The 72,089-nt window shown below is 48.7% G+C and overlaps 2 protein-coding genes and 1 long non-coding RNA gene across 3 annotated transcripts; 2 read left to right on the top strand and 1 right to left on the bottom strand.

Annotated features, from left to right (window-relative positions):
• Window positions 1-16,162: 16,162 nt before the first annotated feature.
• Window positions 16,163-19,903, bottom strand: LOC137417683 (uncharacterized). Its single transcript, XM_078772578.1, has 6 exons — window positions 19,796-19,903; window positions 18,681-18,824; window positions 18,152-18,252; window positions 17,361-17,856; window positions 16,644-17,063; window positions 16,163-16,310 (listed from the first exon to the last, which is right to left on the bottom strand). The coding sequence occupies exons 1-5, from the start codon at window positions 19,901-19,903 to the stop codon at window positions 16,689-16,691; spliced, it is 1,224 nt and encodes a 407-aa protein (XP_078628704.1). The 3' UTR covers window positions 16,163-16,310; window positions 16,644-16,688.
• Window positions 19,904-20,809: 906 nt separating this feature from the next.
• LOC144890877 (uncharacterized) lies at window positions 20,810-26,643 on the top strand. Its single transcript, XR_013622551.1, has 3 exons — window positions 20,810-20,917; window positions 26,181-26,406; window positions 26,587-26,643. It is a non-coding gene; the product is annotated as an uncharacterized LOC144890877 (long non-coding RNA).
• Window positions 26,644-27,364: 721 nt separating this feature from the next.
• On the top strand, window positions 27,365-35,850 carry LOC137426692 (uncharacterized). The gene is made up of 6 exons (XM_078772577.1): window positions 27,365-27,460; window positions 27,600-27,668; window positions 27,808-27,876; window positions 28,016-28,090; window positions 28,297-32,566; window positions 32,801-35,850. Exons 1-6 carry the CDS (start codon window positions 27,365-27,367, stop codon window positions 35,848-35,850), a joined length of 7,629 nt encoding a protein of 2,542 aa, XP_078628703.1.
• The last annotated feature ends 36,239 nt before the right edge of the window (window positions 35,851-72,089 follow it).

Raw genomic sequence — 72,089 nt, 5'->3', positions numbered from 1 at the left:
TATTTGCGCATGCGCAAATGGTAGCGCTGGAGCGCAAGGTCACGTGTGCACGCTTACGTAACTTACGTACGCGCTTTGATGGGCGGGGCGAACGGTGTTCACGAATGGTAAAATGCGGAAGCGCTGGAAGCGTATGCGAAGCTGTCGCACGATCTCCTGTCATGGTCCACAAGATTATCACAGAGAGTTGCAGCTTCCAGCGTTTCGAGATATGATCCAGACCTAACTTTTGAGACCGGTCCCAGCGTTCTAGGCGCGGTGGTTGTCTCAGACGGACCCGACGAAGGACGTGTTGGATTTTACCGCGAGCCGATTCGAGCACCGACGTGCCGGCGAACAAAACCGGTCATATCTTTTGAACGCGTGGCTCGATTTTTACAAAATAAACTTTTTCTTGAAGGGCTGAACCGTGCGCTCAAAACAATACCGAGTTTGACCCTGAGAGAGCCGTTTTGCGCCGGCAAAGGCGCCTTGCGTGACGTGAGGACCATGTCGTGCTGCATAGATTACCATATCATTACCGCCGGCGCGATCCGTGACGTCACGGCTCACTTAATTGCAATTATCTCTGCTATTCCTTGGCCGAATCGAACCGGGAAACAAGTATGTTGTATAATATTCGGATGCGCACGTTTCAAGCCCGGTTTGAGCTTCCGCAGTTACGTGGTTCTCGAGATAGCCGTTTGGGCGCCCAAACCCTTAGTGTTTTCCTCTGTGAGTTCTATGAGCGGTTTCGGGCCTGGACTATGTTGGTGAAGATGCGAGGGGGCGGGATTTTGCTTCTGGGTGACTTCGTCACGATTCGTGATTATTTCTCCGCCCTTTACAACCAGAAGACACGACACGAGTAACATACGGAATGTTGTGGTGTGTGTGGGCCCAGGAAAGGGCCTGAAATCACTCCTGGGGGGAGTCCTAATGGGGGCGACAGGCCCCGGGGGTGGGTGGCACAAAACACACTCGACGCGTGCCCACGTGTGCCCGTGCGTGTGGAAAATATCGGGTGGGTGCCCACCGCACCGACGCGCGTGACAAATAATCGAACGCATGGCAAGGTCCTTTTGAGGGACGCTAAAGACGATTGTGCTTGGCTTGTGCTTGTGCTGTGTGTGTGCTGAAAATGGAAACGTTAAAAACGTAGTTAGATTTAGTGAACCCGAAATGCTGTTTTGTTCTTTAAAAAAAATAAATTATCCACTCCACACGAAAGGCTAAAGTGCTTTTAAAAAGACCTATGGTATACGGTGTGGTATCGTGCGATACACCGTGGATGGAACGTCGTTACGTGTGCGTATACGTGCTTCCATTCCACAAAACGAACTTGCGACGGGTACGTATTTATGGATGCGGCGTACGATGCGATAAACAATAAAATGCCCCTGCCGGTGTTACGTGGTGTGGCACGGTGTGTGTTGGTCCCTTCCTCGTTATACGTTATTTATGGCATCACGTACGTGCTGGTTTTTGTGCGGGATCACAAAAACCGATGTGCTTCCCTCGCGTACGTATGGATGCGTCGCTGAAAAACATTTCTTTTTTTTAAACTTGGAATCTCAAAAACGTTCGTTTCGACCGTCGATGATGGTAGGGACTCGACCTCGTGGTCACCGAGGGTGTCGTTAGCTTATCGTATTAGGGGACGAAAACACGTGGGGGCTCGAGGCCGCGCGTTCGCCGACGCCCGGACCGACGGTCCGTGCTCTTCTGCGCCGAGCCGGGGCGAGCGCGGGTCTCGTGGGGTGCGGCGCCGGAGAGGTCCGCCGGTGCGTGCTCGTGGTGCGAGGCGTGGTGCGGCGCGTGGTCGCCCCGCCGAAAACACGCGCGCCTTTGCTTTTCCCTGTGCCTGCCTTTACGCCCTCCGGTGAAACCTCCGGGCCGTAAAGGCAGGAGCGTGGCTTCGGACGGAGACCCGAAAGTGGAAAAGTCGGTTTTTTTTTCGAAGGGTTCGCCACGATATGATGTTTCGCTCACGAGGTTCAGACGTACGTGGCGGCGGCCTTCTTGGGTTTTGACGTGGCGACCCGATTTACGACGGCGTTCTTCCTTATGCCGAGATACACCCACGCACCGAATTAGAAGTCGGTACCTTGCTTATTTTTCCAGATATTCCGCTCACGAGGTTCAGACGTATATATGGTGGCGGCCATCTTGGAGTTGACGTGGCGACCCGAGTTTCAACTGCGTTCTTCCTTATGCCTAGATACACCCACGCACCGGATTAGAAGTTGGTTCTTTGCTTATTTTTCGAGATATTCCGCTCACGAGGTTCAGACGTAGATAATGTGGCGGCCATCTTGGATTTTGACGTGGCGACCCAATTTACGATAACCTTCTTCCTTATGCCTCGGTACACCCACGCACCGAATTAGAAGTTGGTGCTTTGCCTATTTTTCAAGATATTCCGCTCACAATGTTCAGACGTATATATGGTGGCGGCCATCTTGGATTTGACGTGGCGACCCAATTTTCGACAGCGTTCTTCCTTATGCCTAGGTACACCCACGCACCTAATTAGAAGTTGGTGCTTTGCCTATTTTTCAAGATATTCCACTCACAATGTTCAGACATATATATGGTGGCGGCCATCTTGGATTTATACGTGCAGACCCAATTTTCGACAGCTTTCTTCCTTGTGCCTAGATACACGCACACACCAAGTTAGAAGTTTCTACTTCGCTTATTTCTCAAGATATGCAGGTTGCAAGGTCAGACATATATATGGTGGCGGCCATCTTGGATTTTGACGTGGCGACCCAATTTTCGATAGCTTTCTTCCGTGTGCCTAGATACACCCACACACCAAGTTAGAAGTTTCTACTCGGTTTATTTCTCAAGATATGCAGGTTGCAAGGTCAGACATATATATTGTGGCGGCCATCTTGGATTTTGACGTGGCGACCCAATTTTCAATAGCTGGCGCATGCGCAGATGGGCTGCACTGCGATGCCACTGAAAAGCGGCTGAGAAAACCGCGCATGCGCAGATCGCGGACATGATTCATTTCGAATTTCCATCTTTATTTAATTTCCGAAAAGACGTCTGCATTCGACAATCGCGTGATGACGTCACGACGTAAATGAATTTCTTCATATAACTTCAGATCCGCTGGATGGATTTTGACGAAATAAACGGCATCGTGTAGGGCATTTAAATGCGCAAATTTCGAGACCACTTGTGACCATGACAGCCATTTCCTTCTCGCACAGCACCAAACATTCTAATACGTCAATCCCGTCAACCCTGCGCATGCGCAGGTGGTGCGACAGTCGTTTGCCGAAGCACTTGGACATTTAACGCTGAAAAAATCGCGCATGCGCAAATGGTAGCGCTGGAGCGCAAGGTCACGTGTGCACGCGTACGTAATATGTGGATGGATATTTGCGCATGCGCAAATGGTCGCGCTGGAGCGCAAGGTCACGTGTGCACGCTTACGTAACTTACGTACGCGCTTTGATGGGCGGGGCGAACGGTGTTCACGAAATGCTAAAATGCGGAAGTCCTGGAAGCGTATGCGATAGTGTCGCACGATCTCTTGTCATGGTCCACAAGATTATCACAGAGAGGTGCAGCTTCCAGCGTTTCGAGATATGATCCAGACCTAACTTTTGAGACCGGTCCCAGCGTTCTAGGCCCCGTGGTTGGTTCAGACGGACCCGACAATGGACGTGTTGGATTTTACCGCGAGCCGATTCGAACGCCGACGTGCCGGCGAACAAAACCGGTCATATCTTTTGAACGCGTGGCTCGATTTTTACAAAATAAACTTTTTCTTGAAGGGCTGAACCGTGCGCTCAAAACGATAGTAATGGCGACCGGGAAATGTTTTGTTTTGCGCCGCAAAGGCGCCTTGTGTGACGTGAGGACCATGTCGTGCTGCATAAATTATCATATCATTACCGCCGGCGCGATCCGTGACGTCACGGCTCACTTAATTGCAATTATCTCCGCTATTCCTTGGCCGAATCGAACCGGGAAACAAGTATGTTGTATAATATTCGGATGCGCACGTTTCAAGCCCGGTTTGAGCTTCCGCAGTTACGTGGTTCTCGAGATAGCCGTTTCCCCACGATTTCTCTATAGTGTTTTCCTCTGTAAGTTCTATGAGCGGTTTCGGGCCTGGACTATGTTGGTGAAGATGCGAGGGGGCGGGCTTTTGCTTCTGGGTGACTTCGTCACGATAACGTGATTATTTCTCCGCCCTTTACAACCAGAAGACACGACACCCAACGTACTATGAAATGTGTGTGTGTGGGCCCAGGAAAGGGCCTGAAATCACTCCTGGGGGGAGTCCTAATGGGGGCGACAGGCCCCGGGGGTGGGTGGCACAAAACACACTCGACGCGTGCCCACGTGTGCCCGTGCGTGTGGAAAACAGGGTGGGTGCCCACCGCACCGACGCGCGTGACAAATAATCGAACGTAGGGCTTGGTCCTTGTGAGGGACGCTAAAGACGATTGTGCTTGGCTTGTGCTTGTGCTGTGGGTGTGCTGAAAATGGAAACGTTAAAAAACGTAGTTAGATTTAGTGAACCCGAAATGCTGTTTTGTTATTTAAAAAATAATAATTATCCACTCCACACGAAAGGCTAATGTGCTTTTTAAAAGACCTATGGTATATGGTGTGGTATCGTGCGATAGACCGTGGATGGAACGTCGTTACGTGTGCGTATACGTGCTTCCATTCCACAAAACGAACTTGCGATGGGTACGTATTTATGGATGCGGCGTACGATGCGATAAACAATAAAATGCCCCTGCCGGTGTTACGTGGTGTGGCACGGTGTGTGTTGGTCCCTTCCTCGTTATACGTTATTTATGGCATGACGTACGTGCTGGTTTTCGTGCGGGATCACAAAAATCGATGTGCTTCCGTCGCGTACGTATGGATGCGTCGCTGAAAAACATTTCTTTTTTTTAAACTTGGAATCTCAAAAACATTCGTTTCGACCGTCGATGATGGTAGGGACTCGACCTCGTGGTCACCGAGGGTGTCGTCAGCTTATCGTATTAGGGGACGAAAACACGGGGGGGCTCGAGGCCGCGCGTTCGCCGACGCCCGGACCGACGGTCCGTGCTCTTCTGCGCCGAGCCGGGGCGAGCGCGGGTCTCGTGGGGCGCGGCGCCGGAGAGGTCCGCCGGTGCGTGCTCGTGGTGCGAGGCGTGGTGCGGCGCGTGGTCGCCCCGCCGAAAACACGCGCGCCTTTGCTTTTCCCTGTGCCTGCCTTTACGCCCTCCGGTGAAACCTCCGGGCCGTAAAGGCAGGAGCGTGGCTTCGGACGGAGACCCGAAAGTGGAAAAGTCGGTTTTTTTTTCGAAGGGTTCGCTACGATATGATGTTTCGCTCACGAGGTTCAGACGTACGTGGCGGCGGCCGTCTTGGGTTTTGACGTGGCGACCCGATTTACGACGGCGTTCTTCCTTATGCCGAGATACACCCACGCACCGAATTAGAAGTCGGTACTTTGCTTATTTTTCCAGATATTCCGCTCACGAGGTTCAGACGTATATATGGTGGCGGCCATCTTGGAGTTGACGTGGCGACCCGATTTTCAACTGCGTTCTTCCTTATGCCTAGATACACCCACGCACCGGATTAGAAGTCGGTTCTTTGCTTATCTTTCGAGATATTCCGCTCACGAGGTTCAGACGTAGATAATGTGGCGGCCATCTTGGATTTTGACGTGGCGACCCAATTTACGATAACCTTCTTCCTTATGCCTCGGTACACCCACGCACCGAATTAGAAGTTGGTGCTTTGCCTATTTTTCAAGATATTCCGCTCACAATGTTCAGACGTATATATGGTGGCGGCCATCTTGGATTTGACGTGGCGACCCAATTTTCGACAGCGTTCTTCCTTATGCCTAGGTACACCCACGCACCTAATTAGAAGTTGGTGCTTTGCCTATTTTTCAAGATATTCCACTCACAATGTTCAGACATATATATGGTGGCGGCCATCTTGGATTTTGACGTGGCGACCCAATTTTCAAGAGCATTCTTCCTTGTGCCTAGATACACGCACACACCAAATTAGAAGTTTCTACTTCGCTTATTTCTCAAGATATGCAGGTTGCAAGGTCAGACATATATATGGTGGCAGCCATCTTGGATTTTGACGTGGCGACCCAATTTTCAATAGCGTTCTTCCTTGTGCCTAGATACACGCACACACCAAATTAGAAGTTTCTACTTCGCTTATTTCTCAAGATATGCAGGTTGCAAGGTCAGACATATATATGGTGGCGGCCATCTTGGATTTTGACGTGGCGACCCAATTTTCGAAGGCTTTCTTCCTTGTGCCTAGATACACGCACACACCAAGTTAGAAGTTTCTACTTCGCTTATTTTTCAAGGTATGCAGGTTGCAAGGTTCAGACATACATGTTGGCGGCCATCTTGGATTTTGCCGTGGCGACCCAATTTTCAATAGCTGGCGCATGCGCAGATGGGCTGCACTGCGATGCCACTGAAAAGCGGCTGAGAAAACCGCGCATGCGCAGATCGCGGACATGATTCATTTCGAATTTCCATCTTTATTTAATTTCCGAAAAGACGTCTGCATTCGACAATCGCGCGATGACGTCACGACGTAAATGAATTTCTTCATATAACTTCAGATCCGCTGGATGGATTTTGACGAAATAAACGGCATCGTGTAGGGCATTTAAATGCGCAAATTTCGAGACCACTTGTGACCATGACAGCCATTTCCTTCTCGCACAGCACCAAACATTCTTGTGCGTCAATCCCGTCAACCCTGCGCATGCGCAGGTGGTGCGACAGTCGTTTGCCGAAGCACTTGAACATTTAACGCTGAAAAATCGCGCATGCGCAAATGGTAGCGCTGGAGCGCAAGGTCACGTGTGCACGCGTACGTAATATGTGGATGGATATTTGCGCATGCGCAAATGGTCGCGCTGGAGCGCAAGGTCACGTGTGCACGCTTACGTAACTTACGTACGCGCTTTGATGGGCGGGGCGAACGGTGTTCACGAATGGTAAAATGCGGAAGCGCTGGAAGCGTATGCGAAGCTGTCGCACGATCTCCTGTCATGGTCCACAAGATTATCACAGAGAGGTGCAGCTTCCAGCGTTTCGAGATATGATCCAGACCTAACTTTTGAGACCGGTCCCAGCGTTCTAGGCCCCGTGGTTGGTTCAGACGGACCCGACAATGGACGTGTTGGATTTTACCGCGAGCCGATTCGAACGCCGACGTGCCGGCGAACAAAACCGGTCATATCTTTTGAACGCGTGGCTCGATTTTTACAAAATAAACTTTTTCTTGAAGGGCTGAACCGTGCGCTCAAAACGATACCGAGTTTGACCCTGAGAGAGCCGTTTTGCGCCGGCAAAGGCGCCTTGTGTGACGTGAGGACCATGTCGTGCTGCATAGATTATCATAAATTATCATATCATTATCGGCGGCGCGATCCGTGACGTCACGGCTCACTTAATTGCAATTATCTCCGCTATTCCTTGGCCGAATCGAACCGGGAAACAAGTATGTTGTATAATATTCGGATGCGCACGTTTCAAGCCCGGTTTGAGCTTCCGCAGTTACGTGGTTCTCGAGATAGCCGTTTGGGCGCCCAAACCCTTAGTGTTTTCCTCTGTGAGTTCTATGAGCGGTTTCGGGCCTGGACTATGTTGGTGAAGATGCGAGGGGGCGGGATTTTGCTTCTGGGTGACTTCGTCACGATTCGTGATTATTTCTCCGCCCTTTACAACCAGAAGACACGACATTGACAACGTAGTATGGAATGTGGTGTGTGTGGGCCCAGGAAAGGGCCTGAAATCACTCCTGGGGGGAGTCCTAATGGGGGCGACAGGCCCCGGGGGTGTGTGTCACAAAAGACACTCGACGCGTGCCCACGTGTGCCCGTGTGTGGAAAACCGGGTGGGTGCCCACCGACGCGCGTGACAAAAAATCGAACGCATGGCAAGGTCCTTTTGAGGGATGCTAAAGACGATTGTGCTTGGCTTGTGCTTGTGCTGTGTGTGTGCTGAAAATGGAAACGTTAAAAAAGTAGTTATATTTAGTGAACCCCAAATGCTGTTTTGTTCTTTAAAAAAAAAAAAAATCCACTCCACACGAAAGGCTATAGTGCTTTTAAAAAGACCTATGGTATACGGTGTGGTATCGTGCGATACACCGTGGATGGAACGTCGTTACGTGTGCGTATACGTGCTTCGATTCCACAAAACGAACTTGCGATGGGTACGTATTTATGGATGCGGCGTACGATGCGATAAACAATAAAATGCCCCTGCCGGTGTTATGTGGTGTGGCACGGTGTGTGTTGGTCCCTTCCTCGTTATACGTTATTTGTGGCATGACGTACGTGCTGGTTTTTGTGCGGGATCACAAAAATCGATGTGCTTCCGTCGCGTATGTATGGACGCGTCGCTGAAAAACATTTCTTTTTTTAAAACTTGGAGTCTCAAAAACATTCGTTTCGACCGTCGATGATGGTAGGGACTCGACCTCGTGGTCACCGACGGTGTCGTCAGCTTATCGTATTAGGGGACGAAAACACGTGGGGGCTCGAGGCCGCGCGTTCGCCGACGCCCGGACCGACGGTCCGTGCTCTTCTGCGCCGAGCCGGGGCGAGCGTGGGTCTCGTGGGGTGCGGCGCCGGAGAGGTCCGCCGGTGCGTGCTCGTGGTGCGAGGCGTGGTGCGGCGCGTGGTCGCCCCGCCGAAAACACGCGCGCCTTCGCTTTTCCCTGTGCCTGCCTTTACGCCCTCCGGTGAAACCTCCGGGCCGTAAAGGCAGGAGCGTGGCTTCGGACGGAGACCCGAAAGTGGAAAAGTCGGTTTTTTTTTCGAAGGGTTCGCCACGATATGATCTTTCGCTCACGAGGTTCAAACGTACGTGGCGGCGGCCGTCTTGGGTTTTGACGTGGCGACCCGATTTACGACGGCGATACACCCACGCACCGAATTAGAAGTCGGTACCTTGCTTATCTTTCGAGATATTCCGCTCACGAGGTTCAGACGTATATATGGTGGCGGCCATCTTGGAGTTGACGTGGCGACCCGATTTTCAACTGTGTTCTTCCTTATGCCTAGATACACCCACGCACCGGATTAGAAGTTGGTTCTTTGCTTATTTTTCGAGATATTCCGCTCACGAGGTTCAGACGTAGATATGGTGGCGGCCATCTTGGATTTTGACGTGGCGACCCAATTTACGATAACCTTCTTCCTTATGCCTCGGTACACCCACGCACCGAATTAGAAGTTGGTGCTTTGCCTATTTTTCAAGATATTCCGCTCACAATGTTCAGACGTATATATGGTGGCGGCCATCTTGGATTTGACGTGGCGACCCAATTTTCGACAGCGTTCTTCCTTATGCCTAGGTACACCCACGCACCTAATTAGAAGTTGGTGCTTTGCCTATTTTTCAAGATATTCCACTCACAATGTTCAGACATATATATGGTGGCGGCCATCTTGGATTTTGACGTGGCGACCCAATTTTCAATAGCATTCTTCCTTGTGCCTAGATACACGCACACACCAAATTAGAAGTTTCTACTTCGCTTATTTCTCAAGATATGCAGGTTGCAAGGTCAGACATATATATGGTGGCGGCCATCTTGGATTTTGACGTGGCGACCCAATTTTCGACAGCTTTCTTCCGTGTCCCTAGATACACCCACACACCACGTTAGAAGTTTCTACTTCGCTTATATCTCAAGATATGGAGGTTGCAAGGTCAGACATATATATGGTGGCGGCCATCTTGGATTTTGACGTGGCGACCCAATTTTCGAAGGCTTTCTTCCTTGTGCCTAGATACACGCACACACCAAGTTAGAAGTTTCTACTTCGCTTATTTTTCAAGATATGCAGGTTGCAAGGTTCAGACATACATGTTGGCGGCCATCTTGGATTTTGCCGTGGCGACCCAATTTTCAATAGCTGGCGCATGCGCAGATGGGCTGCACTGCGATGCCACTGAAAAGCGGCTGAGAAAACCGCGCATGCGCAGATCGCGGACATGATTCATTTCGAATTTCCATCTTTATTTAATTTCCGAAAAGACGTCTGCATTCGACAATCGCGCGATGACGTCACGACGTAAATGAATTTCTTCATATAACTTCAGATCCGCTGGATGGATTTTGACGAAATAAAGGGCATCGTGTAGGGCATTTAAATGCGCAAATTTCGAGACCACTTGTGACCATGACAGCCATTTCCTTCTCGCACAGCACCAAACGTTCTAATGCGTCAATCCCGTCAACCCTGCGCATGCGCAGGTGGTGCGACAGTCGTTTGCCGAAGCACTTGACCATTTAACGCTGAAAATATCGCGCATGCGCAAATGGTAGCGCTGGAGCGCAAGGTCACGTGTGCACGCGTACGTAATATGTGGATGGATATTTGCGCATGCGCAAATGGTCGCGCTGGAGCGCAAGGTCACGTGTGCACGCTTACGTAACTTACGTACGCGCTTTGATGGGCGGGGCGAACGGTGTTCACGAATGGTAAAATGCGGAAGCGCTGGAAGCGTATGCGAAGCTGTCGCACGATCTCCTGTCATGGTCCACAAGATTATCACAGAGAGGTGCAGCTTCCAGCGTTTCGAGATATGATCCAGACCTAACTTTTGAGACCGGTCCCAGCGTTCTAGGCGCGGTGGTTGTCTCAGACGGACCCGACGAAGGACGTGTTGGATTTTACCGCGAGCCGATTCGAGCGCCGACGTGCCGGCGAACAAAACCGGTCATATCTTTTGAACGCGTGGCTCGATTTTTACAAAATAAACTTTTTCTTGAAGGGCTGAACCGTGCGCTCAAAAGGATAGTAATGGCGACCGGGAAATGTTTTGTTTTGCGCCGCAAAGGCGTCTTGTGTGACGTGAGGACCATGTCGTGCTGCATAAGTTATCATATCATTACCGCCGGCGCGATCCGTGACGTCACGGCTCACTTAATTGCAATTATCTCCGCTATTCCTTGGCCGAATCGAACCGGGAAACAAGTATGTTGTATAATATTCGGATGCGCACGTTTCAAGCCCGGTTTGAGCTTCCGCAGTTACGTGGTTCTCGAGATAGCCGTTTCCGTGCACAAACTCTATAGTGTTTTCCTCTGTAAGTTCTATGAGCGGTTTCGGGCCTGGACTATGTTGGTGAAGATGCGAGGGGGCGGGCTTTTGCTTCTGGGTGACTTCGTCACGATAACGTGATTGTTTCTCCGCCCTTTACAACCAGAAAAAAACACGACCAACAGGAATATTGTGCTGTGTTTCGGCCCAGGAAAGGGCCTGAAATCACTCCTGGGGGGAGTCCTAATGGGGGCGACAGGCCCCGGGGGTGGGTGGCACAAAACACACTCGACGCGTGCCCACGTGTGCCCGTGGGTGTGGAAAACAGGGTGGGTGCCCGCCGCACCGACGCGCGTGACAAAAAATCGAACGCATGGCAAGGTCCTTTTGAGGGACGCTAAAGACGATTGTGCTTGGCTTGTGCTTGTGCTGTGTGTGTGCTGAAAATGGAAACGTTAAAAAACGTAGTTAGATTTAGTGAACCCGAAATGCTGTTGTGTTATTTAAAAAAAATAAATTATCCACTCCACACGAAAGGCTAATGTGCTTTTAAAAAGACCTATGGTATACGGTGTGGTATCGTGTGATAGACCGTGGATGCAACGTCGTTACGTGTGCGTATACGTGCTTCCATTCCACAAAACGAACTTGCGACGGGTACGTATTTATGGATGCGGCGTACGATGCGATAAACAATAAAATGCCCCTGCCGGTGTTACGTGGTGTGGCACGGTGTGTGTTGGTCCCTTCCTCGTTACACGTTATTTATGGCATGACGTACTTGCTGGTTTTTGTGCGGGATCACAAAAATCGATGTGCTTCCGTCGCGTATGTATGGACGCGTCGCTGAAAAACATTTCTTTTTTTTAAACTTGGAATCTCAAAAACATTCCTTTCGACCGTCGATGATGGTAGGGACTCGACCTCGTGGTCACCGAGGGTGTCGTCAGCTTATCGTATTAGGGGACGAAAACACGTGGGGGCTCGAGGCCGCGCGTTCGCCGACGCCCGGACCGACGGTCCGTGCTCTTCTGCGCCGAGCCGGGGCGAGCGCGGGTCTCGTGGGGCGCGGCGCCGGAGAGGTCCGCCGGTGCGTGCTCGTGGTGCGAGGCGTGGTGCGGCGCGTGGTCGCCCCGCCGAAAACACGCGCGCCTTTGCTTTTCCCTGTGCCTGCCTTTACGCCCTCCGGTGAAACCTCCGGGCCGTAAAGGCAGGAGCGTGGCTTCGGACGGAGACCCGAAAGTGGAAAAGTCGGTTTTTTTTCGAAGGGTTCGCAACGATATGATGTTTCGCTCACGAGGTTCAGACGTACGTGGCGGCGGCCGTCTTGGGTTTTGACGTGGCGACCCGATTTACGACGGCGTTCTTCCTTATGCCGAGATACACCCACGCACCGAATTAGAAGTCGGTACCTTGCTTATCTTTCGAGATATTCCGCTCACGAGGTTCAGACGTATATATGGTGGCGGCCATCTTGGAGTTGACGTGGCGACCCGATTTTCAACTGCGTTCTTCCTTATGCCTAGATACACCCACGCACCGAATTAGAAGTTGGTGCTTTGCCTATTTTTCAAGATATTCCGCTCACAATGTTCAGACGTATATATGGTGGCGGCCATCTTGGATTTGACGTGGCGACCCAATTTTCGACAGCGTTCTTCCTTATGCCTAGGTACACCCACGCACCTAATTAGAAGTTGGTGCTTTGCCTATTTTTCAAGATATTCCACTCACAATGTTCAGACATATATATGGTGGCGGCCATCTTGGATTTTGACGTGGCGACCCAATTTTCAAAAGCGTTCTTCCTTGTGCCTAGATACACGCACACACCAAATTAGAAGTTTCTACTTCGCTTATTTCTCAAGATATGCAGGTTGCAAGGTCAGACATATATATGGTGGCGGCCATCTTGGATTTTGACGTGGCGACCCAATTTTCGACAGCTTTCTTCCGTGTGCCTAGGTACACCCACACACCAAGTTAGCAGTTTCTACTTCGCTTATTTCTCAAGATATGCAGGTTGCAAGGTCAGACATATATATGGTGGCGGCCATCTTGGATTTTGACGTGGCGACCCAATTTTCAATAGCGTTCTTCCTTGTGCCTAGATACACGCACACACCAAATTAGAAGTTTCTACTTCGCTTATTTCTCAAGATATGCAGGTTGCAAGGTCAGACATATATATGGTGGCGGCCATCTTGGATTTTGCCGTGGCGACCCAATTTTCAATAGCTGGCGCATGCGCAGATGGGCTGCACTGCGATGCCACTGAAAAGCGGCTGAGAAAACCGCGCATGCGCAGATCGCGGACATGATTCATTTCGAATTTCCATCTTTATTTAATTTCCGAAAAGACGTCTGCATTCGACAATCGCGCGATGACGTCACGACGTAAATGAATTTCTTCATCTAACTTCAGATCCGCTGGATGGATTTTGACGAAATAAACGGCATCGTGTAGGGCATTTAAATGCGCAAATTTCGAGACCACTTGTGACCATGACAGCCATTTCCTTCTCGCACAGCACCAAACATTCTTATGCGTCCATCCCGTCAACCCTGCGCATGCGCAGGTGGTGCGACAGTCGTTTGCCGAAGCACTTGAACATTTAACGCTGAAAAAATCGCGCATGCGCAAATGGTAGCGCTGGAGCGCAAGGTCACTGTGCACGCGTACGTAATATGTGGATGGATATTTGCGCATGCGCAAATGGTCGCGCTGGAGCGCAAGGTCACGTGTGCACGCTTACGTAACTTACGTACGCGCTTTGATGGGCGGGGCGAACGGTGTTCACGAATGGTAAAATGCGGAAGCGCTGGAAGCGTATGCGAAGCTGTCGCACGATCTCCTGTCATGGTCCACAAGATTATCACAGAGAGGTGCAGCTTCCAGCGTTTCGAGATATGATCCAGACCTAACTTTTGAGACCGGTCCCAGCGTTCTAGGCCCCGTGGTTGTCTCAGACGGACCCGACGAAGGACGTGTTGGATTTTACCGCGAGCCGATTCGAGCACCGACGTGCCGGCGAACAAAACCGGTCATATCTTTTGAACGCGTGGCTCGATTTTTACAAAATAAACTTTTTCTTGAAGGGCTGAACCGTGCGCTCAAAACGATACCGAGTTTGACCCTGAGAGAGCCGTTTTGCGCCGGCAAAGGCGCCTTGCGTGACGTGAGGACCATGTCGTGCTGCATAGATTACCATATCATTACCGCCGGCGCGATCCGTGACGTCACGGCTCACTTAATTGCAATTATCTCTGCTATTCCTTGGCCGAATCGAACCGGGAAACAAGTATGTTGTATAATATTCGGATGCGCACGTTTCAAGCCCGGTTTGAGCTTCCGCAGTTACGTGGTTCTCGAGATAGCCGTTTGGGCGCCCAAACCCTTAGTGTTTTCCTCTGTGAGTTCTATGAGCGGTTTCGGGCCTGGACTATGTTGGTGAAGATGCGAGGGGGCGGGATTTTGCTTCTGGGTGACTTCGTCACGATTCGTGATTATTTCTCCGCCCTTTACAACCAGAAGACACGACACGAGTAACATACGGAATGTTGTGGTGTGTGTGGGCCCAGGAAAGGGCCTGAAATCACTCCTGGGGGGAGTCCTAATGGGGGCGACAGGCCCCGGGGGTGGGTGGCACAAAAGACACTCGACGCGTGCCCACGTGTGCCCGTGGGTGTGGAAAATATCGGGTGGGTGCCCGCCGCACCGACGCGCGTCACAAAAAATCGAACGCATGGCAAGGTCCTTTTGAGGGACGCTAAAGACGATTGTGCTTGGCTTGTGCTTGTGCTGTGTGTGTGCTGAAAATGGAAACGTTAAAAAACGTAGTTAGATTTAGTGAACCCGAAATGCTGTTGTGTTATTTAAAAAAAAAAAATTATCCACTCCACACGAAAGGCTAATGTGCTTTTTAAAAGACCTATGGTATATGGTGTGGTATCGTGCGATAGACCGTGGATGGAACGTCGTTACGTGTGCGTATACGTGCTTCCATTCCACAAAACGAACTTGCGATGGGTACGTATTTATGGATGCGGCGTATGATGCGATAAACAATAAAATGCCCCTGCCAGGGTTACGTGGTGTGGCGCGGTGTGTGTTGGTCCCTTCCTCGTTATACGTTATTTATGGCATGACGTACGTGCTGGTTTTTGTGCGGGATCACAAAAATCGATGTGCTTCCGTCGCGTACGTATGGATGCGTCGCTGAAAAACATTTCTTTTTTTTAAACTTGGAATCTCAAAAACATTCATTTCGACCATCAATGATAGTCGTCGTTTAAAAAGTAGTTATATTTAGTTACCCGAAATGCTGTTTTGTTCTTTTTAAAAAAAGTATCCCCACTGAACTAAAGGATAAAGAGGGGTGTATTCTGATAATGCCTAAGGTTTGTCTGGTGTAGTTGGCACACTAGGCAAAAATTGCAAATAACATGATGCATGGAGTGGGGTGGCATAGTTTTGTATGACGTATGACGTTGTTGTGTTTGACAAATCCTGGAATACAAAAACCATGAAATCCTGAAAACTAAACTGCACTTACTTGTAGTGACGATCGTGTAATTCAAGTTAAATGAACAAAAACAGAATTTACCAAGCTCCTCTTTCTTTCTTGAAAAAGGGGTTGTGTTGTGTTGTGTGCGACACGACACGTCAGGTCAAGTCACATTACATTGTGTGTTTATTCACATTCACAGCAAAAAATGGGTTGCTCTGTTGTCAAGCATGCATGGGTCATGGATGTGCACGTACCTCGTTGTCATGGTCGTCCTTGGGGGGGGGGGGGGGGAAATCAAGGCGATTGGGATGGCTCCAAAATGACGTTGTCACCTCGTCCAACAACAACAGGTGGCACAACATGCATCGCTAATTATTATGATTGTGCAAATTAATATTATTGTGATGGCACAAAATAATATTATTGTGCTTAAAGCAATGTTTAAAATATACATATCTATGTCAACGGCCATAGACAAGCAAACTCCAAATGGACCAAAACGTGTTTATTAAACAAAAAAAACAACACCATGTACGTATGCATGGAAAGGTATATGTAACAAAATGTGTATATTTATTAAGGAAAAACTTGCAAAATTGCAATAAAGGAAATGTCTTTCAATTGACATTCTTTTCAATGGGAAAGAAAAACCAGAAATGTCTTCAATGATCCACACGCTTGCTCCACTTGGACGGCAACCTCAACTTCACATGTTGCCCATGCATTTGCAAAGGCTGCAAAAAAAATGTTTGTAGTACCAGAAAATCAGTGAAGTATACAAAAGTTTTGTATGACATATGACATATGACGTATGACATTGTTGTGTTTGACAAATCCTGGAGTACAAAAACCATGAAATCCTGAAAACTAAACTACACTTACTTGTAGTGACGATCGTGTAATTCAAGTTAAGTGAACAAAAACAAAATTTACCAAGCTGCTCTCTTTCTTGAAAAAGGGGTTGTGTTGTGTTGTGTGCGACATTACATTGTGTGTTTATTCACATTCACAGCAAAAAATGGGTTGCTCTGTTGTCAGGCATGCATGGGTCATGGATGTGCACGTACCTCGTTGTCGTGGTTGGCCTTGGGGGGGGGGGGGGGGGGGGGAAATCAAGGTGATTGGGATGGCTCCAAAATGACGTTGTCACCTCGTCCAACAAGAGCAGGTGGCACAACATGGATCGATTCCCCGATGTCTTCTTGACTTTGACAAGGGTCCTCTGTGTCATCGATTGCATCAACTGTAGGATTTGGCAAGGCCTTTTTGGGGGGAAGCATTATCGGCGCGTCGGCCAATCGACGCTCCGGCTTGACCAGGGACAAGTGGAAAAGTCTGGAAACCGCAACCGTCTGTTCACTTTTTTGGGAAGGTTTGCTCCAGCCAGCAATAATCCATTTTATGCCAGCACTTGCATAATGATGCAGGACTAAACGCACGTGTTTGCGAATGTCGTCTTCGTCCCAGACTGTCACATTTTCTCCACTCTGCAAAAGGAGAACACGATTTGTTTGACATGCATGTTGCGTGTCGCAACGATCACTACTTTCATTGTCGTCTTTATCAATATCAAGGACCATATCACAGTAGTAGTGTAGTGTAGTGTAGTGTTAAACTTTAGTGAGTTTACTTACACAACTATTACATTACATTGCATTACTTACTGCACATGTTGCTGGCCCCTCATTACAATCATAATTTCAATTACAATATTACACTGACATGAAAGAAAAAATAAATTCTAAAGGGCCAATGTTGTTGAACGTTGATGTAAACAGTCTTACCATGAGGTAAGCTGGGTGCAAAAAGTAAGTCCCCAGATCTCGCGATGAATACTTCACGGCGACTATGTTCATCTCCCGAGACGAGATCCTGCAACTAAAAACAGACATAGCAGTCGACATTCCTCCATCCAGCGAAAAGCAAGGTTTTGTGTTGGAATGGACACCATCACATGCTGCATTGCCACATCCGAACTCGATGCTTTCATGACCCAGCATCATGTCATCGACAACTGAGTACAGCGCACTCATTTTGCCATCCACGACACGAGCCGCAGAATGGGTAACAATTTCTATGCCTTGCCAATCGGGTGTGATGGGGAGAAATGGACAATCCGTTTCTACCAATGGAATGCCGAACAACTCCGTGTCAAAGTAAACAGGTTCATTCACCAGGACAAATGTCCCGATCCATCGTTGGTTTTGCTTCAGGAAAAGCTTATTGCTGTCCTTGGCCGTTTTACACTTGATGTAAAACAGAGTGCCGTCACGGATTTCTCTGCAACAACAATGAAAATGCGAATGTATAGTCGGCTTTACGACAGGCTGAGCTACAGAAAATTGCTACCAATGTGCACAGCACAGCACAGCACATACGTTTCACATGAAACGATGTCAAATCAATCAATCAATCAATGGAGGTTTTCATTTCCTAAAGATCACAGACATGACAAGGTGCAAGCAATACAATACAATAGGTTACAACACCATTTATGTAAACATTCTGTAAAATACACAACACACACTCTACATATTTGTTAAACACCATACATACACAAACAAATGATACACACCTGAGGAGTATCAGATGCATGAATAGCATCTCCACTTTTCTGATTTTGCCGACAGTAGATGTCGGCATTCTGGTTGGTGAGCCAACCTTGATGTGAAGAAGCTGCAAGTCATAAACATTGGATAAATATAATTAGTTAGTTCGTTAGTGAGTTGATCAACATTATATATTATATTATATTATTTGGATAGATAGATATAGAATCATACATGGGGTGTTAATTTGTTGTGAACATTAAAACTTCATTACTAATGAACGTAGCTTTCAAAAATGCATAATAATTATTGATTTCCTTGAAAGTTGGAAAAAAAACAGCAAAACCGTTTGCTTTGCAATTGCAATGACAAATGGCGTGACGACGACGTCAAATAATGCATTATTTATCACTTACTATATAATGTTGACATGCCAACTAATATGGCACTGTTAATTGTAATCCCGTTTGAAATAAAAAACGGAAAAGTAAGTGTATAATTATGTAGTGTAAATAGTACACTTCACTTCACCTCACTTCACTTCACTTCACCTACCTGGGCCATCATATATGTCAAATTTTGACACTTAACGTTCCGCAATCGGGTGAACGAAATCATGCTGGTGCCTGGACGCATGGCACGCTGCACAGCCATCTCCAAGTCGTTGTCTTTCAAGTATTTCATTAGGATGTGTGACATCTGTAAAATCATTCATTAATTATTAGGTCAATTTGCACAGTCATTACAAATGCCATACGGAACAAAAGAACAAAGGACAGCGTACACGTACACACAGAGTCACATGTTGCATGTTACATATTACATATTACATGGAAGGGAAAATAATATTTACATTATGACGTTGAAAGGACACCATGTGTACATTTGTAATTCACACAATGTATTGTAATTGTAATTTTAGTGCCTATTTATTGAGCACACAAAATGATATAATTTAATACAGCTCCAGCATTGTTGATTATATTTATATTGACATGCGAATTACATTCAATCTTTATGTTGCATCCAATTTTCATTTAGATCCACAACACAATTTTTTTTTATACAACTTTGATATTCTTTATCAGCAGATTAGAGGACCAACCAAACAACCAAACATTTCCTATACACGCACACAAACACAAACACACACAAAATTATGGTATTCTCATGGACCAACCGAGCAACCAAACAAACAACCAAACACACACACACACACCTCGTTTTTTCATTTCTGTTCCTCACAATTCTGTCTCTTATTCACAGACACACACACACACACAACACGCATAATTATGGTATTCCCATGGACCAACCGAGCAACCAAACAAACAACCAAACACACACACCTCGTTTTTTCATTTCTGTTCCTCACAATTCTGTCTCTTATTCACACACACACACACACACACACACACACACACACACACACACACACACACACACACACACACACACACACACACACACGGTATTCTCATTCGACTGTTCCTTGTAATTATAGTGACGTTTTCAGCTAAACATTCTCATTTTCATTAATTTCTGAGCATTGTGTTCCTTTAAAATTACAGGCCAAATGAAATGAAAGTCTGATTGTTATATGTAATGTGGCTATAAAATTGACGATATCAAGTGACTATAAGTATAAAACGCTTTGAGATATATCTCACCTTCACAAAAATGCTTCCTTTACTCCGACTTCCTGATGACAAAGATCCGAGATGTGATGGCACCGAGAATACAAATATTCTATGAACCTGCTCTCCGATAATGTCCATCGTCAGGGGGGAAAAAAGCAATAACCAACTTCGATCGTCAACGCAATAACGAAACCAAAGCTTAAAACACAATTACTGTATTACTCATAACTGTATTGTAATGTAATTGCTTACTTGTAAAGCAAGACACATGTTGTAAAAAAAAAAAAAACGCGTTATGTACGCTCCGCCGCCGCTATGTACGGCGCCCCCGCTGTGTACGCCTCGCTATGTACGCTTCCGGACATTTCCGGACTGCATTTACCTATCCACAATAGCGGATAGGTAAATGCAGTGTCGTGTTTGAGTCGAAGAACATGCCAAATCATATTATATTTAATGATACATTTGTATAAAATGGCTGAAAGTGAAACCGGAAAATTCGGAAAATTCTTATTTATGAAAGACACAGTTATAGGTACCCACACCGGTAAAGATGAGAAAACGTACGTAACCTCGGAAGCGTGTCGAGATCACAACGTACTGGAACAAGTGTGGAGATCACAAACGTACTGCAACAAGTCTGGAAATCACAAACGTACTGGAACAGAACAAGCAAATCGAGAGCCTTAAATAGACATGACCTCCAAGACGTCACGTGACGTGTAAACGTCGGCGTCGGCGTGGAAAATTACAGAACCGCGTCATCAACGTGGATTTTGGATGATGCAACCTGTTGCAATATATTTTTTCGCGCCAAGAACGAATAAACGGTTTTTTTTTTTCAGTTGAGATTTTATTAGAATTCGAATTGTATTCGTTGGATACTGTTGGAAACAATAATTATTTCAACTGTTGGAAATATTTTTCTGGTTAACCAACGACGGTCGATTTAATCTCGATCTTCCCCTAGGAAACCACGCCCACTTTTCCAACAGCATTACGGTATATACCGCGACCCATCGCTCCTGAACTGAACTTCTCTTTGGCGTTTGTCTGCTGATCGACGTTCATATTCGAGCTGTTTCGTTCTGCCTGTGGTGATTTTCCATCAAAAGTAGATCGTGGCCTGCAGCAAGGATCGTCTGCTGAAACGTAAATATTGTGATTGTATGATAACGTGGTAATGGCGGCTCGAGCTTTACTCGTCATCGGCTCGAGATGATTATTTAATGCTGTGATCATAACCATGTAAACGAAGGCTCATTATACCCTCATAGTCATAAGAAAGAAGAGGAAACTGGTGTGTTTTAATGCTGAGTGTGTGTGTGTGTGGGGGGGGGAATGGATGTGTGTGTGTGTGGGGGGGAATGGATGTGTGTGTATGTGTGTGGGGGGGAATGGATGTGTGTGTATGTGTGTGGGGGGGGGGGCGGTTGTGGTGTGCGTATGGAAGGGGGGGCGAATGTGTGTGTGTGTGTGGAGGGGGGGGTGTGGGGGATGGATGTGTGTGTGTGTGTGTGTGGGGGGGGGAGGTTGTGGTGTGCGTATGGAGGTGGGGGGTGTGGGTGGGGGGGGGGGGGGGATATTACCCCACCAAAAACACGTGTGCCTTTGCTTTTCCCTGTGCCTGCCTTTACGCCCTACGGTGGAACCTCCGGGCTGTAAAGGCAGGAGCGTGGCTTCGGACGGAGACCCAAAAGTGGAAAAGTCTTCTTTTTTTTTTTTTCCGAAGGGTTTGCCATGATATGATATTTCGCTCACGAGGTTCAGACGTACATGGTGGCGGCCATCTTTGATTTTGACGTGGCGACCCAATTTTCAATAGCGTTCTTCCTTATGCTTAGATACACCCACACACCAGATTAGAAGTTGGTACTTTGCTTATTTTTCAAGATATTCCGCTCACAAGGATGTGTGTGTGTGTATGTGTGGAGGTGGGGGGTGTGTATGTGGGTGGGGGGAGGGGTGAGGGGGTGTGTGTGTGGGGAGGGTGGATATGTGTGTATGTGGGGGGGAGGTAGGGGGAATGTGTGTGTGTGTGGGGGGAGGGGTGTGTGGAGGTGGGGGGTGTGTGTATGTGTGGAGGTGGGGGGTGTGTGTATGTGTGGTGGGGGGAGGGGTGTGGGGGTGTTTGTGTGTGGGGAGGGTGGATATGTGTGTATGTGGGGGGGGGGAGGTAGGGGGAATGTGTGTGTGTGGGGGGGGAGGGGTGTGTGTATGTGTGGAGGTGGGGGGTGTGTGTATGTGTGGTGGGGGGAGGGGTGTAGGGGTGTTTGTGTGTGGATGTGCATGTGTGTAGAGGTCTGTGTGTGTGGGTGGGGATATGTGTGCGTATGGAGGGGGTTCGGTTGTGTGTGTGTGTATGTTTGTGGGGGGTAGGGGGAATGTCTGTGTGTGGGGGTGGGGGTGTGTGTGTGGGGATGTGTGTTAGGGGTGGGGGGGATGTGTGCGTGTTTTCCCTGAGTGTGTGTATCTCTGTGAGTGTGTGTGTATTTCTGTGAGTGTGTGTCTCTGTGAGTGTGTGTGTCTCTGTGTCTATCTCTGTGTCTCTCTTTGTGTATCTATGTGTCTCTGTCTCTATGTGTGTATGTATTACTGTGTGTCTGTGTGAACGAACATGTTTATAATGTCATGTGTTGAGGTCTTCCTGAATTCCTGTTGAGGTGTTAAATCCTTACTTTTATACCCGTGCGTGGTGTTGTAAACAGGGATTTTGGACGTATCCACAATAGCGAAGGAGTCTTTTTAAAAAACATGTGTGTGTGTGTTTGTCAGTGTGTTTCTCTGTCTGTGGTTTTCTGTGTATGTGTGTGTGTTTCTCTGTATGTGTGTGTGTTTCTCTGTATGTGTGTGTGTTTCTCTGTATGTGTGTGTGTTTCTCTGTATGTGTGTGTGTTTCTCTGTATGTGTGCACGTTTTTCTGTGTATGTGTGTGTGTTTCTCTGTATGTGTGTGTTTCTCTGTATATATGTGTGTGTGTTTCTCTGTATATGTGTGTGTTTCTCTGTATATGTGTGTGTTTCTCTATATATGTGTGTGTGTTTCTCTGTATATGTGTGTGTGTTTCTCTGTATATGTGTGTGTGTTTCTCTGTATATATGTGTGTGTTTCTCTGTATATGTGTGTGTGTGTTTCTCTGTATATGTGTGTGTTTCTCTGTATATGTGTGTGTTTCTCTGTATATGTGTGTGTTTCTCTGTATATGTGTGTGTTTCTCTGTATATGTGTGTGTTTCTCTGTGTATGTGTGTGTGTTTCTCTGTATATGTGTGTGTTTCTCTGTATATGTGTGTGTGTTTCTCTGTATATGTGTGTGTGTTTCTCTGTATATGTGTGTGTGTTTCTCTGTATATGTGTGTGTGTTTCTCTGTATATATGTGTGTGTTTCTCTGTATATGTGTGTGTGTTTCTCTGTATATGTGTGTGTGTGTTTCTCTGTATATGTGTGTGTTTCTCTGTATATGTGTGTGTTTCTCTGTATATGTGTGTGTTTCTCTGTATATGTGTGTGTTTCTCTGTGTATGTGTGTGTGTTTCTCTGCATATGTGTGTGTGTTTCTCTGTATATGTGTGTGTTTCTCTGTATGTGTGTGTGTGTGTTTCTCTGTATATGTGTGTGTGTTTCTCTGTATATGTGTGTGTGTTTCTCTGTGTATGTGTGTGTGTTTCTCTGTATAAATGTGTGTGTTTGTCTGTATATGTGTGTGTGTTTCTCTGTATATGTGTGTGTGTTTGTCTGTATATGTGTGTGTGTTTGTCTGTATATGTGTGTGTGTTTCTCTGTATATGTGTGTGTGTTTGTCTGTATATGTGTGTGTTTCTCTGTATATATGTGTGTGTGTTTCTGTGTATGTGTGTGTGTGTTTCTGTGTATGTGTGTGTGTGTTTCTCTGTATATGTGTGTGTGTTTCTCTGTATATGTGTGTGTTTCTCTGTATGTGTGTGTGTGTGTTTCTCTGTATATGTGTGTGTTTCTCTGTATATGTGTGTGTGTTTCTCTGTATATGTGTGTGTGTTTCTCTGTATATGTGTGTGTGTTTCTCTGTGTATGTGTGTGTGTTTCTCTGTGTATGTGTGTGTGTTTCTCTGTATATATGTGTGTGTTTCTCTGTATATGTGTGTGTGTTTCTCTGTATATGTGTGTGTGTTTGTCTGTATATGTGTGTGTGTTTCTCTGTATATGTGTGTGTGTTTGTCTGTATATGTGTGTGTTTCTCTGTATATGTGTGTGTGTTTCTGTGTATGTGTGTGTGTGTTTCTCTGTATATGTGTGTGTGTTTCTCTGTATATGTGTGTGTGTTTCTCTGTATATGTGTGTGTGTTTCTCTGTATATGTGTGTGTGTTTGTCTGTATATGTGTGTGTTTCTCTGTATATGTGTGTGTGTTTCTCTGTATATGTGTGTGTTTCTCTGTATATGTGTGTGTTTCTCTGTATATGTGTGTGTTCCTCTGTATATGTGTGTGTGTTTCTCTGTATATGTGTGTGTGTTTCTCTGTATATGTGTGTGTGTTTCTCTGTGTATGTGTGTGTGTTTCTCTGTATATGTGTGTGTTTCTCTGTATATGTGTGTGTTTCTCTGTATGTGTGTGTGTGTGTGTTTCTCTGTATATGTGTGTGTGTGTGTTTCTCTGTATATGTGTGTGTTTCTCTGTATATGTGTGTGTTTCTCTGTATATGTGTGTGTGTTTCTCTGTATATGTGTGTGTGTTTCTCTGTGTATGTGTGTGTGTTTCTCTGTGTATGTGTGTGTGTTTCTCTGTATATGTGTGTGTGTTTCTCTGTATATGTGTGTGTGTGTTTCTCTGTATATGTGTGTGTGTGTTTCTCTGTATATGTGTGTGTTTCTCTGTATATGTGTGTGTTTCTCTGTGTATGTGTGTGTGTTTCTCTGTATATGTGTGTGTGTTTCTCTGTATATGTGTGTGTTTCTCTGTATATGTGTGTGTTTCTCTGTATGTGTGTGTGTGTGTTTCTCTGTATATGTGTGTGTGTTTCTCTGTATATGTGTGTGTGTTTCTCTGTATATGTGTGTGTGTTTCTCTGTATATGTGTGTGTGTTTCTCTGTATATGTGTGTGTGTTTCTCTGTATATGTGTGTGTGTGTTTCTCTCTGTGTGTGTGTGTGTGTGTGTGTGTGTGTGTGTGTGTGTGTGTGTGTGTGTGTGTGTGTGTGTGTTTCTCTGCGTATGTGTGTGTGTGTGTGTTTCTCTGCGTATGTGTGTGTTTCTCTGTATATGTGTGTGTTTCTCTGTATATGTGTGTGTTTCTCTGTGTATGTGTGTGTGTTTCTCTGTATATGTGTATGTGTGTGTGTGTGTTTCTCTGTATATGTGTGTGTTTCTCTGTATATGTGTGTGTTTCTCTGTATATGTGTGTGTGTTTCTCTGTATATGTGTGTGTGTTTCTCTGTATATGTGTGTGTTTCTCTGTATATGTGTGTGTGTTTCTCTGTATATGTGTGTGTGTTTCTCTGTATATGTGTGTGTGTTTCTCTGTGTGTGTGTGTGTGTGTGTGTGTGTGTGTGTGTGTGTGTGTGTGTGTTTCTCTGTGTGTGTGTGTGTGTATGTGTGTTTCTCTGTGTGTGTGTGTTTCTCTGTGTGTGTGTGTGTGTGTGTGTTTCTCTGTATGTGTGTGTGTGTGTGTGTGTGTTTCTCTGCGTATGTGTGTGTTTCTCTGCGTATGTGTGTGTTTCTCTCTGTGTGTGTGTGTTTCTCTGTGTGTGTGTGTGTGTGTGTGTGTGTTTCTCTGTGTGTGTGTGTGTGTGTGTGTGTTTCTCTGTGTGTGTGTGTTTCTCTGTGTGTGTGTGAACGAACATGTTTATAATGTCGTGTTGAGGTCTTCCATCAGACTCCCAGTTGGCTTAGTGTGAGATGTGTTGGTGTCATTAGGATATTAAGGCGAGTTTTCGCTGATATCAATTAAATTCACCTCTCACACCGAATTAATTATGTGTCAATGTTCCTTTGTTAACGTTGTCATGTTACATGCCAGAACATATGGTTTAGAATTATTTTGATAACGACTCATGAACCTGCTTGGCTCCAAAATGATCATGAAAGATGGAATGAAAGATGTAATGTCACACAAGATCAGAATCATTTTTACCTGCTTAGCTTTTCTTTAGAGCCTGTGGTGAATACCTGCATTGTGTCCACACTTTGCAGGGTTCTGTTCTGTCCCCAATAACATTTCTTCTTTTTATCAATGACTTTTTCTTCAACAAATAACCAAATACACACGTATGCTTATGATTTGACATGACATTCGTCCATGTATTGACCAACAAAATTGACCAACGGACACAATAGTTTAGTTAGTTTCTTAAAGTGTGATTACAAAGTTAGAAAATGTGGTCCCTCGCAGGTTATAAATCCTTACTTTTCTACCCGTGCGTGGTGTCTTTGTTGTAAACAGGCATTCTGGACGTATCCACAATAGCCAAGGAGTCTTTTTAAAAAATACAACGAAATCCAAGGTAAGTATTGTTTTTGTGTGTGAAGTGTGTGAAGTGTGTGAAGTGTGTGTGTTAGTCCCCTAAAACAGGTCCTGGTTTTGGTGCAACGAGACGTGCCACAGGGTACGAGGACGGTGAAGACTGTCGGCAATCACTGGTGCGATCAAGCATAGGTGGCTGTTGAAGGTGAGAGGTCACAGGTTCACACTAATTGCAAATTCATCTTTGCGAGCAACTCGAAAGGAACTTGCTTTGCTTGTTGAATAACTTTTGCATAGTTAACTTTGGCCTATAGTTATGTTGTTATATGTTTGTTTACTCATACATGTACGTGGCCGATATCCATATCCTTCCATTACTTAACAGGAATATGGGGAAAGCCAAGCCAAGGAAAACCTGTTCCATATGTCATCAACGAGGCCATAACAGATTAACCTGCGCAAGGAGACAACATGTAAGTTCATCAGCTCACGCTCCATACCTTACTGTAACGTGAACGATGCCTGGGAATACAAATATATAGTAATTGACATTCCACGTAAACAATGGTATTGTATGGTATCTGTCCTTTTTTTGTGGCTAACAAAACAAATGCATCTTTTGATGAAACCCAATTTCGCATAATAATTATGTGACTATCTCTGGTATTATTTACATTTATTGCAGGGTATCCCTCACGTGGATCCAACACATCAAGAACCGCAAGCTGTGGACATCGAGGCATCAACATCTATACCTCACGTGCATCCAACACATGATGAACCACAAGCTATGGACATCGAGGCAACAACATCTATACCTAACGTGGATCCAGCATTTGGAATGCAAATAAATACATTGCAGGTGACCCGTCGTTGGCCTGTGTAAATGCAGAGCGGGGTCGGTCGGTCGGTCGATGATACAACCTGCAAATTATGTTATAAAAGTCAACATTTTCTTCTATCTGTTATTTCACCTACCTGAATGCTGCAGCCCCTATTAATGTATTTATTTATTTATTTACTATAAAGGTAAAACAACTAGCTCTGATTGCATTTCAGCAACATTTCATTCCCGTTACACGTTACATGTTACACGTGCATGATATGATGGACGTGTCAACCAAACATTGCTGCAAACGACATGAAACAAAGTACGTTCTATAATGGCGTTGTTTCACTTTGCTTTGCAGGTGCCGACAAATGGTGACCCGACGCACGTACTTACACATGTGCATGAAGTTGAGCAGCATATTGCTCAGGTATTTATTATTGATGTGTACTTATGTTCTTTCTATTGATATTTTTATATCACTGTTACGACTATTGATTACACGACCTGACTAATTTGCCCGTGTGTTAGTGTAACCTATCATGGCGTTGTTTCACTTTGCTTTGCAGGTGCCGACACATGGTGACCCGACGCACGTACTTACACATGTGCGTGAAGCTGAGCAGCATATTGCTCAGGTATTTAATATTGACGTATAATTATGTTGTTTCTATTGATATTTTTATATCACTGTTACGACTATTGATTACACGACCTGACTAACTTGCCCGTGTGTTAGTGTAAGTTATCATGGCGTTGTTTCACTTTGCTTTGCAGGTGCTGACACATGGTGACCCGATGCACGTACTTACTCATGTGCATGAGGCTCAGCAGCATATTGCTGAGGTATTTATTATTGACGTATAATTATGTAGTTTATATTGATATTTTTATATCACTGTTACGACTATTGATTGCACGACCTGACTAACTTGCCCGTGTGTTACTTATCATTATCATGGTGTTGTTTCACTTTGCTTTCCAGGTGCCTACACAACATAATGGTGACCCGACGCACTTACTTACTCATGTGCGTGAAGCTGAGCAGCAAGTTTCTCAGGTAATGAGTTTACGTCGTCATTATGTCTACTAAATGTCATAATGAAAAATAAAGATACTTTGAAAGAACACACAACACAAACACAACACAGATGTTGAATAAATAAATATATGTCCTATCAATGGCAATGGTAGTTAGTAATGCTTTGCTTTGTTTGATGTTGCCTATATATTAAACTAGGTTGCTCTTCCTTTCATTTGTTCCAGGTCAATGATGGAGGACATTCCAGCATTGCTGCTCGACCTGTACGTCGTCCAACATGTGCATTGTGTCACAGAAATGGAACAGAGCTGTTTGACTTTGTGGAACATCCAATTCCAGACAACATTGTTCGACGAAAGCACGGGGATATGCCGAACATCAATGCTGACGCTGTTGTATGCTGGCACTGTCATCAATATATCAACAGGGACACCGACATTCATGCGAAAAACGCCTGGCTTTTTGCATGGCCAGCTGTTCTGTGGACATACCTGTCGGGAAAGAAGCCAGTGGATCCATCAAAATTCTCTGCACTGCTATCGGACGAGCTACGTGAGATGTGGAAACAAATGCTGCTTGACAACGATGTGTCGCGGCCTGTTAAGCAATCGTTAGCCGCCAAGAAACCCATCTTCACTGATATCACGAAGCAACTGCGTGAATTTGATCACATGCTGCATGTCGATGGACCACGTCTTCTCCAGATGCAGACTCTGCTCAACAAAACGGCCTTTCCAACGGTCGTGTGCCCCATGGGGTGTAACCTGTTCGTGGACGACTTGTTGTGGGAGCGTGCCGAACTGTTGCCCTTGCACCACTACTTGAAAACCTTCATCCCATCGTTCAACGGCTTCAAAGCGGATGCCACCTACCTCACAGGTGCGAGACCCAACTGGCCATACAAGACAAAGGACCTAAAGTGGTACGTTTCACCCGCTTTGGTCATGGATACGACACGTGGCCTGTGTCTTGTGACGTGCTCAAAAAGTGTGCACGCAGGAGGTGACCATCAATACCTCCACGTTCCGACACATCCAATCCTCGGGCACATACCAACAACATATCCTGACCACATGGCACCGGCGGTGGTGACTCCAAACTTTGTGAGAGTTGGACATACGAGGCAGTACAACACATCGTACAACGTGGTGAAACAACAAGGCGATGGACGAGGACTGTCAACATTCTCGCTGAGAACAAAATCGCCACGAGGTACAATGCAGCAACACGAGTCGCAAGCTTGCTCTCTGACACTACACGAGCGATCCGATGTCCGACACTTCATGTGTCAATCGCAGACATACGGGCGCAAGTACGTGAGGAACGTGATGCAGCGATTCCCACCACCGGTGCAGCAACACGTCGCAAAGCATTCGAGATCCGGAACGTACATCCATGTCGGTGATGCTTATGAAATGGCAAAAGCGTTCCACTCCCGGCAAACTGTCATTGGGGAGGAGGCGGAGGACAACGATGCACGGCAGCAGCAAGTTGCCGCTGACGACGATGTCCGGAGCAAGACGGATGGAACCGCTGCCTGTCTCGTTGTGGTTCACAGCGTGCAACACAAAGGGCACCCCCCGTTCAATGTACCGTACGTGCAACGGCGAAGGCCTCACTGCGATTACTCAGCTGGACGGGCCCTTGTGTGTGCATTGCATTGCATAGTCCACTGTCGGCCACTACACAGACTACTGGTCCGAGCGACGTTGCAACTTCGAGCGGATCCAATCATCATCACGCTACAATCGCTGTGCGTTCGCTTGTGCAACTACATGCAAGGGACCTTCATAAATCAGTACCCTTCTCCAAAGTTGCTGGCAATAGATGCATCTGTTGAAAATGCATACCTTCAGCCGCACCATACACTGGTTGAAAGGAAGATTGCAACCCTGCTTTGTCACCATTGCTCAAGGGTTTCCCATCACCATTTGCATCGGAATGAAGATATCGATGTGTCCACCATCCTATCAGCTACTGACAACGATGTGGTGATACTGACGAGGCACGTGTACACAACAGAGGCTGAACACACGGGAGCAGCACGCCGCATAAGGGTCGCCGAACTACCATTACAATCTGCGGATACGAAATGGTCGTTGCTTCTGGCCCTTACTGTTCATTCTCCTGTTGAAACACCCTACACCGTGGACGTTGCATTCAGATGGACCAGTACCCATGGCTGGCAGAATCTGACAACAGCACAAACTGAAGCACCAGCACCAGTGCACGATGTCGGGAAAATGGCTCTCGTGATATATGCCAGAGACAACAGTGACAACTCCCTAGCTCGGAATGAAGCTATCAATTGGTGCGGTGGACAAACAAAACTGCGCTGTGCGAACCATCCCGACATACTCCTGATCAGAGAGCATGGAAAAACGGGTTATCGCTGCTGCTACGGACACTGCAAAACTCCTCTGCGTTGGCGCTGTCCTCACGGAATACCCAAATACCAATGTGACACTGGACTCTGCCTAAAACATGCGAAACAACTTTTGCGTGACGACGCTGCATGTGGTTTGATCCGACAGCGTGACGACGCCGACACCGATGATCTCCCCGTCCAGGGCGAGGGTGGTGCCTCCATCAACGACGACAGGAACGTCCCCGGTGCCGCTGCTGATGACCTCAGAAACCCGGTGATGATGCCCGGTGATGTCATTGATCCTGAAGACGAGCCTCAAGATGCTGTTGAAGCAGCCGACATGTACGTCATTGCTGGAGACGACTTCCCGGATGACGCGCCAACATTGACCACATCATCTACACTCGTGCCGCTGTACATGTCGGAAACGTCACATGCCACACTCTCGACTCTGGGTCACTTCGTACTCAACGACTACCTGAGAGTGATGACACGAGCAAGCTACGCCAGAAAACCGGCTGTGGCAACGCAGCAAGTCCTTCAACACATCTGTGCGGTGACACCAGGAGACACGATCCCACTGCTGTATCCGGAGGGTGTGTTATTCCCAACAATTTTCTGGTCGTCGGTGGGACAGTCGATCATCGGAGCACTGCCCTCTGCTCTGTATACAAAACTGGAGAGACGTCATGGAGGACAAACGGCCACGTTGCAAGATCACATGTGCGTTCGTTTACGCGACAACTCTCTGCTTACGTCGCACGACTGTGAATACTTGCAATGGACCTTTGACGTTTTGCTGAACCATCAGCTCAACTACAACTCTGCTGTCGTCGCTGTGAAAAAAGGCCTGGAACACCTACGTCCTCCAAACATCGGATTCAGCAGCAACACAGAAACCTGCATGAAGTTTGATGAACTCGACGGCAGACAACAAGTCAACCGACTTGCTGCATTGATGAAAGACATGGGCGGATTTGATTACTTCATCACCGCGACCTGCAATGACAGCAAAACCTTTGGAGTGGCACCCATCACACGAGCTATCGAGGAGCTGTATCGTCGCAATTTCAAGAACCCACATCACGTGAACGTCGAGCACATCCATCAGTCCTACTGCGTCATCATGTGCAGAGCGTGGGAGAGAACCAGCCGCTACTTTCTACATTGGCTGGAGCACAGCCCAGAACAACCGTGTGGAGAGGTGCAGACGCTGTGGGCCCGCTACGAGTTTCAGTCGACCGGCAGTCCTGGTAATCGGCCCCATATCCATGGCTTTCTCAAGGTCAAGAACGAGGACGAAAAGACAAAACTCAGCCGGATACGATGTCAGATCTCGCACATCTTCAGCAAAAGTGCTCGTATGACCATGAGGTGTTTACTGGAAGACGGCTTCGTCGAAACCTTTGACGACTACTGTGACATGTACGCTCTGTGCATGAAAGTACAGGTGCATGACTGCAGCCACGCACAAAACCGGTGTCAGAGGAAAATGGCCAACGGTACCTGGAAGTGTCGTGTTCAACAACACCCACCTTCGTTCGAGTACGACTTTGATGAACGACCAAACCTGTACGATCCAGATGTCCTGAAATTGTTGGAAGAGCTCGGACTGGCAAAACGAGATGTTTTTGGGAGGTTGAAAGTGCCCAGAACGCTGGCTGGAGGAAAATACACTTACCCGGCTCAACCCAAGGAAACCTTCGTCCCCACGATACCACGATTCTGGCTCGCTCTGCAATCCTGCACCAACGTTCAGCTGTGTGACACACGATTCCAAGTGGCCTATGTGTGCAAGTATGCTGCCGGTGTGGATGAGAAGAGACAAGCTGATTTCAAAAGCACCAGCGGCAGCAGCAGCAGCAGCGAGGACACGCCACACGACACGGTTGACGTGCGGCTCGGTGACCTCAGCAATACAAAAACCTCTGGACAAACGATGAAGACCACCAAGCCTGGAGGAGAACATATGGCGAAGGAAATTGGTTTGCCCGAGATGATGTGGCACAGTCTCCGGCTGCCTTTCATCACGACCAATGTGGAATACACACACGTGTCGACACAAGCACCAGAGTATCGTTCGGCTGTGACAAAACGACGTGGGGGACAGCATGTGGACGACATAGGTATGCAGAATTGACGTGTGATGTACATAATTAATGATGTGCATGGAATAGGTGAACGTTTTTTGATGAAATGGTTTTTTTGTAACATTTTCAAATAAAACCTATATCATTTTATAAAGGACATTGATTTGTCATGAGTGCAGAAAAGTATTTTGTATTGAAATTATATTTAACTTGATGCAATGAGAGTTAAACAAACCATGCCGTTCATTTTGAAACACCCTTTTCTTGCAGCAGGAGGAGCGGGAGCAGCAGGAGGGACACCGGAAGCAGTGCAAGCACGACGAGGACTCCCAGCATGGCGACAGTTTACATACAACCAGACCATCGTCATTCAGCAACTGCTCGACGGGTACTACTACCTCGACAGCACCTGGAAGTTCTCCGTTCGCCCACCAGAGTTGATGCTGTTTGATGATCTGCACTCCTACAGCCGGTGGTTCTGCATGAAAACGTGCAAGCGGTACGACATCGACGCCGACCTCGCCTCATGTCCCTGGATCAGCGGGAACACGCAACGAATACGCCTGCGCCAAGCACATGTAAAGGACGCTGTGGCATTCGTGGAACAACAAAGGCAAAGTGACATCCCTTCACGTGCTGAACAGGCTGCTCAAATGTACCGGGCCATATTCGCTCCCCTACAAGCTGAACACGACGGTGCTGCTGGTGGTGAAAAGTCCAACTTTTACCACAAATTCGTCGACGTCACCAAAGTGCAGAACAACATCGTGGTCTTCACAGCCGTGACACCATTTGTGTTGCCAAGTTTCCTCGTCCATCTCCTGCTCAGCATGGGCAAATTCAACACAGAGGTTGATCTGTACTCCTGCCCTGAACTGAAAAGTGCTTTTGTAAAAGCTGGCCTGATTCCTGACGGAGTAACTGACGTTGCGAGTATTCACCAACTGGCACGCAGATACATCGAAGAACAACTCATGTGGCTCCCAATCGGAACGAGACAGTTCCAAAGGATTTTGCGTGTGGTGGTGGCCGGATTGAAGCGTTTCTTCCTGGACGGCGACTTCATCTATGAAGCAATGCCTCTGGCAACAGACGCAGCCATCAGCGAAACGGCCAATGCACAACTACAGCAGCTGGAAACGAGTCGACGACACGCAGCGGTGGATGCCCTGAGTCTTCAGAACCTGCCCAACTTTCCTGACCCTGCAGCACTGAAGTCTGGCATACCTGTGCATTACTCACCTGTTCTCCAGCAAGCAGAAAACCAATCGGACGAGTCGTTGGAGGAGCAGCGAATCGCCCTCGGCAACGCAGTGGCAGCGATTGACGCGCTCCAACACACAGGCGATGCGTCCGTTCGGTTCCCTCTGTTCGTCGGTGGTCCTGGAGCAGGCAAAACCTTTCTGCTCCTGGTGTCGCAAGTGTACGCCATGTCGCTGGGATTCAACACACTTCTCGTGGCATATACATCTGAACGTGCTCGATGTCTCGGTGGTGAACACCTCCATCTAATTACTGGCATGCCGGTGGTGGATCTTGGAACACGCACGGTACGACGAATTGCAGAACAATGCCTGCACAACCTGGCCAGGTCCCCACTGAAAATGCAGGCTCTGCGACGCATCAAGATCATGTTCGTCGAAGAGATTGGCTTGATTCCCGGCGAATTGTTCGCCGTTCTGGACATGGTCATGCGGAAGCTCAACGCAAGCCCCGTGCCGTTCGGTGGAACTCTAATTGTGGCCACGGGTGACCACCATCAGCTGGCACCGATCAAAGGACAGGCCATATGGACCAGTTGCTACATGCTGACCACTTTTCGCATCCTCATCCTACAACATTACGTGCGCTGCAGCCGTGACCATCAGCTACGCCGTCTGATTGAAATGATGCGACGTAACAACCTGGGCGATGCAGACATCGACGAATTCTGCAACATCATGCGACGGCGTTGTGTTCCTCGGCAATTTGTTCAAACATGGACGGAAGTGCCGGCGGACGTATTGCGAGTGTTCGGGAAGAAGCAAGCCGTGGATGTGGCGGTGGAACAATTCCTGAAAAACAAACGCAGCGACAGAACACTACACTCTGCAACGTATGCTGCTGTCGATGAGGTCGAAACCACAAATGGGAACTGGCAACCAGCAAACCTCAACATCAGTCGGAAGCTGAACTACTCCTGCTCCGAACAGCATCAGCTACTCCTGTATGAAGGTGCAATTATGCGGCTGACATACAACAACACAGCAAACACTCAACATGTCCCACGGTTTTCACAAGGACAATTGTGCCTGGTGCGGCAGATACCCCTCATGGACAAGGGTGTCGTGCCAGCCGCGCAGCCCCAGCTGCAGCAACAACGTGTCAGGATCACCCTCATCCCGGTGGGACAGACACCTGCGAACCTTGCAAACATTCCTGCAGAATGGAGAACATTCAGCATTGCTCGGAGATACTCGGTGCCAAGCATCGTCGGCCGCAGAATGACGAAGGGTCGAAGATACCAGTGGCCACTGTGTTATTTTGTGGCCACGACCATCCACAAAGTCATCGGCCAAACGTGCGTTCGCATGGCCACACAGATCAGCCAGCGAGAAAGCATGTATCGACTGTGGTCTCCCGAAATGCTGTTGGTGGTTCTCAGTCGTGTGCGCAGCCTGGCGGACATTATCTTTGTCGGAGACGTGGAGGACACGATGACAGCCATACGAACGCTTCTGAGGCAACCCTCCGACCTCAGGGCACTCATAGATGGATTGCTGCAAAGCCTCAACGTTCTCCACAATCCCATCCGTGTGGTCAACAGGGTGTTCAAACAACAACTCGTGAACTTGAACACAGACGACGGATTCGTGTACCTGCTTGTGAGCACCAAGGACACCGAAGTCTTCTTTATCGGTGAAACGTGTCGTCTGAGGAGACAGCTCACTGACCACAATACAGGACAAGGATTCAAGTTCACAATGGACATGCACTACCGACCCTGGGGACTCTACGTCCTTGTCACCGGTTTCACCGCGGCTGGCAGCGACCAGCAAAACCAGCAACAACGGCAAATCTTTGAGCGCAGATGGCGCAAAGCCATTGCACGACTTCGCCACAAGAACACCACGGCGATTCGACGTGTCGGCTACCAGCTCTTCATCAAATGCCAACGCACAAACAGCGAGTTGATGTGGATCAATTGTGGGACTGTAACGACACACCAAGAGGTGCAAGATCTTCACGAACATCTCATGGTAGCAGAACCTACAAGACCAAGTCTATTCCCCATCACGTCTGTGCTGCGAGTGAACGACCCACCCCCATTGCCTCAGTGACTGAGTTAATGGCCTCCGCAAATGACATTGTAAGGGTGAGCCTTGAGGGATTTGGTGTGATACTATGCGTGTGTGACTAAACCCTCTTGGCAAGCTCACAGCGGAGATGTCTTACCTTACTTATTTGAGCACATATAACGAACTGCCATAATCCACCAAAGGCATTTATTTTTTTTCCTTGTTACAATACACCAAGGTTTTTTTTTTTTTTTCCTTGGTACAAGAGAGAGAGTAATGGCCTCCGCAAATGACATTGTAAGGGTGAGCCTTGAGGGATTTGGTGTGATACTATGCGTGTGTGACTGAACCCTCTTGGCAAGCTCACAGCGGAGATGTCTTACCTTACTTATTTGAGAACATATAACGAACTGCCATAATCCACCAAAGGTTTTTTGATTTTTTTTCCTTGGTACAATACACCAAGGTTGTTTTTTATTTTTTCCTTTGGTACAAGAGGTTTTTCTTTTTTTTCCCTTGGTACAATACACCAAGGTTTTTATTTTTTTCCCTTGATACAAGAGAGAGAGTAATGGCCTCCGCAAATGACATTGTAAGGGTGAGCCTTGAGGGATTTGGTGTGATACTATGCATGTGTGACTGAACCCTCTTGGCAAGCTCACAGCGGAGATGTCTTACCTTACTTATTTGAGAACATATAACGAACTGCCATAATCCACCAAAGGTTTTTTGATTTTTTTCCCTTGGTACAATACACCAAGGTTGTTTTTTATTTTTTCCTTTGGTACAAGAGAGGTTTTTCTTTTTTTTCCCTTGGTACAATACACCAAGGTTTTTATTTTTTTCCCTTGATACAAGAGAGAGAGTAATGGCCTCCGCAAATGACATTGTAAGGGTGAGCCTTGAGGGATTTGATGTGATACTATGCGTGTGTGACTGAACCCTCTTGGCAAGCTCACAACGGAGATGTCTTACCTTACTTATTTGAGCACATATAACGAACTGCCATAATCCACCAAAGGTTTTTTGTTTTTTTCCTTGGTACAATACACCAAGGTTTTTTAATTTATTTTTCCTTGGTACAAGAGAGAGTAATGGCCTCCACAACTGACATATGTAAGGGTGAGCCTTGAGGGAGTTGGGGTGATGCGACGCGTATGTGACTGAACCCCTCTGGGCAAGCTCACACCGGAATGTCTTACTTGTATGTGCACAAACAACGAACTTTGTGTTATCACAAAATCACTTTTATTGCATGTGTTTAGAATGCCAATGTCATGATCAGCAATGTCATTCTGATTCGTTCTGTTGTGCTCTGGAAATAAAACCATCTTTGAAAAATATTTGCATTGTCACTTCTATATCTTTCAATAAATAGTGTGTACAAAATCACTTTTATTGCATGTGTTTAAAATGCTAATGTCATGATCAACGTTTTGAACAACTCTCCCGAAAATTCTGCGCACCTTTTAATTCTCGTGATGTCGTCGACATGCCGTGAGACTTTGTTTTCAATGGTAGATAGGTACGCCGCTTGGTTTCAGTTGTTTCTTGAAGGAAACTTCTCTTTTCGAGAAGAGGAAGAAGTTGTTTCTTGGGTTTATTGATCTGGAGAAAGCATTCGATAGGGTTCCACGTGAAGTCGTGACATGGGCATTGAGGAGGTTAGGTGTGGAGGAAAGTGCACCTTGCTGTATGAGACGGTTATACTGGACAAGGTGAGTATATTGTCATGCGACTCCGGTTAATACCAGAAGGTCACGGATAGGCCTAAACGGTTTTATTGGAGGCGCCGACTGTAATGACATTGTGTCTAAGTTGAACCCAGGTGTTATGCTGTCTCCAACCACTGAGAGGCTTCTATAAGAACGTGGACGAACATCGCTCCGAGGACATTCCTGTGACAATTTGAGATGGTTTGTTCATGTGTGGAGGAAGAATGAAAGTAACTGGTTGAGAAGAGTGGTGGAAATGAATGTAGAGGGCGGGGAATGTTCTGTGTGTGTTCTGATGTGGTCCTTCAGAGGGACGGGTGTTGTCCAATCACAGTTGTGCTCTGACGGATGGTACTTTCCTTATTTTTTTCAAGATATTCCGCTCACAATGTTCAGACGTATATATGGTGGCGGCCATCTTGGATTTTGACGTGGCGACCCAATTTACGATAACCTTCTTGCTTATGCCTCGGTACACCCACGCACCGAATTAGAAGTTGGTGCTTTGCCTATTTTTCAAGATATTCCGCTCACAATGTTCAGACGTATATATGGTGGCGGCCATCTTGGATTTGACGTGGCGACCCAATTTACGATAGCCTTCTTCCTTATGCCTAGGTACACCCACGCACCGAATTAGGAGTTGGTGCTTTGCCTATTTTTCAAGATATTCTGCTCATGAGGTTCAGACCTATATATGGTGGCGGCCATCTTGGATTTTGACGTGGCGACCCAATTTACGATAGCCTTCTTCCTTATGCCTCGGTACACCCACGCACCAAATTAGAAGTTGGTGCTTTGCCTATTTTTCAAGATATTCCACTCACAATGTTCAGACATATATATGGTGGCGGCCATCTTGGATTTTGACGTGCAGACCCAATTTTCGACAGCGTTCTTCCTTGTGCCTAGATACACGCACACACCAAGTTAGAAGTTTCTACTTCGCTTATTTTTCAAGATATGCAGGTTGCAAGGTCAGACATATATATGGTGGCGGCCATCTTGGATTTTGACGTGGCGACCCAATTTTCGAAGGCTTTCTTCCTTGTGCCTAGATACACGCACACACCAAGTTAGAAGTTTCTACTTCGCTTATTTTTCAAGATATGCAGGTTGCAAGGTTCAGACATACATGTTGGCGGTCATCTTGGATTTTGCCGTGGCGACCCAATTTTCAATAGCTGGCGCATGCGCAGATGGGCTGCACTGCGATGCCACTGAAAAGCGGCCGAGAAAACCGCGCATGCGCAGATCGCGGACATGATTCATTTCGAATTTCCATCTTTATTTAATTTCCGAAAAGACGTCTGCATTCGACAATCGCGTGATGACGTCACGACGTAAATGAATTTCTTCATATAACTTCAGATCCGCTGGATGGATTTTGACGAAATAAAGGGCATCGTGTAGGCCATTTAAATGCGCAAATTTCGAGACCACTTGTGACCATGACAGCCATTTCCTTCTCGCACAGCACCAAACATTCTTGTGCGTCAATCCCGTCAACCCTGCGCATGCGCAGGTGGTGCGACAGTCGTTTGCCGAAGCACTTGAACATTTAACGCTGAAAAATCGCGCATGCGCAAATGGTAGCGCTGGAGCGCAAGGTCACGTGTGCACGCGTACATAATATGTGGATGGATATTTGCGCATGCGCAAATGGTCGCGCTGGAGCGCAAGGTCACGTGTGCACGCTTACGTAACTTACGTACGCGCTTTGATGGGCGGGGCGAACGGTGTTCACGAATGGTAAAATGCGGAAGCGCTGGAAGCGTATGCGAAGCTGTCGCACGATCTCCTGTCATGGTCCACAAGATTATCACAGAGAGGTGCAGCTTCCAGCGTTTCGAGATATGATCCAGACCTAACTTTTGAGACCGGTCCCAGCGTTCTAGGCCCCGTGGTTGGTTCAGACGGACCCGACAATGGACGTGTTGGATTTTACCGCGAGCCGATTCGAACGCCGACGTGCCGGCGAACAAAACCGGTCATATCTTTTGAACGCGTGGCTCGATTTTTACAAAATAAACTTTTTCTTGAAGGGCTGAACCGTGCGCTCAAAACGATACCGAGTTTGACCCTGAGAGAGCCGTTTTGCGCCGGCAAAGGCGCCTTGCGTGACGTGAGGACCATGTCGTGCTGCATAGATTATCATAAATTATCATATCATTATCGGCGGCGCGATCCGTGACGTCACGGCTCACTTAATTGCAATTATCTCCGCTATTCCTTGGCCGAATCGAACCGGGAAACAAGTATGTTGTATAATATTCGGATGCGCACGTTTCAAGCCCGGTTTGAGCTTCCGCAGTTACGTGGTTCTCGAGATAGCCGTTTGGGCGCCCAAACCCTTAGTGTTTTCCTCTGTGAGTTCTATGAGCGGTTTCGGGCCTGGACTATGTTGGTGAAGATGCGAGGGGGCGGGATTTTGCTTCTGGGTGACTTCGTCACGATTCGTGATTGTTTCTCCGCCCTTTACAACCAGAAGACACGACACCCAACGTACTATGAAATGTGTGTGTGTGGGCCCAGGAAAGGGCCTGAAATCACTCCTGGGGGGAGTCCTAATGGGGGCGACAGGCCCCGGGGGTGGGTGGCACAAAACACACTCGACGCGTGCCCACGTGTGCCCGTGCGTGTGGAAAATATCGGGTGGGTGCCCACCGCACCGACGCGCGTGACAAATAATCGAACGCATGGCAAGGTCCTTTTGAGGGACGCTAAAGACGATTGTGCTTGGCTTGTGCTTGTGCTGTGTGTGTGCTGAAAATGGAAACGTTAAAAACGTAGTTAGATTTAGTGAACCCGAAATGCTGTTTTGTTATTTAAAAAAAAAAAAATATCCACTCCACACGAAAGGCTAAAGTGCTTTTTAAAAGACCTATGGTATACGGTGTGGTATCGTGCGATACACCGTGGATGGAACGTCGTTACGTGTGCGTATACGTGCTTCCATTCCACAAACCGAACTTGCGACGGGTACGTATTTATGGATGCGGCGTACGATGCGATAAACAATAAAATGCCCCTGCCGGTGTTACGTGGTGTGGCACGGTGTGTGTTGGTCCCTTCCTCGTTATACGTTATTTATGGCATGACGTACGTGCTGGTTTTCGTGCGGGATCACAAAAATCGATGTGCTTCCGTCGCGTACGTATGGATGCGTCGCTGAAAAACATTTCTTTTTTTTAAACTTGGAATCTCAAAAACATTCGTTTCGACCGTCGATGATGGTAGGGACTCGACCTCGTGGTCACCGACGGTGTCGTCAGCTTATCGTGTTAGGGGACGAAAACACGGGGGGGCTCGAGGCCGCGCGTTCGCCGACGCCCGGACCGACGGTCCGTGCTCTTCTGCGCCGAGCCGGGGCGAGCGCGGGTCTCGTGGGGCGCGGCGCCGGAGAGGTGCGCCGGTGCGTGCTCGTGGTGCGAGGCGTGGTGCGGCGCGTGGGCGCCCCGCCGAAAACACGCGCGCCTTCGCTTTTCCCTGTGCCTGCCTTTACGCCCTCCGGTGAAACCTCCGGGCCGTAAAGGCAGGAGCGTGGCTTCGGACGGAGACCCGAAAGTGGAAAAGTCGGTTTTTTTTTCGAAGGGTTCGCTACGATATGATGTTTCGCTCACGAGGTTCGGACGTACGTGGCGCCGGCCGTCTTGGGTTTTGACGTGGCGACCCGATTTACGACGGCGTTCTTCCTTATGCCGAGATACACCCACGCACCGAATTAGAAGTCGGTACCTTGCTTATCTTTCGAGATATTCCGCTCACGAGGTTCGGACGTATATATGGTGGCGGCCATCTTGGAGTTGACGTGGCGACCCGATTTTCAACTGCGTTCTTCCTTATGCCTAGATACACCCACGCACCGGATTAGAAGTTGGTTCTTTGCTTATTTTTCGAGATATTCCGCTCACGAGGTTCAGACGTAGATATGGTGGCGGCCATCTTGGATTTTGACGTGGCGACCCAATTTACGATAACCTTCTTCCTTATGCCTCGGTACACCCACGCACCGAATTAGAAGTTGGTGCTTTGCCTATTTTTCAAGATATTCCGCTCACAATGTTCAGACGTATATATGGTGGCGGCCATCTTGGATTTGACGTGGCGACCCAATTTTCGACAGCGTTCTTCCTTATGCCTAGGTACACCCACGCACCTAATTAGAAGTTGGTGCTTTGCCTATTTTTCAAGATATTCCACTCACGATGTTCAGACATATATATGGTGGCGGCCATCTTGGATTTTGACGTGGCGACCCAATTTTCAAGAGCATTCTTCCTTGTGCCTAGATACACGCACACACCAAATTAGAAGTTTCTACTTCGCTTATTTCTCAAGATATGCAGGTTGCAAGGTCAGACATATATATGGTGGCGGCCATCTTGGATTTTGACGTGGCGACCCAATTTACGACAGCCTTCTTCCTTATGCCTCGGTACACCCACGCACCAAATTAGAAGTTGGTGCTTTGCCTATTTTTCAAGATATTCCACTCACAATGTTCAGACATATATATGGTGGCGGCCATCTTGGATTTTGACGTGCAGACCCAATTTTCGATAGCGTTGTTCCTTGTGCCTAGAAACACGCACACACCAAGTTAGAAGTTTCTACTTCGCTTATTTTTCAAGATATGCAGGTTGCAAGGTTCAGACATACATGTTGGCGGCCATCTTGGAGTTTGCCGTGGCGACCCAATTTTCAATAGCTGGCGCATGCGCAGATGGGTTGCACTGCGATGCCACTGAAAAGCGACTGAGAAAACCGCGCATGCGCAGATCGCGGACATGATTCATTTCGAATTTCCATCTTTATTTAATTTCCGAAAAGACGTCTGTATTCGACAATCGCGCGATGACGTCACGACGTAAATGAATTTCTTCATATAACTTCAGATCCGCTGGATGGATTTTAACGAAATAAACGGCATCGTGTAGGGCATTTAAATGCGCAAATTTCGAGACCACTTGTGACCATGACAGCCATTTCCTTCTCGCACAGCACCAAACATTCTAATACGTCAATCCCGTCAACCCTGCGCATGCGCAGGTGGTGCGACAGTCGTTTGCCGAAGCACTTGGACATTTAACGCTGAAAAAATCGCGCATGCGCAAATGGTAGCGCTGGAGCGCAAGGTCACGTGTGCACGCGTACGTAATATGTGGATGGATATTTGCGCATGCGCAAATGGTCGCGCTGGAGCGCAAGGTCACGTGTGCACGCTTACGTAACTTACGTACGCGCTTTGATGGGCGGGGCGAACGGTGTTCACGAAATGCTAAAATGCGGAAGCGCTGGAAGCGTATGCGAAGCTGTCGCACGATCTCCTGTCATGGTCCACAAGATTATCACAGAGAGGTGCAGCTTCCAGCGTTTCGAGATATGATCCAGACCTAACTTTTGAGACCTGTCCCAGCGTTCTAGGCCCCGTGGTTGGTTCAGACGGACCCGACGATGGACGTGTTGGATTTTACCGCGAGCCGATTCGAACGCCGACGTGCCGGCGAACAAAACCGGTCATATCTTTTGAACGCGTGGCTCGATTTTTACAAAATAAACTTTTTCTTGAAGGGCTGAACCGTGCGCTCAAAACGATAGTAATGGCGACCGGGAAATGTTTTGTTTTGCGCCGCAAAGGCGCCTTGTGTGACGTGAGGACGATCTCGTGCTGCATAAATTATCATATCATTACCGCCGGCGCGATCCGTGACGTCACGGCTCACTTAATTGCAATTATCTCCGCTATTCCTTGGCCGAATCGAACCGGGAAACAAGTATGTTGTATAATATTCGGATGCGCACGTTTCAAGCCCGGTTTGAGCTTCCGCAGTTACGTGGTTCTCGAGATAGCCGTTTCACCGCCCAAACTCTATAGTGTTTTCCTCTGTAAGTTCTATGAGCGGTTTCGGGCCTGGACTATGTTGGTGAAGATGCGAGGGGGCGGGCTTTTGCTTCTGGGTGACTTCGTCACGATAACGTGATTATTTCTCCGCCCTTTACAACCAGAAGACACGACACCCATACAACCGGAGGAATGTGCTGTGTGTGGGCCCAGGAAAGGGCCTGAAATCACTCCTGGGGGGAGTCCTAATGGGGGCGACAGGCCCCGGGGGTGGGTGGCACAAACAAAACACACTCGACGCGCCCCACGTGTGCCCGTGGGTGTGGAAAACAGGGTGGGTGCCCACCGCGCCGACGCGCGTGACAAAAAATCGAACGCATGGCACGGTCCTTTTGAGGGACGCTAAAGACGATTGTGCTTGGCTTGTGCTTGTGCTGTGTGTGTGCTGAAAATGGAAACGTTAAAAAACGTAGTTAGATTTAGTGAACCCGAAATGCTGTTTTGTTATTTAAAAAAAATAAATTATCCACTCCAAACGAAAGGCTAAAGTGCTTTTAAAAAGACCTATGGTATACGGTGTGGTATCGTGCGATACACCGTGGATGGAACGTCGTTACGTGTGCGTATACGTGCTTCCATTCCACAAAACGAACTTGCGACGGGTACGTATTTATGGATGCGGCGTACGATGCGATAAACAATAAAATGCCCCTGCCGGTGTTACGTGGTGTGGCACGGTGTGTGTTGGTCCCTTCCTCGTTACACGTTATTTATGGCATGACGTACTTGCTGGTTTTCGTGCGGGATCACAAAAATCGATGTGCTTCCGTCGCGTACGTATGGACGTGTCGCTGAAAAACATTTCTTTTTTTTAAACTTGGAATCTCAAAAACATTCGTTTCGACCGTCGATGATGGTAGGGACTCGACCTCGTGGTCACCGAGGGTGTCGTCAGCTTATCGTATTAGGGGACGAAAACACGTGGGGGCTCGAGGCCGCGCGTTCGCCGACGCCCGGACCGACGGTCCGTGCTCTTCTGCGCCGAGCCGGGGCGAGCGCGGGTCTCGTGGGGCGCGGCGCCGGAGAGGTCCGCCGGTGCGTGCTCGTGGTGCGAGGCGTGGTGCGGCGCGTGGTCGCCCCGCCGAAAACACGTGCGCCTTTGCTTTTCCCTGTGCCTGCCTTTACGCCCTCCGGTGAAACCTCCGGGCCGTAAAGGCAGGAGCGTGGCTTCGGACGGAGACCCGAAAGTGGAAAAGTCGGTTTTTTTTTCGAAGGGTTCGCCACGATATGATGTTTCGCTCACGAGGTTCAGACGTACGTGGCGGCGGCCGTCTTGGGTTTTGACGTGGCGACCCGATTTACGACGGCGTTCTTCCTTATGCCGAGATACACCCACGCACCGAATTAGAAGTCGGTACCTTGCTTATCTTTCGAGATATTCCGCTCACGAGGTTCGGACGTATATATGGTGGCGGCCATCTTGGAGTTGACGTGGCGACCCGATTTACAACGGCGTTCTTCCGTATGCCGAGATACACCCACGCTCCGAATTAGAAGTCGGTACTTTGCTTATTTTTCCAGATATTCCGCTCACGAGGTTCAGACGTATATATGGTGGCGGCCATCTTGGATTTGACGTGGCGACCCAATTTACGATAACCTTCTTCCTTATGCCTCGGTACACCCACGCACCGAATTAGAAGTTGGTGCTTTGCCTATTTTTCAAGATATTCCGCTCACAATGTTCAGACGTATATATGGTGGCGGCCATCTTGGATTTGACGTGGCGACCCAATTTTCGACATCGTTCTTCCTTATGCCTAGGTACACACACGCACCTAATTAGAAGTTGGTGCTTTGCCTATTTTTCAAGATATTCCACTCACAATGTTCAGACATATATATGGTGGCGGCCATCTTGGATTTTGACGTGGCGACCCAATTTTCAATAGCGTTCTTCCTTGTGCCTAGATACACGCACACACCAAATTAGAAGTTTCTACTTCGCTTATTTCTCAAGATATGCAGGTTGCAAGGTCAGACATATATATGGTGGCGGCCATCTTGGATTTTGACGTGGCGACCCAATTTTCGACAGCTTTCTTCCGTGTGCCTAGATACACCCACACACCAAGTTAGAAGTTTCTACTTCGCTTATTTCTCAAGATATGCAGGTTGCAAGGTCAGACATATATATGGTGGCGGCCATCTTGGATTTTGACGTGGCGACCCAATTTTCGAAGGCTTTCTTCCTTGTGCCTAGATACACGCACACACCAAGTTAGAAGTTTCTACTTCGCTTATTTTTCAAGATATGCAGGTTGCAAGGTTCAGACATACATGTTGGCGGCCATCTTGGAGTTTGCCGTGGCGACCCAATTTTCAATAGCTGGCGCATGCGCAGATAGGCTGCACTGCGATGCCACTGAAAAGCGACTGAGAAAACCGCGCATGCGCAGATCGCGGACATGATTCATTTCGAATTTCCATCTTTATTTAATTTCCGAAAAGACGTCTGTATTCGACAATCGCGTGATGACGTCACGACGTAAATGAATTTCTTCATATAACTTCAGATCCGCTGGATGGATTTTGACGAAATAAACGGCATCGTGTAGGGCATTTAAATGCGCAAATTTCGAGACCACTTGTGACCATGACAGCCATTTCCTTCTCGCACAGCACCAAACATTCTAATACGTCAATCCCGTCAACCCTGCGCATGCGCAGGTGGTGCGACAGTCGTTTGCCGAAGCACTTGGACATTTAACGCTGAAAATATCGCGCATGCGCAAATGGTAGCGCTGGAGCGCAAGGTCACGTGTGCACGCGTACGTAATATGTGGATGGATATTTGCGCATGCGCAAATGGTCGCGCTGGAGCGCAAGGTCACGTGTGCACGCTTACGTAACTTACGTACGCGCTTTGATGGGCGGGGCGAACGGTGTTCACGAAATGCTAAAATGCGGAAGTCCTGGAAGCGTATGCGATAGTGTCGCACGATCTCTTGTCATGGTCCACAAGATTATCACAGAGAGGTGCAGCTTCCAGCGTTTCGAGATATGATCCAGACCTAACTTTTGAGACCGGTCCCAGCGTTCTAGGCCCCGTGGTTGGTTCAGACGGACCCGACAATGGACGTGTTGGATTTTACCGCGAGCCGATTCGAACGCCGACGTGCCGGCGAACAAAACCGGTCATATCTTTTGAACGCGTGGCTCGATTTTTACAAAATAAACTTTTTCTTGAAGGGCTGAACCGTGCGCTCAAAAGGATACCGAGTTTGACCCTGAGAGAGCCGTTTTGCGCCGCAAAGGCGCCTTGTGTGACGTGAGGACCATGTCGTGCTGCATAAATTATCATATCATTACCGCCGGCGCGATCCGTGACGTCACGGCTCACTTAATTGCAATTATCTCCGCTATTCCTTGGCCGAATCGAACCGGGAAACAAGTATGTTGTATAATATTCGGATGCGCACGTTTCAAGCCCGGTTTGAGCTTCCGCAGTTACGTGGTTCTCGAGATAGCCGTTTGGGCACAAATTCCCTATAGTGTGTTCCTTTGTAAAGTTCTATGAGCGGTTTCGGGCCTGGACTATGTTGGTGAAGATGCGAGGGGGCGGGCTTTTGCTTCTGGGTGACTTCGTCACGATTCGTGATTATTTCTCCGCCCTTTACAACCAGAAAAAAACACGACCAACATTGACATGGAATATTGTGCTGTGTTTCGGCCCAGGAAAGGGCCTGAAATCACTCCTGGGGGGAGTCCTAATGGGGGCGACAGGCCCCGGGGGTGGGTGGCACAAAACACACTCGACGCGTGCCCACGTGTGCCCGTGGGTGTGGAAAACTGGGTGGGTGCCCACCGCACCGACGCGCGTCACAAAAAATCGAACCTAGGGCTTGGTCCTTGTGAGGGACGCTAAAGACGATTGTGCTTGGCTTGTGCTTGTGCTGTGGGTGTGCTGAAAATGGAAACGTTAAAAAACGTAGTTAGATTTAGTGAACCCGAAATGCTGTTTTGTTATTTTTAAAAAAATAATTATCCACTCCACACGAAAGGCTAAAGTGCTTTTTAAAAGACCTATGGTATACGGTGTGGTATCGTGCGATACACCGTGGATGGAACGTCGTTACGTGTGCGTATACGTGCTTCCATTCCACAAAACGAACTTGCGACGGGTACGTATTTATGGATGCGGCGTACGATGCGATAAACAATAAAATGCCCCTGCCGGTGTTACGTGGTGTGGCACGGTGTGTGTTGGTCCCTTCCTCGTTATACGTTATTTATGGCATGACGTACGTGCTGGTTTTCGTGCGGGATCACAAAAATCGATGTGCTTCCGTCGCGTACGTATGGACGTGTCGCTGAAAAACATTTCTTTTTTTTAAACTTGGAATCTCAAAAACATTCGTTTCGACCGTCGATGATGGTAGGGACTCGACCTCGTGGTCACCGAGGGTGTCGTCAGCTTATCGTATTAGGGGACGAAAACACGTGGGGGCTCGAGGCCGCGCGTTCGCCGACGCCCGGACCGACGGTCCGTGCTCTTCTGCGCCGAGCCGGGGCGAGCGCGGGTCTCGTGGGGTGCGGCGCCGGAGAGTTCCGCCGGTGCGTGCTCGTGGTGCGAGGCGTGGTGCGGCGCGTGGTCGCCCCGCCGAAAACACGCGCGCCTTTGCTTTTCCCTGTGCCTGCCTTTACGCCCTCCGGTGAAACCTCCGGGCCGTAAAGGCAGGAGCGTGGCTTCGGACGGAGACCCGAAAGTGGAAAAGTCGGTTTTTTTTCCGAAGGGTTCGCTACGATATGATGTTTCGCTCACGAGGTTCAGACGTACGTGGCGGCGGCCGTCTTGGGTTTTGACGTGGCGACCCGATTTACGACGGCGTTCTTCCGTATGCCGAGATACACCCACGCTCCGAATTAGAAGTCGGTACTTTGCTTATTTTTCCAGATATTCCGCTCACGAGGTTCAGACGTATATATGGTGGCGGCCATCTTGGATTTGACGTGGCGACCCAATTTACGATAACCTTCTTCCTTATGCCTCGGTACACCCACGCACCGAATTAGAAGTTGGTGCTTTGCCTATTTTTCAAGATATTCCGCTCACAATGTTCAGACGTATATATGGTGGCGGCCATCTTGGATTTGACGTGGCGACCCAATTTTCGACAGCGTTCTTCCTTATGCCTAGGTACACCCACGCACCTAATTAGAAGTTGGTGCTTTGCCTATTTTTCAAGATATTCCACTCACAATGTTCAGACATATATATGGTGGCGGCCATCTTGGATTTTGACGTGGCGACCCAATTTTCAATAGCGTTCTTCCTTGTGCCTAGATACACGCACACACCAAATTAGAAGTTTCTACTTCGCTTATTTCTCAAGATATGCAGGTTGCAAGGTCAGACATATATATGGTGGCGGCCATCTTGGATTTTGACGTGGCGACCCAATTTTCGACAGCTTTCTTCCGTGTGCCTAGATACACCCACACACCAAGTTAGAAGTTTCTACTTCGCTTATTTCTCAAGATATGCAGGTTGCAAGGTCAGACATATATATGGTGGCGGCCATCTTGGATTTTGACGTGGCGACCCAATTTTCGAAGGCTTTCTTCCTTGTGCCTAGATACACGCACACACCAAGTTAGAAGTTTCTACTTCGCTTATTTTTCAAGATATGCAGGTTGCAAGGTTCAGACATACATGTTGGCGGCCATCTTGGATTTTGCCGTGGCGACCCAATTTTCAATAGCTGGCGCATGCGCAGATGGGCTGCACTGCGATGCCACTGAAAAGCGGCTGAGAAAACCGCGCATGCGCAGATCGCGGACATGATTCATTTCGAATTTCCATCTTTATTTAATTTCCGAAAAGACGTCTGCATTCGACAATCGCGCGATGACGTCACCACGTAAATGAATTTCTTCATATAACTTCAGATCCGCTGGATGGATTTTGACGAAATAAAGGGCATCGTGTAGGGCATTTAAATGCGCAAATTTCGAGACCACTTGTGACCATGACAGCCATTTCCTTCTCGCACAGCACCAAACATTCTAATGCGTCCATCCCGTCAACCCTGCGCATGCGCAGGTGGTGCGACAGTCGTTTGCCGAAGCACTTGAACATTTAACGCTGAAAAAATCGCGCATGCGCAAATGGTAGCGCTGGAGCGCAAGGTCACGTGTGCACGAGTACGTAATATGTGGATGGATATTTGCGCATGCGCAAATGGTCGCGCTGGAGCGCAAGGTCACGTGTGCACGCTTACGTAACTTACGTACGCGCTTTGATGGGCGGGGCGAACGGTGTTAACGAAATGCTAAAATGCGGAAGCGCTGGAAGCGTATGCGAAGCTGTCGCACGATCTCTGGTCATGGTCCACAAGATTATCACAGAGAGGTGCAGCTTCCAGCGTTTCGAGATATGATCCAGACCTAACTTTTGAGACCGGTCCCAGCCTTCTAGGCCCCGTGGTTGGTTCAGACGGACCCGACGAAGGACGTGTTGGATTTTACCGCGAGCCGATTCTAGCGCCGACGTGCCGGCGAACAAAACCGGTCATATCTTTTGAACGCGTGGCTCGATTTTTACAAAATAAACTTTTTCTTGAAGGGCTGAACCGTGCGCTCAAAACGATACCGAGTTTGACCCTGAGAGAGCCGTTTTGCGCCGGCAAAGGCGCCTTGTGTTACGTGAGGACCATGTCGTGCTGCATAAATTATCATATCATTACCGCCGGCGCGATCCGTGACGTCACGGCTCACTTAATTGCAATTATCTGTGCTATTCCTTGGCCGAATCGAACCGGGAAACAAGTATGTTGTATAATATTCGGATGCGCACGTTTCAAGCCCGGTTTGAGCTTCCGCAGTTACGTGGTTCTCGAGATAGCCGTTTCCGTGCACAAACTCTATAGTGTTTTCCTCTGTAAGTTCTATGAGCGGTTTCGGGCCTGGACTATGTTGGTGAAGATGCGAGGGGGCGGGCTTTTGCTTCTGGGTGACTTCGTCACGATAACGTGATTGTTTCTCCGCCCTTTACAACCAGAAGACACGACACCCATACAACCGGAGGAATGTGCTGTGTGTGGGCCCAGGAAAGGGCCTGAAATCACTCCTGGGGGGAGTCCTAATGGGGGCGACAGGCCCCGGGGGTGGGTGGCACAAAAGACACTCGACGCGTGCCCACGTGTGCCCGTGCGTGTGGAAAACCGGGTGGGTGCCCGCCGCACCGACGCGCGTGACAAAATATGGAACGTAGGGCTTGGTCCTTGTGAGGGACGCTAAAGACGATTGTGCTTGGCTTGTGCTTGTGCTGTGTGTGTGCTGAAAATGGAAACGTTAAAAAACGTAGTTAGATTTAGTGAACCCGAAATGCTGTTGTGTTATTTAAAAAAAAATAATTATCCACTCCACACGAAAGGCTAATGTGCTTTTAAAAAGACCTATGGTATATGGTGTGGTATCGTGCGATACACCGTGGATGGAACGTCGTTACGTGTGCGTATACGTGCTTCCATTCCACAAAACGAACTTGCGACGGGTACGTATTTATGGATGCGGCGTACGATGCGATAAACAATAAAATGCCCCTGCCGGTGTTACGTGGTGTGGCGCGGTGTGTGTTGGTCCCTTCCTCGTTATACGTTATTTATGGCATGACGTACGTGCTGGTTTTTGTGCGGGATCACAAAAATCGATGTGCTTCCGTCGCGTATGTATGGATGTGTCGCTGAAAAACATTTCTTTTTTTTAAACATGGAATCTCAAAAACATTCGTTTCGACCGTCGATGATGGTAGGGACTCGACCTCGTGGTCACCGAGGGTGTCGTCAGCTTATCGTGTTAGGGGACGAAAACACGTGGGGGCTCGAGGCCGCGCGTTCGCCGACGCCCGGACCGACGGTCCGTGCTCTTCTGCGCCGAGCCGGGGCGGGCGCGGGTCTCGTGGGGTGCGGCGTCGGAGAGGTCCGCCGGTGCGTGCTCGTGGTGCGAGGCGTGGTGCGGCGCGTGGTCGCCCCGCCGAAAACACGCGCGCCTTTGCTTTTCCCTGTGCCTGCCTTTACGCCCTCCGGTGAAACCTCCGGGCCGTAAAGGCAGGAGCGTGGCTTCGGACGGAGACCCGAAAGTGGAAAAGTCGGTTTTTTTTTCGAAGGGTTCGCCACGATATGATCTTCCGCTCACGAGGTTCTGACGTACGTGGCGGCGGCCGTCTTGGGTTTTGACGTGGCGACCCGATTTACGACGGCGTTCTTCCTTATGCCGAGATACACCCACGCTCCGAATTAGAAGTCGGTACTTTGCTTATTTTTCCAGATATTCCGCTCACGAGGTTCAGACGTATATATGGTGGCGGCCATCTTGGAGTTGACGTGGCGACCCGATTTTCAACGGCGTTCTTCCTTATGCCGAGATACACCCACGCACCGGATTAGAAGTCGGTACTTTGCTTATTTTTCGAGATATTCCGCTCACGAGGTTCAGACGTATATATGGTGGCGGCCATCTTGGATTTGAAGTGGCGACCCAATTTACGATAACCTTCTTCCTTATGCCTCGGTACACCCACGCACCGAATTAGAAGTTGGTGCTTTGCCTATTTTTCAAGATATTCCGCTCACAATGTTCAGACGTATATATGGTGGCGGCCATCTTGGATTTGACGTGGCGACCCAATTTTCGACAGCGTTCTTCCTTATGCCTAGGTACACCCACACCCACGCACCTAATTAGAAGTTGGTGCTTTGCCTATTTTTCAAGATATTCCACTCACAATGTTCAGACATATATATGGTGGCGGCCATCTTGGATTTTGACGTGGCGACCCAATTTTCAATAGCGTTCTTCCTTGTGCCTAGATACACGCACACACCAAATTAGAAGTTTCTACTTCGCTTATTTCTCAAGATATGCAGGTTGCAAGGTCAGACATATATATGGTGGCGGCCATCTTGGATTTTGACGTGGCGACCCAATTTTCGACAGCTTTCTTCCGTGTGCCTAGATACACCCACACACCAAGTTAGAAGTTTCTACTTCGCTTATTTCTCAAGATATGCAGGTTGCAAGGTCAGACATATATATGGTGGCGGCCATCTTGGATTTTGACGTGGCGACCCAATTTTCGAAGGCTTTCTTCCTTGTGCCTAGATACACGCACACACCAAGTTAGAAGTTTCTACTTCGCTTATTTTTCAAGATATGCAGGTTGCAAGGTTCAGACATACATGTTGGCGGCCATCTTGGAGTTTGCCGTGGCGACCCAATTTTCAATAGCTGGCGCATGCGCAGATTGGCTGCACTGCGATGCCACTGAAAAGCGGCTGAGAAAACCGCGCATGCGCAGATCGCGGACATGATTCATTTCGAATTTCCATCTTTATTTAATTTCCGAAAAGACGTCTGTATTCGACAATCGCGTGATGACGTCACGACGTAAATGAATTTCTTCATATAACTTCAGATCCGCTGGATGGATTTTGACGAAATAAACGGCATCGTGTAGGGCATTTAAATGCGCAAATTTCGAGACCACTTGTGACCATGACAGCCATTTCCTTCTCGCACAGCACCAAACATTCTAATGCGTCAATCCCGTCAACCCTGCGCATGCGCAGGTGGTGCGACAGTCGTTTGCCGAAGCACTTGGACATTTAACGCTGAAAAAATCGCGCATGCGCAAATGGTAGCGCTGGAGCGCAAGGTCACGTGTGCACGCGTACGTAATATGTGGATGGATATTTGCGCATGCGCAAATGGTCGCGCTGGAGCGCAAGGTCACGTGTGCACGCTTACGTAACTTACGTACGCGCTTTGATGGGCGGGGCGAACGGTGTTCACGAATGGTAAAATGCGGAAGCGCTGGAAGCGTATGCGAAGCTGTCGCACGATCTCCTGTCATGGTCCACAAGATTATCACAGAGAGGTGCAGCTTCCAGCGTTTCGAGATATGATCCAGACCTAACTTTTGAGACCGGTCCCAGCGTTCTAGGCCCCGTGGTTGGTTCAGACGGACCCGACGAAGGACGTGTTGGATTTTACCGCGAGCCGATTCGAGCACCGACGTGCCGGCGAACAAAACCGGTCATATCTTTTGAACGCGTGGCTCGATTTTTACAAAATAAACTTTTTCTTGAAGGGCTGAACCGTGCGCTCAAAAGGATAGTAATGGCGACCGGGAAATGTTTTGTTTTGCGCCGCAAAGGCGTCTTGTGTGACGTGAGGACCATGTCGTGCTGCATAAATTATCATATCATTACCGCCGGCGCGATCCGTGACGTCACGGCTCACTTAATTGCAATTATCTGTGCTATTCCTTGGCCGAATCGAACCGAAAAAGAGTTATGTTGTATAATATTCGGATGCGCACGTTTCAAGCCCGGTTTGAGCTTCCGCAGTTACGTGGTTCTCGAGATAGCCGTTTGGGCGCCCAAACCCTTAGTGTTTTCCTCTGTGAGTTCTATGAGCGGTTTCGGGCCTGGACTATGTTGGTGAAGATGCGAGGGGGCGGGCTTTTGCTTCTGGGTGACTTCGTCACGTTTCGTGATTATTTCTCCGCCCTTTACAACCAGAAAAAAACACGACCAACATTGACATGGAATATTGTGCTGTGTTTCGGCCCAGGAAAGGGCCTGAAATCACTCCTGGGGGGAGTCCTAATGGGGGCGACAGGCCCCGGGGGTGGGTGGCACAAAAGACACTCGACGCGTGCCCACGTGTGCCCGTGCGTGTGGAAAACCGGGTGGGTGCCCGCCGCACCGACGCGCGTCACAAAAAATCGAACGCATGGCAAGGTCCTTTTGAGGGACGCTAAAGACGATTGTGCTTGGCTTGTGCTTGTGCTGTGTGTGTGCTGAAAATGGAAACGTTAAAAAACGTAGTTAGATTTAGTGAACCCGAAATGCTGTTTTGTTATTTAAAAAAAAAAATTATCCACTCCACACGAAAGGCTAAAGTGCTTTTAAAAAGACCTATGGCATACGGTGTGGTATCGTGCGATACACCGTGGATGGAACGTCGTTACGTGTGCGTATACGTGCTTCCATTCCACAAAACGAACTTGCGACGGGTACGTATTTAAGGATGCGGCGTACGATGCGATAAACAATAAAATGCCCCTGCCGGTGTTACGTGCTGTGGCGCGGTGTGTGTTGGTCCCTTCCTCGTTATACGTTATTTATGGCATGACGTACTTGCTGGTTTTTGTGCGGGATCACAAAAATCGATGTGCTTCCGTCGCGTACGTATGGATGCGTCGCTGAAAAACATTTCTTTTTTTTAAACTTGGAATCTCAAAAACGTTCGTTTCGACCGTCGATGATGGTAGGGACTCGACCTCGTGGTCACCGAGGGTGTCGTCCGCTTATCGTATTAGGGGACGAAAACACGTGGGGGCTCGAGGCCGCGCGTTCGCCGACGCCCGGACCGACGGTCCGTGCTCTTCTGCGCCGAGCCGGGGCGAGCGCGGGTCTCGTGGGGCGCGGCGCCGGAGAGGTCCGCCGGTGCGTGCTCGTGGTGCGAGGCGTGGTGCGGCGCGTGGTCGCCCCGCCGAAAACACGCGCGCCTTTGCTTTTCCCTGTGCCTGCCTTTACGCCCTCCGGTGAAACCTCCGGGCCGTAAAGGCAGGAGCGTGGCTTCGGACGGAGACCCGAAAGTGGAAAAGTCGGTTTTTTTTTCGAAGGGTTCGCTACGATATGATGTTTCGCTCACGAGGTTCAGACGTACGTGGCGGCGGCCGTCTTGGGTTTTGACGTGGCGACCCGATTTACGACGGCGTTCTTCCTTATGCCGAGATACACCCACGCACCGAATTAGAAGTCGGTACCTTGCTTATCTTTCGAGATATTCCGCTCACGAGGTTCAGACGTATATATGGTGGCGGCCATCTTGGAGTTGACGTGGCGACCCGATTTTCAACTGCGTTCTTCCTTATGCCTAGATACACCCACGCACCGGATTAGAAGTTGGTTCTTTGCTTATTTTTCGAGATATTCCGCTCACGAGGTTCAGACGTAGATATGGTGGCGGCTATCTTGGATTTGACGTGGCGACCCAATTTACGACAACCTTCTTCCTTATGCCTCGGTACACCCACGCACCGAATTAGAAGTTGGTGCTTTGCCTATTTTTCAAGATATTCCGCTCACAATGTTAAGACGTATATATGGTGGCGGGCATCTTGGATTTGACGTGGCGACCCAATTTTCGAGAGCTTTCTTCCGTGTGCCTAGATACACGCACACACCAAATTAGAAGTTTCTACTTCGCTTATTTCTCAAGATATGCCGCTCACGAGGTTCAGACATAGATATGGTGGCGGCCATCTTGGATTTTGACGTGGCGACCCAATTTACGAAAGCCTTCTTCCTTATGCCTAGGTACACCCACGCACGTAATTAGAAGTTGGTGCTTTGCCTATTTCTCAAGATATGCAGGTTGCAAGGTCAGACATATATATGGTGGCGGCCATCTTGGATTTTGACGTGGCGACCCAATTTTAGACAGCTTTCTTCCGTGTGCCTAGATACACCCACACACCAAGTTAGAAGTTTCTACTTCGCTTATTTCTCAAGATATGCAGGTTGCAAGGTCAGACATATATATGGTGGCGGCCATCTTGGATTTTGACGTGGCGACCCAATTTTCGAAGGCTTTCTTCCTTGTGCCTAGATACACGCACACACCAAGTTAGAAGATTCTACTTCGCTTATTTTTCAAGATATGCAGGTTGCAAGGTTCAGACATACATGTTGGCGGCCATCTTGGATTTTGCCGTGGCGACCCAATTTTCAATAGCTGGCGCATGCGCAGATGGGCTGCACTGCGATGCCACTGAAAAGCGGCTGAGAAAACCGCGCATGCGCAGATCGCGGACATGATTCATTTCGAATTTCCATCTTTATTTAATTTCCGAAAAGACGTCTGCATTCGACAATCGCGCGATGACGTCACGACGTAAATGAATTTCTTCATATAACTTCAGATCCGCTGGATGGATTTTGACGACATAAACGGCATCGTGTAGGGCATTTAAATGCGCAAATTTCGAGACCACTTGTGACCATGACAGCCATTTCCTTCTCGCACAGCACCAAACATTCTAATGCGTCAATCCCGTCAACCCTGCGCATGCGCAGGTGGTGCGACAGTCGTTTGCCGAAGCACTTGAACATTTAACGCTGAAAAAATCGCGCATGCGCAAATGGTAGCGCTGGATCGCAAGGTCACGTGTGCACGCGTACGTAATATGTGGATGGATATTTGCGCATGCGCAAATGGTCGCGCTGGAGCGCAAGGTCACGTGTGCACGCTTACGTAACTTACGTACGCGCTTTGATGGGCGGGGCGTACGGTGTTAACGAAATGCTAAAATGCGGAAGCGCTGGAAGCGTATGCGAAGCTGTCGCACGATCTCCTGTCATGGTCCACAAGATTATCACAGAGAGGTGCAGCTTCCAGCGTTTCGAGATATGATCCAGACCTAACTTTTGAGACCGGTCCCAGCTTTCTAGGCCCCGTGGTTGGTTCAGACGGACCCGACGAAGGACGTGTTGGATTTTACCGCGAGCCGATTCTAGCGCCGACGTGCCGGCGAACAAAACCGGTCATATCTTTTGAACGCGTGGCTCGATTTTTACAAAATAAACTTTTTCTTGAAGGGCTGAACCGTGCGCTCAAAACGATACCGAGTTTGACCCTGAGAGAGCCGTTTTGCGCCGGCAAAGGCGCCTTGTGTTACGTGAGGACGATCTCGTGCTGCATAAATTATCATATCATTACCGCCGGCGCGATCCGTGACGTCACGGCTCACTTAATTGCAATTATCTGTGCTATTCCTTGGCCGAATCGAACCGAAAAAGAGTTATGTTGTATAATATTCGGATGCGCACGTTTCAAGCCCGGTTTGAGCTTCCGCAGTTACGTGGTTCTCGAGATAGCCGTTTCCGAGCCCAAACTCTATAGTGTTTTCCTCTGTAAGTTCTATGAGCGGTTTCGGGCCTGGACTATGTTGGTGAAGATGCGAGGGGGCGGGCTTTTGCTTCTGGGTGACTTCGTCACGATAACGTGATTATTTCTCCGCCCTTTACAACCAGAAGACACGACACGAGTAACATACGGAATGTTGTGGTGTGTGTGGGCCCAGGAAAGGGCCTGAAATCACTCCTGGGGGGAGTCCTAATGGGGGCGACAGGCCCCGGGGGTGGGTGGCACAAACAAAAGACACTCGACGCGCCCCACGTGTGCCCGTGGGTGTGGAAAACAGGGTGGGTGCCCACCGCGCCGACGCGCGTGACAAAAAATCGAACGCATGGCACGGTCCTTTTGAGGGACGCTAAAGACGATTGTGCTTGGCTTGTGCTTGTGCTGTGTGTGTGCTGAAAATGGAAACGTTAAAAAACGTAGTTAGATTTAGTGAACCCGAAATGCTGTTTTGTTATTTAAAAAAAATAAATTATCCACTCCAAACGAAAGGCTAAAGTGCTTTTAAAAAGACCTATGGTATACGGTGTGGTATCGTGCGATACACCGTGGATGGAACGTCGTTACGTGTGCGTATACGTGCTTCCATTCCACAAAACGAACTTGCGACGGGTACGTATTTATGGATGCGGCGTACGATGCGATAAACAATAAAATGCCCCTGCCGGTGTTACGTGGTGTGGCACGGTGTGTGTTGGTCCCTTCCTCGTTACACGTTATTTATGGCATGACGTACTTGCTGGTTTTTGTGCGGGATCACAAAAATCGATGTGCTTCCGTCGCGTACGTATGGACGTGTCGCTGAAAAACATTTCTTTTTTTTAAACTTGGAATCTCAAAAACATTCGTTTCGACCGTCGATGATGGTAGGGACTCGACCTCGTGGTCACCGAGGGTGTCGTCAGCTTATCGTATTAGGGGACGAAAACACGTGGGGGCTCGAGGCCGCGCGTTCGCCGACGCCCGGACCGACGGTCCGTGCTCTTCTGCGCCGAGCCGGGGCGAGCGCGGGTCTCGTGGGGCGCGGCGCCGGAGAGGTCCGCCGGTGCGTGCTCGTGGTGCGAGGCGTGGTGCGGCGCGTGGTCGCCCCGCCGAAAACACGCGCGCCTTTGCTTTTCCCTGTGCCTGCCTTTACGCCCTCCGGTGAAACCTCCGGGCCGTAAAGGCAGGAGCGTGGCTTCGGACGGAGACCCGAAAGTGGAAAAGTCGGTTTTTTTTTCGAAGGGTTCGCCACGATATGATGTTTCGCTCACGAGGTTCAGACGTACGTGGCGGCGGCCGTCTTGGGTTTTGACGTGGCGACCCGATTTACGACGGCGTTCTTCCTTATGCCGAGATACACCCACGCACCGAATTAGAAGTCGGTACCTTGCTTATCTTTCGAGATATTCCGCTCACGAGGTTCGGACGTATATATGGTGGCGGCCATCTTGGAGTTGACGTGGCGACCCGATTTTCAACTGCGTTCTTCCTTATGCCTAGATACACCCACGCACCGGATTAGAAGTCGGTTCTCTGCTTATTTTCCGAGATATTCCGCTCACGAGGTTCAGACGTAGATAATGTGGCGGCCATCTTGGATTTTGACGTGGCGACCCAATTTACGATAACCTTCTTCCTTATGCCTCGGTACACCCACGCACCGAATTAGAAGTTGGTGCTTTGCCTATTTTTCAAGATATTCCGCTCACAATGTTCAGACGTATATATGGTGGCGGCCATCTTGGATTTGACGTGGCGACCCAATTTTCGACAGCGTTCTTCCTTATGCCTAGGTACACCCACGCACCTAATTAGAAGTTGGTGCTTTGCCTATTTTTCAAGATATTCCACTCACAATGTTCAGACATATATATGGTGGCGGCCATCTTGGATTTTAACGTGGCGACCCAATTTTCAATAGCATTCTTCCTTGTGCCTAGATACACGCACACACCAAATTAGAAGTTTCTACTTCGCTTATTTCTCAAGATATGCAGGTTGCAAGGTCAGACATATATATGGTGTCGGCCATCTTGGATTTTGACGTGGCGACCCAATTTTCGACAGCTTTCTTCCGTGTCCCTAGATACACCCACACACCAAGTTAGAAGTTTCTACTTCGCTTATATCTCAAGATATGCAGGTTGCAAGGTCAGACATATATATGGTGGCGGCCATCTTGGATTTTGACGTGGCGACCCAATTTTCGAAGGCTTTCTTCCTTGTGCCTAGATACACGCACACACCAAGTTAGAAGTTTCTACTTCGCTTATTTTTCAAGATATGCAGGTTGCAAGGTTCAGACATACATGTTGGCGGCCATCTTGGATTTTGCCGTGGCGACCCAATTTTCAATAGCTGGCGCATGCGCAGATGGGCTGCACTGCGATGCCACTGAAAAGCGGCTGAGAAAACCGCGCATGCGCAGATCGCGGACATGATTCATTTCGAATTTCCATCTTTATTTAATTTCCGAAAAGACGTCTGCATTCGACAATCGCGCGATGACGTCACGACGTAAATGAATTTCTTCATATAACTTCAGATCCGCTGGATGGATTTTGACGAAATAAAGGGCATCGTGTAGGGCATTTAAATGCGCAAATTTCGAGACCACTTGTGACCATGACAGCCATTTCCTTCTCGCACAGCACCAAACGTTCTAATGCGTCAATCCCGTCAACCCTGCGCATGCGCAGGTGGTGCGACAGTCGTTTGCCGAAGCACTTGACCATTTAACGCTGAAAATATCGCGCATGCGCAAATGGCAAATGGTAGCGCTGGAGCGCAAGGTCACGTGTGCACGCGTACGTAATATGTGGATGGATATTTGCGCATGCGCAAATGGTCGCGCTGGAGCGCAAGGTCACGTGTGCACGCTTACGTAACTTACGTACGCGCTTTGATGGGCGGGGCGAACGGTGTTCACGAATGGTAAAATGCGGAAGCGCTGGAAGCGTATGCGAAGCTGTCGCACGATCTCCTGTCATGGTCCACAAGATTATCACAGAGAGGTGCAGCTTCCAGCGTTTCGAGATATGATCCAGACCTAACTTTTGAGACCGGTCCCAGCGTTCTAGGCCCGGTGGTTGTCTCAGACGGACCCGACGAAGGACGTGTTGGATTTTACCGCGAGCCGATTCGAGCACCGACGTGCCGGCGAACAAAACCGGTCATATCTTTTGAACGCGTGGCTCGATTTTTACAAAATAAACTTTTTCTTGAAGGGCTGAACCGTGCGCTCAAAAGGATAGTAATGGCGACCGGGAAATGTTTTGTTTTGCGCCGCAAAGGCGTCTTGTGTGACGTGAGGACCATGTCGTGCTGCATAAATTATCATATCATTACCGCCGGCGCGATCCGTGACGTCACGGCTCACTTAATTGCAATTATCTGTGCTATTCCTTGGCCGAATCGAACCGAAAAAGAGTTATGTTGTATAATATTCGGATGCGCACGTTTCAAGCCCGGTTTGAGCTTCCGCAGTTACGTGGTTCTCGAGATAGCCGTTTGGGCGCCCAAACCCTTAGTGTTTTCCTCTGTGAGTTCTATGAGCGGTTTCGGGCCTGGACTATGTTGGTGAAGATGCGAGGGGGCGGGATTTTGCTTCTGGGTGACTTCGTCACGTTTCGTGATTATTTCTCCGCCCTTTACAACCAGAAAAAAACACGACCAACAGGAATATTGTGCTGTGTTTCGGCCCAGGAAAGGGCCTGAAATCACTCCTGGGGGGAGTCCTAATGGGGGCGACAGGCCCCGGGGGTGGGTGGCACAAAACACACTCGACGCGTGCCCACGTGTGCCCGTGGGTGTGGAAAACAGGGTGGGTGCCCACCGCACCGACGCGCGTCACAAAAAATCGAACCTAGGGCTTGGTCCTTGTGAGGGACGCTAAAGACGATTGTGCTTGGCTTGTGCTTGTGCTGTGTGTGTGCTGAAAATGGAAACGTTAAAAAACGTAGTTAGATTTAGTGAACCCGAAATGCTGTTTTGTTATTTAAAAAAACAATAATTATCCACTCCACACGAAAGGCTAAAGTGCTTTTAAAAAGACCTATGGTATACGGTGTGGTATCGTGCGATAGACCGTGGATGGAACGTCGTTACGTGTGCGTATACGTGCTTCCATTCCACAAAACGAACTTGCGATGGGTACGTATTTATGGATGCGGCGTACGATGCGATAAACAATAAAATGCCCCTGCCGGTGTTACGTGGTGTGGCGCGGTGTGTGTTGGTCCCTTCCTCGTTATACGTTATTTATGGCATCACGTACGTGCTGGTTTTCGTGCGGGATCACAAAAATCGATGTGCTTCCGTCGCGTACGTATGGACGTGTCGCTGAAAAACATTTCTTTTTTTTAAACTTGGAATCTCAAAAACGTTCGTTTCGACCGTCGATGATGGTAGGGACTCGACCTCGTGGTCACCGAAGGTGTCGTCAGCTTATCGTATTAGGGGACGAAAACACGTGGGGGCTCGAGGCCGCGCGTTCGCCGACGCCCGGACCGACGGTCCGTGCTCTTCTGCGCCGAGCCGGGGCGAGCGCGGGTCTCGTGGGGTGCGGCGCCGGAGAGTTCCGCCGGTGCGTGCTCGTGGTGCGAGGCGTGGTGCGGCGCGTGGTCGCCCCGCCGAAAACACGCGCGCCTTTGCTTTTCCCTGTGCCTGCCTTTACGCCCTCCGGTGAAACCTCCGGGCCGTAAAGGCAGGAGCGTGGCTTCGGACGGAGACCCGAAAGTGGAAAAGTCGGTTTTTTTTTCGAAGGGTTCGCTACGATATGATGTTTCGCTCACGAGGTTCAGACGTACGTGGCGGCGGCCGTCTTGGGTTTTGACGTGGCGACCCGATTTACGACGGCGTTCTTCCGTATGCCGAGATACACCCACGCTCCGAATTAGAAGTCGGTACTTTGCTTATTTTTCCAGATATTCCGCTCACGAGGTTCAGACGTATATATGGTGGCGGCCATCTTGGAGTTGACGTGGCGACCCGATTTTCAACTGCGTTCTTCCTTATGCCTAGATACACCCACGCACCGGATTAGAAGTTGGTTCTTTGCTTATTTTTCAAGATATTCCGCTCACGAGGTTCAGAAGTAGATAATGTGGCGGCCATCTTGGATTTTGACGTGGCGACCCGATTTACGATAACCTTCTTCCTTATGCCTCGGTACACCCACGCACCGAATTAGAAGTTGGTGCTTTGCTTATTTTTCAAGATATTCCGCTCACGAGGTTCAGACATATATATGGTGGCGGCCATCTTGGATTTTGACGTGGCGACCCAATTTACGATAGCCTTCTTCCTTATGCCTAGGTACACCCACGCACCTAATTAGAAGTTGGTGCTTTGCCTATTTTTCAAGATATTCCACTCACAATGTTCAGACATATATATGGTGGCGGCCATCTTGGATTTTGACGTGGCGACCCAATTTTCGACAGCTTTCTTCCGTGTGCCTAGATACACCCACACACCAAGTTAGAAGTTTCTACTTCGCTTATTTCTCAAGATATGCAGGTTGCAAGGTCAGACATATATATGGTGGCGGCCATCTTGGATTTTGACGTGGCGACCCAATTTTCGAAGGCTTTCTTCCTTGTGCCTAGATACACGCACACACCAAGTTAGAAGATTCTACTTCGCTTATTTTTCAAGATATGCAGGTTGCAAGGTTCAGACATACATGTTGGCGGCCATCTTGGATTTTGCCGTGGCGACCCAATTTTCAATAGCTGGCGCATGCGCAGATGGGCTGCACTGCGATGCCACTGAAAAGCGGCTGAGAAAACCGCGCATGCGCAGATCGCGGACATGATTCATTTCGAATTTCCATCTTTATTTAATTTCCGAAAAGACGTCTGCATTCGCCAATCGCGCGATGACGTCACGACGTAAATGAATTTCTTCATATAACTTCAGATCCGCTGGATGGATTTTGACGACATAAACGGCATCGTGTAGGGCATTTAAATGCGCAAATTTCGAGACCACTTGTGACCATGACAGCCATTTCCTTCTCGCACAGCACCAAACATTCTAATGCGTCAATCCCGTCAACCCTGCGCATGCGCAGGTGGTGCGACAGTCGTTTGCCGAAGCACTTGAACATTTAACGCTGAAAAAATCGCGCATGCGCAAATGGTAGCGCTGGAGCGCAAGGTCACGTGTGCACGCGTACGTAATATGTGGATGGATACTTGCGCATGCGCAAATGGTCGCGCTGGAGCGCAAGGTCACGTGTGCACGCTTACGTAACTTACGTACGCGCTTTGATGGGCGGGGCGAACGGTGTTCACGAAATGCTAAAATGCGGAAGCGCTGGAAGCGTATGCGAAGCTGTCGCACGATCTCTGGTCATGGTCCACAAGATTATCACAGAGAGGTGCAGCTTCCAGCGTTTCGAGATATGATCCAGACCTAACTTTTGAGACCGGTCCCAGCGTTCTAGGCCCCGTGGTTGGTTCAGACGGACCCGACGAAGGACGTGTTGGATTTTACCGCGAGCCGATTCTAGCGCCGACGTGCCGGCGAACAAAACCAGTCATATCTTTTGAACGCGTGGCTCGATTTTTACAAAATAAACTTTTTCTTGAAGGGCTGAACCGTGCGCTCAAAACGATAGTAATGGCGACCGGGAAATGTTTTGTTTTGCGCCGCAAAGGCGTCTTGTGTGACGTGAGGACCATGTCGTGCTGCATAAATTATCATATCATTACCGCCGGCGCGATCCGTGACGTCACGGCTCACTTAATTGCAATTATCTCCGCTATTCCTTGGCCGAATCGAACCGGGAAACAAGTATGTTGTATAATATTCGGATGCGCACGTTTCAAGCCCGGTTTGAGCTTCCGCAGTTACGTGGTTCTCGAGATAGCCGTTTCCGAGCCCAAACTCTATAGTGTTTTCCTCTGTAAGTTCTATGAGCGGTTTCGGGCCTGGACTATGTTGGTGAAGATGCGAGGGGGCGGGATTTTGCTTCTGGGTGACTTCGTCACGATAACGTGATTATTTCTCCGCCCTTTACAACCAGAAAAAAACACGACCAACAGGAATATTGTGCTGTGTTTCGGCCCAGGAAAGGGCCTGAAATAACTCCTGGGGGGAGTCCTAATGGGGGCGACAGGCCCCGGGGGTGGGTGGCACAAAAGACACTCCACGCGTGCCCACGTGTGCCCGTGCGTGTGGAAAATATCGGGTGGGTGCCCACCGCACCGACGAGCGTGACAAAAAATCGAACGCATGGCAAGGTCCTTTTGAGGGACGCTAAAGACGATTGTGCTTGGCTTGTGCTTGTGCTGTGTGTGTGCTGAAAATGGAAACGTTAAAAAACGTAGTTAGATTTAGTGAACCCGAAATGCTGTTTTGTTATTTAAAAACAATAAATTATCCACTCCACACGAAAGGCTAAAGTGCTTTTAAAAAGACCTATGGTATACGGTGTGGTATCGTGCGATACACCGTGGATGGAACGTCGTTACGTGTGCGTATACGTGCTTCCATTCCACAAAACGAACTTGCGATGGGTATGTATTTATGGATGCGGCGTACGATGCGATAAACAATAAAATGCCCCTGCCGGTGTTACGTGGTGTGGCACGGTGTGTGTTGGTCCCTTCCTCGTTATACGTTATTTATGGCATGACGTACGTGCTGGTTTTCGTGCGGGATCACAAAAATCGATGTGCTTCCGTCGCGTACGTATGGACGCGTCGCTGAAAAACATTTCTTTTTTTTAAACTTGGAATCTCAAAAACATTCCTTTCGACCGTCGATGATGGTAGGGACTCGACCTCGTGGTCACCGAGGGTGTCGTCAGCTTATCGTGTTAGGGGACGAAAACACGTGGGGGCTCGAGGCCGCGCGTTCGCCGACGCCCGGACCGACGGTCCGTGCTCTTCTGCGCCGAGCCGGGGCGAGCGCGGGTCTCGTGGGGCGCGGCGCCGGAGAGGTCCGCCGGTGCGTGCTCGTGGTGCGAGGCGTGGTGCGGCGCGTGGTCGCCCCGCCGAAAACACGCGCGCCTTTGCTTTTCCCTGTGCCTGCCTTTACGCCCTCCGGTGAAACCTCCGGGCCGTAAAGGCAGGAGCCTGGCTTCGGACGGAGACCCGAAAGTGGAAAAGTCGGTTTTTTTTTCGAAGGGTTCGCTACGATATGATTTTCCCTCACGAGGTTCAGACGTACGTGGCGGCGGCCGTCTTGGGTTTTGACGTGGCGACCCGATTTACGACGGCGTTCTTCCTTATGCCGAGATACACCCACGCTCCGAATTAGAAGTCGGTACTTTGCTTATTTTTCCAGATATTCCGCTCACGAGGTTCAGACGTATATATGGTGGCGGCCATCTTGGAGTTGACGTGGCGACCCGATTTTCAACGGCGTTCTTCCTTATGCCGAGATACACCCACGCACCGGATTAGAAGTCGGTACTTTGCTTATTTTTCGAGATATTCCGCTCACGAGGTTCAGACGTATATATGGTGGCGGCCATCTTGGATTTGACGTGGCGACCCAATTTACGATAACCTTCTTCCTTATGCCTCGGTACACCCACGCACCGAATTAGAAGTTGGTGCTTTGCCTATTTTTCAAGATATTCCGCTCACAATGTTCAGACGTATATATGGTGGCGGCCATCTTGGATTTGACGTGGCGACCCAATTTTCGACAGCGTTCTTCCTTATGCCTAGGTACACCCACGCACCTAATTAGAAGTTGGTGCTTTGCCTATTTTTCAAGATATTCCACTCACAATGTTCAGACATATATATGGTGGCGGCCATCTTGGATTTTGACGTGGCGACCCAATTTTCAATAGCGTTCTTCCTTGTGCATAGATACACGCACACACCAAATTAGAAGTTTCTACTTCGCTTATTTCTCAAGATATGCAGGTTGCAAGGTCAGACATATATATGGTGGCGGCCATCTTGGATTTTGACGTGGCGACCCAATTTTCGACAGCTTTCTTCCGTGTGCCTAGATACACCCACATACCAAGTTAGAAGTTTCTACGTCGCTTATTTCTCAAGATATGCAGGTTGCAAGGTCAGACATATATATGGTGGCGGCCATCTTGGATTTTGACGTGGCGACCCAATTTTCGATGGCTTTCTTCCTTGTGCCTCGATACACGCACACACCAAGTTAGAAGTTTCTACTTCGCTTATTTTTCAAGATATGCAGGTTGCAAGGTTCAGACATACATGTTGGCGGCCATCTTGGAGTTTGCCGTGGCGACCCAATTTTCAATAGCTGGCGCATGCGCAGATGGGCTGCACTGCGATGCCACTGAAAAGCGGCTGAGAAAACCGCGCATGCGCAGATCGCGGACATGATTCATTTCTAATTTCCATCTTTATTTAATTTCCGAAAAGACGTCTGCATTCGACAATCGCGCGATGACGTCACGACGTAAATGAATTTCTTCATATAACTTCAGATCCGCTGGATGGATTTTGACGAAATAAACGGCATCGTGTAGGGCATTTAAATGCGCAAATTTCGAGACCACTTGTGACCATGACAGCCATTTCCTTCTCGCACAGCACCAAACATTCTAATACGTCAATCCCGTCAACCCTGCGCATGCGCAGGTGGTGCGACAGTCGTTTGCCGAAGCACTTGGACATTTAACGCTGAAAAAATCGCGCATGCGCAAATGGTAGCGCTGGAGCGCAAGGTCACGTGTGCACGCGTACGTAATATGTGGATGGATATTTGCGCATGCGCAAATGGTCGCGCTGGAGCGCAAGGTCACGTGTGCACGCTTACGTAACTTACGTACGCGCTTTGATGGGCGGGGCGAACGGTGTTAACGAAATGCTAAAATGCGGAAGCGCTGGAAGCGTATGCGAAGCTGTCGCACGATCTCTGGTCATGGTCCACAAGATTATCACAGAGAGGTGCAGCTTCCAGCGTTTCGAGATATGATCCAGACCTAACTTTTGAGACCGGTCCCAGCCTTCTAGGCCCCGTGGTTGGTTCAGACGGACCCGACGAAGGACGTGTTGGATTTTACCGCGAGCCGATTCGAACGCCGACGTGCCGGCGAACAAAACCGGTCATATCTTTTGAACGCGTGGCTCGATTTTTACAAAATAAACTTTTTCTTGAAGGGCTGAACCGTGCGCTCAAAAGGATAGTAATGGCGACCGGGAAATGTTTTGTTTTGCGCCGCAAAGGCGCCTTGTGTGACGTGAGGACCATGTCGTGCTGCATAAATTATCATATCATTACCGCCGGCGCGATCCGTGACGTCACGGCTCACTTAATTGCAATTATCTGTGCTATTCCTTGGCCGAATCGAACCGACAAAGAGTTATGTTGTATAATATTCGGATGCGCACGTTTCAAGCCCGGTTTGAGCTTCCGCAGTTACGTGGTTCTCGAGATAGCCGTTTCCGAGCCCAAACTCTATAGTGTTTTCCTCTGTAAGTTCTATGAGCGGTTTCGGGCCTGGACTATGTTGGTGAAGATGCGAGGGGGCGGGATTTTGCTTCTGGGTGACTTCGTCACGATAACGTGATTATTTCTCCGCCCTTTACAACCAGAAAAAAACACGACCAACAGGAATATTGTGCTGTGTTTCGGCCCAGGAAAGGGCCTGAAATCACTCCTGGGGGGAGTCCTAATGGGGGCGACAGGCCCCGGGGGTGGGTGGCACAAAACACACTCGACGCGTGCCCACGTGTGCCCGTGCGTGTGGAAAACCGGGTGGGTGCCCACCGCGCCGACGCGCGTCACAAAAAATCGAACGCATGGCAAGGTCCTTTTGAGGGACGCTAAAGACGATTGTGCTTGGCTTGTGCTTGTGCTGTGTGTGTGCTGAAAATGGAAACGTTAAAAAACGTAGTTAGATTTAGTGAACCCGAAATGCTGTTTTGTTCTTTAAAAAAAAAAAATTATCCACTCCACACGAAAGGCTAAAGTGCTTTTTAAAAGACCTATGGTATACGGTGTGGTATCGTGCGATACACCGTGGATGGAACGTCGTTACGTGTGCGTATACGTGCTTCCATTCCACAAAACGAACTTGCGACGGGTACGTATTTATGGATGCGGCGTACGATGCGATAAACAATAAAATGCCCCTGCCGGTGTTACGTGGTGTGGCGCGGTGTGTGTTGGTCCCTTCCTCGTTATACGTTATTTATGGCATGACGTACGTGCTGGTTTTCGTGCGGGATCACAAAAATCGATGTGCTTCCGTCGCGTACGTATGGACGTGTCGCTGAAAAACATTTCTTTTTTTTAAACTTGGAATCTCAAAAACGTTCGTTTCGACCGTCGATGATGGTAGGGACTCGACCTCGTGGTCACCGAAGGTGTCGTCAGCTTATCGTATTAGGGGACGAAAACACGTGGGGGCTCGAGGCCGCGCGTTCGCCGACGCCCGGACCGACGGTCCGTGCTCTTCTGCGCCGAGCCGGGGCGAGCGCGGGTCTCGTGGGGTGCGGCGCCGGAGAGTTCCGCCGGTGCGTGCTCGTGGTGCGAGGCGTGGTGCGGCGCGTGGTCGCCCCGCCGAAAACACGCGCGCCTTTGCTTTTCCCTGTGCCTGCCTTTACGCCCTCCGGTGAAACCTCCGGGCCGTAAAGGCAGGAGCGTGGCTTCGGACGGAGACCCGAAAGTGGAAAAGTCGGTTTTTTTTTCGAAGGGTTCGCTACGATATGATGTTTCGCTCACGAGGTTCAGACGTACGTGGCGGCGGCCGTCTTGGGTTTTGACGTGGCGACCCGATTTACGACGGCGTTCTTCCGTATGCCGAGATACACCCACGCTCCGAATTAGAAGTCGGTACTTTGCTTATTTTTCCAGATATTCCGCTCACGAGGTTCAGACGTATATATGGTGGCGGCCATCTTGGAGTTGACGTGGCGACCCGATTTTCAACTGCGTTCTTCCTTATGCCTAGATACACCCACGCACCGGATTAGAAGTTGGTTCTTTGCTTATTTTTCAAGATATTCCGCTCACGAGGTTCAGAAGTAGATAATGTGGCGGCCATCTTGGATTTTGACGTGGCGACCCGATTTACGATAACCTTCTTCCTTATGCCTCGGTACACCCACGCACCGAATTAGAAGTTGGTGCTTTGCTTATTTTTCAAGATATTCCGCTCACGAGGTTCAGACATATATATGGTGGCGGCCATCTTGGATTTTGACGTGGCGACCCAATTTACGATAGCCTTCTTCCTTATGCCTAGGTACACCCACGCACCTAATTAGAAGTTGGTGCTTTGCCTATTTTTCAAGATATTCCACTCACAATGTTCAGACATATATATGGTGGCGGCCATCTTGGATTTTGACGTGGCGACCCAATTTTCGACAGCTTTCTTCCGTGTGCCTAGATACACCCACACACCAAGTTAGAAGTTTCTACTTCGCTTATTTCTCAAGATATGCAGGTTGCAAGGTCAGACATATATATGGTGGCGGCCATCTTGGATTTTGACGTGGCGACCCAATTTTCGAAGGGTTTCTTCCTTGTGCCTAGATACACGCACACACCAAGTTAGAAGATTCTACTTCGCTTATTTTTCAAGATATGCAGGTTGCAAGGTTCAGACATACATGTTGGCGGCCATCTTGGATTTTGCCGTGGCGACCCAATTTTCAATAGCTGGCGCATGCGCAGATGGGCTGCACTGCGATGCCACTGAAAAGCGGCTGAGAAAACCGCGCATGCGCAGATCGCGGACATGATTCATTTCGAATTTCCATCTTTATTTAATTTCCGAAAAGACGTCTGCATTCGCCAATCGCGCGATGACGTCACGACGTAAATGAATTTCTTCATATAACTTCAGATCCGCTGGATGGATTTTGACGACATAAACGGCATCGTGTAGGGCATTTAAATGCGCAAATTTCGAGACCACTTGTGACCATGACAGCCATTTCCTTCTCGCACAGCACCAAACATTCTAATGCGTCAATCCCGTCAACCCTGCGCATGCGCAGGTGGTGCGACAGTCGTTTGCCGAAGCACTTGAACATTTAACGCTGAAAAAATCGCGCATGCGCAAATGGTAGCGCTGGAGCGCAAGGTCACGTGTGCACGCGTACGTAATATGTGGATGGATATTTGCGCATGCGCAAATGGTCGCGCTGGAGCGCAAGGTCACGTGTGCACGCTTACGTAACTTACGTACGCGCTTTGATGGGCGGGGCGTACGGTGTTAACGAAATGCTAAAATGCGGAAGCGCTGGAAGCGTATGCGAAGCTGTCGCACGATCTCCTGTCATGGTCCACAAGATTATCACAGAGAGGTGCAGCTTCCAGCGTTTCGAGATATGATCCAGACCTAACTTTTGAGACCGGTCCCAGCTTTCTAGGCCCCGTGGTTGGTTCAGACGGACCCGACGAAGGACGTGTTGGATTTTACCGCGAGCCGATTCTAGCGCCGACGTGCCGGCGAACAAAACCGGTCATATCTTTTGAACGCGTGGCTCGATTTTTACAAAATAAACTTTTTCTTGAAGGGCTGAACCGTGCGCTCAAAACGATACCGAGTTTGACCCTGAGAGAGCCGTTTTGCGCCGGCAAAGGCGCCTTGTGTTACGTGAGGACGATGTCGTGCTGCATAAATTATCATATCATTACCGCCGGCGCGATCCGTGACGTCACGGCTCACTTAATTGCAATTATCTGTGCTATTCCTTGGCCGAATCGAACCGAAAAAGAGTTATGTTGTATAATATTCGGATGCGCACGTTTCAAGCCCGGTTTGAGCTTCCGCAGTTACGTGGTTCTCGAGATAGCCGTTTCTGTGCCCAAACTCTATAGTGTTTTCCTCGTCAGTTCTATGAGCGGTTTCGGGCCTGGACTATGTTGGTGAAGATGCGAGGGGGCGGGCTTTTGCTTCTGGGTGACTTCGTCACGATTCGTGATTATTTCTCCGCCCTTTACAACCAGAAGACACGACATTGACAACGTAGTATGAAATGTGTGTGTGTGGGCCCAGGAAAGGGCCTGAAATCACTCCTGGGGGGAGTCCTAATGGGGGCGACAGGCCCCGGGGGTGGGTGTCACAAAAGACACTCGATGCGTGCCCACGTGTGCCCGTGTGGAAAATATCGGGTGGGTGCCCCCCGACGCGCGTGACAAAAAATCGAACGTAGGGCTTGGTCCTTGTGAGGGACGCTAAAGACGATTGTGCTTGGCTTGTGCTTGTGCTGTGTGTGTGCTGAAAATGGAAACGTTAAAAAAGTAGTTAGATTTAGTGAACCCGAAATGCTGTTTTGTTATTAAAAAAAAAAAAAAATCCACTCCACACGAAAGGCTAAAGTGCTTTTTAAAAGACCTATGGTATACGGTGTGGTATCGTGCGATACACCGTGGATGGAACGGCGTTACGTGTGCGTATACGTGCTTCGATTCCACAAAACGAACTTGCGATGGGTACGTATTTATGGATGCGGCGTACGATGCGATAAACAATAAAATGCCCCTGCCGGTGTTACGTGGTGTGGCACGGTGTGTGTTGGTCCCTTCCTCGTTATACGTTATTTGTGGCATGACGTACGTGCTGGTTTTTGTGCGGGATCACAAATATCGATGTGCTTCCGTCGCGTACGTATGGACGTGTCGCTGAAAAACATTTCTTTTTTTTAAACTTGGAATCTCAAAAACATTCGTTTCGACCGTCGATGATGGTAGGGACTCGACCTCGTTGTCACCGACGGTGTCGTCAGCTTATCGTATTAGGGGACGAAAACACGTGGGGGCTCGAGGCCGCG

Source organism: Myxine glutinosa, chromosome 2 (assembly GCF_964187855.1).
Source record: "Myxine glutinosa chromosome 2, kmMyxGlut1.1, whole genome shotgun sequence".
Lineage (NCBI taxonomy): Eukaryota > Metazoa > Chordata > Myxini > Myxiniformes > Myxinidae > Myxine > Myxine glutinosa.
This window is presented reverse-complemented; position numbering and strand designations above follow the sequence as displayed.

Coding starts and splice junctions, on each gene's coding strand:
- LOC137417683 (XM_078772578.1), bottom strand. CDS start 19,903: ATGGACATTATCGGAGAGCAGGTTCATAGAATATTTGTATTCTCGGTG. Junction 18,825..19,795: donor AAGGAAGCATTTTTGTGAAG/GTGAGATATATC, acceptor ATGATTTTACAG/ATGTCACACATCCTAATGAA. Junction 17,857..18,151: donor ATGCATCTGATACTCCTCAG/GTGTGTATCATT, acceptor TTGTTGTTGCAG/AGAAATCCGTGACGGCACTC.
- LOC137426692 (XM_078772577.1), top strand. CDS start 27,365: ATGGCGTTGTTTCACTTTGCTTTGCAGGTGCCGACAAATGGTGACCCG. Junction 28,091..28,296: donor CTGAGCAGCAAGTTTCTCAG/GTAATGAGTTTA, acceptor CATTTGTTCCAG/GTCAATGATGGAGGACATTC. Junction 32,567..32,800: donor ACAGCATGTGGACGACATAG/GTATGCAGAATT, acceptor CTTTTCTTGCAG/CAGGAGGAGCGGGAGCAGCA.